Source organism: Plecotus auritus, assembly GCF_963455305.1.
Source record: "Plecotus auritus genome assembly, chromosome: 5".
In the NCBI taxonomy this organism is placed as follows: domain Eukaryota; kingdom Metazoa; phylum Chordata; class Mammalia; order Chiroptera; family Vespertilionidae; genus Plecotus; species Plecotus auritus.
The window spans coordinates 139,450,308-139,518,315 of record NC_137776.1 but is presented as its reverse complement, the minus strand read 5'-3'; the positions used below and the strand labels follow the sequence as shown (position 1 = coordinate 139,518,315).

The 68,008-nt window shown below is 37.9% G+C and overlaps 1 protein-coding gene and 1 pseudogene across 2 annotated transcripts; one reads left to right on the top strand and one right to left on the bottom strand.

The window, feature by feature from the left end:
* Window positions 1-8,471: 8,471 nt before the first annotated feature.
* LOC308249186 (zinc-regulated GTPase metalloprotein activator 1C) lies at window positions 8,472-67,221 on the bottom strand. Its single transcript, XM_080670081.1, has 15 exons — window positions 66,967-67,221; window positions 62,787-62,873; window positions 52,295-52,391; window positions 51,072-51,163; window positions 37,983-38,042; window positions 36,872-36,909; window positions 29,147-29,193; window positions 27,070-27,156; window positions 24,538-24,582; window positions 18,056-18,112; window positions 14,799-14,850; window positions 9,843-9,911; window positions 9,674-9,739; window positions 9,218-9,347; window positions 8,472-8,832 (listed from the first exon to the last, which is right to left on the bottom strand). The coding sequence occupies exons 1-15, from the start codon at window positions 67,118-67,120 to the stop codon at window positions 8,726-8,728; spliced, it is 1,188 nt and encodes a 395-aa protein (XP_080526207.1). The 5' UTR covers window positions 67,121-67,221; the 3' UTR covers window positions 8,472-8,725.
* Window positions 10,591-11,119, top strand: LOC308249187 (large ribosomal subunit protein uL24-like; annotated as a pseudogene). The gene has a single exon. The product of its transcript is annotated as a large ribosomal subunit protein uL24-like (transcript).
* Window positions 67,222-68,008: the final 787 nt, after the last annotated feature.

Sequence of the window (68,008 nt, the reverse complement as noted above, 5' to 3'; positions counted from 1 at the left end):
TTAACTCACTTAGCATCTTTGGAGGTAACAAGATTTTTAGATGGCCACATTTATATCAACTCAGAGTAAAGTAGCAGTACAGTAGGATATAACTTAGTGTGTTATATAAATAGGAATTTTATGGTATATATTCATAATTATGGTATATGTATTCATGCCACAGTGTATTTTCATAATTTAAAACTCGCCTACTTATAAACAGAATTTGGGGTGGCATCTAATTAAAATGCAGCATAAAAGAATATCGTATCAGGCAATTGATAGTCACATAGTAAATCTTCCATTAATGTTTGTAAAATAATGACTTTTCAGTCACAAGTCAGAAGCCAGCTGAAAGGTCAAAATACAATTAAAAAGTAGCTGGTGCCTTCAGGATACAATTTCAAAATCAGATTTCTTAATCCTGAGATATTTATCCTGTAAGGCTTCACAGTTATATATAGTTTGAAGTAGGACAAATAACAGGTTTTAAGCTGAATAGATTTGTGTTTGAATCCCAAATTTACCAATTACCACTTGCGTGATCTACTAAATCCAGATTAACTCTGGAGGGCAGGACAGGTGTCTTATTCAACCTTAGATTCTCAGAGGCCTCCCCCTCTACCCTCTGCAGATAAAGTTTAGTTCTGCCATCAGCATAGAAATCAGGATTACCTGAGAAAGGGAGTATTGTTAGTTTTCCTAGAGTCAACTTCTATTGGGATTAAGGTCATTTAAAAATGAAAGGAGAAAGGAGGAATACACTCAGAAAATAAACCCCACATTGATGGGGAGGGTGAAGGGTGGAGGTGGGTATGTCAAAGGGTACACAGGAGACAACTGAAAAAGCCCCCAATGGCCAAAGCTGGGACAATTTGAACAACAAAATGAAGTCGTCTTGGATTATAACCTAAAGTATAAAATAGATACCTATGTATCCATACTGATAAAGGATTGAGTTAATAAAATGGAGGGAGAGGCAGAATTCCAAATAACTTAGGTTCTCAGCCCTTGAGGATGTGTAACGCCCCACTCCACTGTACAAAGCACATAGTGACTTCCCTCCAGGACGTACAGTATGGACAGGGGTCACTTAACTGTCCAGTGCGGAAACCTCACAAACACTACTTCTGCCAGATGATCAGGTGATCAATATCAACAAAAACACACATGAATCGCGTTGATAGTATATCCCCTTGATATGTGATGAAAATGGCACTCTGTGTTCTTCCTCCCTCAGGCCCCAATCTAATCATGAGAAAAACACACAAATTCCAAAAGAGTAGCGTCCTGTGTTCGTGATCAGTATCTCTCACAACTATGGATGTCACCAAAGCAAGTAAAGTCTAAGAAACTGTCACAGCCAAGAAGAGTCTGTAAGACATGGCTACTAAATGAAACATGGAGTCCTGGATAGGATTCTGGAAAAGAAAAGGAACATTAGGTAAAATATAAGGATATCTGAAAAACAGTGGGCTTCAGTTAATAATACTGTATCAATATTGGTTCACTAATTGGTTCAATATTGATGTCACTAATGTAACAAATGTACTATACCATTATAAGATGTTTGTGTGTGTGTGTGTGTGTGTGTGTGTGTGTGTGTGTGTGTGTGTGTTAGAGGGTGATATATGGGAGCTCTCTTTTACTAGCTGCTCAATTTTTCTATAAATCTAAAACTGTTATGAAAAATATTCTATTAATTAAAAAAATTAAATATAAGGGAAAAGGACATAATTGCCGAAAAGTAAAAACTTAAATGTCCATCAACTGAGCAGATAAACAAAACGTGATATATAAATAGAATGTTATTTAGCAATTAAAAGGAAAAAATGCTGACGCAAACTACAACATGGTGAATCATGAAAACATTATAGTAAATGAAAGGAGTCCAGAAAGAACATCTATAGAGACAGAAAGTAGATTAGCACTTGCTGGTGGCTAAGAGCAGGGAAAAATGAGGAATAACTGCTAAGGGATACAGGGCTTCTTTTAGGAATGAGGTATATTAATTACAGTATATGAATTATATCTAGAGTTGTTATACAAAATATGTCAGTATAAAAACAAAGAGCTGTATCAATGAAAACTAAATTGAATGCTTTGCAAAGATTCCATTATGGCATGTCACTCTAAAAAAGTAAAAAGAAAAGAAGGCACTGTTCCTGTCCAGTCCCTTCAATTCTTCAGTATTGCCTTAAAAATCAAAAGCTTTACATTGTCACTCCTGCAACATGGCGTCTTGTGCATAATTTTTGGTGATTAATAGGTTTTTCCCCCCGAACGAGCCTATCAGACTCACATTGGTTTGAAAAACAACCCTTTCCAAACTAATTTACAGGAAGGATGATGATGTTGCCTGATTTCTCTCCATTTCACTCTGAAAATTAAAGGCAATTCGGTCATTATTTAAAAGGTAAAGTTGATTTCAATATCAAGTTAAAAGGTAAAGTTGATTCCAATATTAAGACTGTGAGAAAAAAATCTAGTGTATCTTTCTCATCAAAGTAGATCAAGTGGCTAGACAGTTAAAGGTAGAATTCATTTCTTTCAACACTACTGCTACAATGTATGGCATTTCTAGAACTATGAAAGTCATTTCAAAGCAATCCTACCTATTCTAGTAATCCAAAGGAAACATTTATTCAATTTATATAAGCAACCAAGCCCATAAATGTTTAAAAGCCTGTTAACTTTATTTTGTTGATAATTCCCTTCAAACTTTGGGATCTAGGAATTATAGACCCTTTCAATCAGCTGGTCTTCCCTCATGCCCTGTGCTGAACCTTCCTACAGCTATCTTCATCTTAGTACCAATGTTCTTGCCCCTTTCACTGAAAGCTGGGGAAAGCCTAGGAAAGAACCATTTGTTTGAAGAAAGTGCACAAAAGCTTTATTTTTTTTTTTTTTAGTCGGGTTTTGCTAAAAATGGGGAATTCACTTTTACTGAGATTTGGTATCCAGGGTGCTTTCAATTTAATCCCTGGAACAATCCAGACAGGTCTGCATCGTTATATCCATTTTATAAATAAGGAGGCAAAGGCTCAGAGAGATTTTGTCATTATCCTATAGTTTTAGATGAACTATCCCTAAACCTTAATTATCATCAATACCCTGAAAATCTCCTATAGTAAGCAGAATAATGGCCCACACTATTTACTTTAGTTAGCAATTTGTATTATAAAAATAAAATCTTCTCTGGAGGATATTCATGACAAGTTCCAAAGTCCTCTGAAGGTGCTGGTTATACTATTGCTCTGATCACTGAAAAATACTTCATTTTGGGGGAAATAAGAATGAGGAATAGGATCTTTAAAATAATATATAAACAACATAAAAATACAGAATAAAATCTAGATTAAAAGTGATATGCCATCCCATGCAGGTTGACAAATGTTAAATTGTGTTAGCTAGGTTTGGAGAAATGAGTGCTTTCCTACTACTGTAAAGAGGTCCAGCCATTAGAAGAGCAATTTATCAGTATCTATTAAAAATTTTAAGTGTGCATATCTTGGAAGCTCATGATTCCATCCTTCCATATCTATTCTAGGAAACAGTATCTCATAAGAACAAAGACGCATGCACAATGATGTTCACTGCAGCACCATTTGCAATTAAAAAAATAGAAAACAGAGAAACCAAGATGGTGGCATAGGTAATCACCTATACTTGCTGCCTCTCACAACCACATCAGAACCACAACTAAATGGCAGGACAGCTACCACCCAGAACCACGCGAAAGCTGGCTGAGAGCAAGTTCCACAACTAGAGAGATGAAGAAAGCTCATTGAGACCAGTAAGAGTTGCGGAGGCACGGAAAGGGTTGGCACCTAGATGTGCTGCTCCTTAAACCGGGAGATACAAGCTCCCGCTTGCTCTGAACTCCAGTTCTGGGCGAGACTCTGGGGGACCCAGGCACATACGGGGAGAAACTGGACTGTCTGGCATCGGGACAGGAATGCAAGGGCAGCTTACTCTTAGAGGTGCTTGCAGCGATCATTATTCCTGCACAGGGGCGCAGGACTCAGAGAACCAGGGATTCCTCCAGTTCAGGGCAGCCATTGCTGTTTGCTGGGCCCTGGTGATTCCCAGAGACCCCGCCCCACCCAATTTACAACCCACCCAAGCTGTACGCATTGGCTTTTCCATATGAATGGACTGTTCTTTCGCCTAAAACAGCCGTGGGCAAACTACGGCTGTTCGGCTGTTCTATCCGGCCCGAAAGAGTGGAGGGTTCTCTTGCTCTCCTCTCCGCTCCTTTACTTTGAATTTATATTAGTTCACACAAACACTCCATGCTTTTGTTCCGGCCCTCCAGTCCAGTTTAAGAACCCATTGTGGCCCTCGAGTCAAAAAGTTTGCCCACCCCTGGCCTAAAACAAACTGCAGCTGGGTCAGAGAGCCCCAGAGATTCCAAAAGAAGGCCCATGGCCTGGCAGCAGCAGTGGCTTGCTTCACAGCTGGGCCTCGTCTGGGCACTTCCAAACCCCATACAAAGAGGAGGAATCTGCAGATGTCTCTGTAGCTCCTGCTGGGCGGCCCAGATAGTGGCTGACCTTGCACCTCCTTGGAAATCCAAGAGCCAGTGCACCCAGTGGTCAGAGTGAGACCATACCGGATTACAAATCTTCATATCCATAAGAGACACACTCAAGGGGCAGACTCAGTGAGCACACCAAAGCCCCTCTGAAGCAAGTCCTGCCCCATAAGGGTGTCTCCTGTGCAACAGATCTTCCAGTGTAGACACAGCTGGTCATCACAGCCAATTGGCCTGGAGGTCAATTCCTCCCCCCAGTGATAACAACAGCAAACAAGGGTTAACTACAACAAGACTGTGCACACAGCCTACAAAGGGGTGCAACAAGAGCGTCCACCAGGTGACTGGGGAGACTGAGACACTGGGCCCTATAGGACACCAACCACACAAAGCCACTCTATCAACTCAAGGAGACTTAGCAGCTACCCAGAACATAGAAACAAACACAGGGAAGCAGCCAAAATGCGGAGACAAAGAAACAGATCACAAATGAAAGAAATGGATGAAAGCAAAATATTGGATATAGAGTTCAAAACCACGGTTATAAGGTTGCTCAAGAATCTTCCAGAAACCTCCAAGAAATTTAGTGAGACCCTCAAGGATATGAAAAAGGACCAATCAGAAATTAAGCATACACTGACTGAAATAAAAAATAATATACAGAGATCCAACAGCAGACTAGAGGATCGCAACAATCAAGTCAAAGATTTGAAATACAAAGAAGCAAAAAACACCCCAACTGGAAAAAAAAAAAAAAAGAAAAAAGAATCCAAAAATATGAAGATAGTGTAAGGAGCCTCTGGGACAACTTCAAGTGTACCAACATCCGAATTATGGGGGTGCCAGAAGAAGAAAGAGAGCAAGATATTGAAAACATATTTGAAGAAATAATGACAGAAAACTTCCCCTACCTGGTGAAAGAAATAGACTTACAAGTCCGGGAAGCGCAGAGACCCCAAACAAGAGGAATCTAAAGAGGACCACACCAAGACACATCATAATTAAAATGCCAAAGGCAAAAAAAAAAAAAAAAAAAAAAAAAAAAGAATCTTAAAAGCAACAAGAGAAAAAGTGAATTACCTACAAGGGAGTACCCATACAACTGTCAGCTGATTTCTCAACAGAAACTATGCAGGCCAGATGGGAGTGGCAAGAAATATACAAAGTGATGAATAGCAAGAACCTACAACCAAGATTACTCTACTCAGCAAAGCTATCATTCAGAATTAAAGGTCAGATAAAGAGCTTCACTGACAAGAAAAAACTAAAGGAGTTCACCACCAAACCAGTATTATATGAAATGCTGAAGAGTATTCTCTAAGAGGAAGAAAAAGGTAAAGATAAAAATTATGAACAACAAAGTGACAACAAATACATATCAACAAGTGAATCTAAAAATCAAGTGAATAAAAAATCTGAAGAACAGAATAAACTGGTGAATATAATAGAATCAGGGGCATAGAAAGGGAGTGGACTGACAATTCTTGGGGAGAAGGGGATGTGGGGGGTGCAGGAAGAGATTCGACAAAAATCTTATACCTATGGACTAGGATAAAGGGGGTGGTGGTAAGGGAATGGGGTGAGGTGGGAACCAGGTGGAGGGGTGCTATGGGGGGAAAAAAAACAACTGTAATAATCTGAACAATAAAAATTTATTCAAAAACAAAAAACAGAAAACTAGCTCATTCATCACAACCACATCACTGCACTTCCTAGGGCTTTCAGAATAATCCAAATGTGTCACTCAGTCCAACACCTCTGGCCCCAGCTCATGACTCCAATTCCATCTTCAAGCCTGTCTTTGTAACTTTCCACTCTTTCCTTCTTCCTGGTCTTCTAACATGTTGTGCTGGTTACCACCTCAAGGGCCTCTGCAAATTTCCTCCCTCTGTGTAGAACCTTTTCCCTCACTTTGCATGAACAACCCCTTTTACTAGTAAGACTATTCTCAATTTAAAAGCTACCTATCCTCAGAGAGCCTTTCCATGACTCAATCTGAAGTTGATCTTTTAATCAACCATCTTAAGGCTACCTCATATTTTCTTCTATGCCCCTCCACCAAAACAGAATGTAAGCAATATGAGAACTTAGCCTTTATCATGAGCAGTTTCAGCCCTAGCACTAATACCTGGGCAAACTGGAAGCTCTCAACAAACATTTTGAGAATGAATGTATTCTATGCTATACTATGCATATCTATACAACAGTTAAAGAATAAGACATTTATATACATGGTCATGGAAAGATCTAAGACTAATAGTTGAGTTTTTAAAAAAAGCAAACTGCATTATATGTTTAAAACATTCACTTTATAAAAATTAAACCTTTCCTTGAGGATATTTATGGCAAGTTTACAAGTTTCCTGGAGAAGTAGCTTAAATTAAAGCTTTAATCATACGAAAATAATTCACTTTGGGAAACTACGTAAGGGAAAAAAAATCTAAAAGAATAGACATAAAACAATAATATTACTTATTCCTGAACTTTCTTCTTCAGTTACCACAACAGGACAGTTAATTATAAACGCTTTCTGGTCTAGAAGATATTAATCCAGATGAATTATTTGTCAAAGAACATTATGAAGTATTACAATGACTACATAAATTATAAAACAAGTTTAAGCTGTTAGGAAGAAGATCCATTTACCTGGGCTCTATTGTGTGCCAGGTGCATTACAAACCTATTTAATCCTCATAACAACCTTGAATGGTTGATATTATCACTGTGCACTTTATAAATATGGAAACTAATCTCAAAGAAAATACTTTGCCCAAGATTACACAGCCAAGCAGCAGCAGAGCTGAAATTAAAGCCCAGATCTCACTCAAATATTAGCTGACTTTCTATTGGGCAACATGCTGCTACAAAATATAGGTATTTTCACAACCACCAATCAAGAGAACGAATTCAGGAGGCAAGTGGATGAATAGAGAGAAGTTATGTATAAAAAATATAGAATGCAGGGGACGGAACATATATAATCTAATCAACTGACCTGCCTCCAAACACGAATTATACACAGATGTAATTCTTTTATTTAAAATTCTAAAAATATACAAAATGCTACCTTGAAAGCCTTCTCTGATATTTAACAACTATTAGTTTGGGAAAGCGCTTCTTGAAATTCCATCTAATGCTATTCTCCTACAATTTGAATACTGTCAATGCTGACCTGGCCTTTAGTAGGAATAGGAAAAAAGTAACAATTATTGAATTAAGTTTTCTGCAGTTATATCTGAAAATTTGTACCTTGTCACTTTTTGGTGTATCCAGTTAACTGCCATGATATTTTGAATTTAATTAAAAAAGGTTTGCTGCTTGCATCTATAGATTCTTATGGAGTACAAATGTATATACTAAAAATTAAAGAAGTTAAAAAAAACACCCAAGATGAACTTAATACCAGGAGTAAAATCTACTTAAAATTAAAAACTCTACAATAAGAATATTCTAAATATATCACAAAGTGAATGGATTAAGTTTCATTACACTGATTATCAATAAGGCTTAGAACTGACTAAAAATAAGGGATGTTCCCAATTAATTTATCTTATTCAGATTTCTTCCACCTATAAGTCTCTAGCCACAATAAACCTTTTATTTCATTTAATAAAAATGGCAACATTATTTGCTTTCAAAATTTATCCTATATAAGGCTAATATGCAAATTGACCCAACGGCAGAACGACTGGTTGCTATGATGTGCACTAACCACCAGGAGGCAGACGCTCAATGCAGGAGCTGTCCCCTGGTGGTCAATGCGCTCCCACAGCCAAACTCCCACCACCGGCCAACCTCCCAGGGTCCCTTCCCCCCACCGCCGGCTGGGCCTGATCACCCCAATAGCCGGCCAGGCAGAGGGACCCCACCCATGCATGAATTTGTGCACCGGGCCTCTAGTTATAAATAACTCCCATAGATGAGCTCGGCATAAGTAAACTCTCAAGCCATTTCTGAAAGATATTTTTGTGAAACATCTGTTTATTAAGAAAACACTTCAGAGCATATTATATTTTATTGTATAAATGTCAAATGTTTTACAGTACTGCTTTACTATATCTTATGTATCCTATAAAATAAATATAATTTTAACATACATTGGAATTCATAACAGAAGTAATGCAAAGAACAGATGCTTGAAATATACCCAGTAGGAAATTTATTCCTAATATTATCATCCAATCCTTTGGCTAAGAAATACTTCCAATATTACAGAAAAACTTGATCTTCTTTAAAATATGTTGTCCACTGTTTTTCTGTTTCTGTCACAGTAGCTATAAATAGTTGTTTAAGGATATCCTTATCTAAATTTCTGCCTGCAAAGAGAACAAAATATGGTGTGATTATACTATGCTTATTGATGACACAGTTTAGCGATCAATTCCTGACCATTAAATGCTGATGATCTTCAGAAAATTAAAAACAATAGTAATTGAGTGATTCTTTCCTTAACTTTTTAGTTAAATACTTCAGTACCCAACTGATACTTGGATTAATCACTTTTCTAAAGTTCTTTGAAGAGTAAAAGGTCTAGCAAGTTCTTATGAATGTTATAACATGATTAAGACAAATATATTAACCACAAGTTTATTTAGGTTTATAAAAGGGCTTCTGATTGGTTAACACTGCTTAAGTAGCGCATTATAATCTTTTCAAATATATTTTCCACTTGCTTTAGAGATTTAACTGCTTGTAACTTACCAATAAGAACCAGTCGATTTGTTCTCTCAGTGTCATCTCTCCAGCTCACTGGAGTCTCCTCCAGATCATACAGCTCATAGACACCTTGGACAATCACTTGTTGTGGTTTGTCTTTGATCGACACCAGCCCCTGCTCAGAGGAGAATGATCAGTCAACCTCAATGTGAATTGAGCCAAATAACTGCTCAGAACTCCTGGGAGTAGGAGAGCACAGGGTAACATTTCAAAGCACACAGGTTGTTTTAGCTGCAACAGTAAATGAAGCTGTGTGAATAAATCATGCTTTATGCAGTGATTTTCAAAGCGTTTCAGCAATGGAAATAAAAAAAAAATGAAAATAGATAAAGGTTATTTGTATAAAACCAGTGCTTCCATTTAAAACCAAATATGCTTTTATGTAACAGCCAAGAAAGGGACACTGTCCAAAAGTACAAAACTGTAAACTGAATACTGCACCTTTAGTCGTATGACCTCCATGCAGTCATCATCCTTGTTCCTCACATTCTTTTCCCACAGAAGATTCTGTATCAAGTAACATATGTCAGTAAGACCAACCACTGCTAATAGCAACGACTATGTAACAATACAGTTCATAAATCATTAATCAGTTAACTATTGCATTCACCTGAATAAATTCATTTAGACTTTCTTCCTTTGCATTTCCTGGTACTTCAAATGTGACTGTAATAATACTCTGAAAATCAAGAAAGAGAATCAATAATGTTTTATAGTAAAAAGTGATTTTTAAAAAAAATCATATGTTTTAAGAATAAAAAGTAAGGAACACATTCATAGAAAGTTATGTGTAACTTTTCCACTATTATTTGATTTTTGGTATCAGCAACTCCATTTTCTAAATTCTGAATAGTTGATCAATGGTTTAGCATTTACACAGAGAAACTGCCATAAAAGGGTACTCATCATTTAATTCATCCTTTCCAGGATTCTCAGTGCTAAGAGGAAAGATATACACATATATAGTTTATCAACTATAAGTACTGAGCCAGGTATTTTTGCCTGGGTCACTTCATTTTATCTTTCATTTATGTGTGACAATAATCCTGTGGAATAAAGAGAATTATTTCCATTTTATAAGCAGGGGGAAATAAGGCTCAGAAAAAAAACAAATTACCCAGAACAATGTGCATATACTTAATGATACTGCACTATACACTTAAACATTTCTTAAGAGGGTGAATCTCATGTTATGTGTTTTTTACCACAATTAAAAAAAAAAAGTGTTTATTTTTAAATCTTAAACACTGCTTTTAAACTGTTTTTTATAAGTTATTATAATAATAGTATGTATTTAAACAAAATGACAGCCTTCTTTCCTCCTCAAAGCAATCACTAAAAATCTATATGAAAATGTATAGAAAATCTTGCTCTTCCCTCTTGCGGCCATCGTAGGAGCGCCAGCGGTCAAAATGAAGTTCAATCCCTTTGTGACTTCTGACCGGAGCAAGAACCGTAAAAGGCATTTCAATGCACCTTCCCACATTCGAAGGAAGATTATGTCATCTCCTCTTTCCAAAGAGCTGAGACAGAAGTACAATGTTCGGTCCATGCCCATCCGAAAGGATGATGAAGTTCAGGTTGTTCGAGGACATTACAAAGGGCAGCAAATTGGCAAAGTAGTCCAGGTTTATAGGAAGAAATATGTCATCTACATTGAATGAGTGCAACGGGAGAAAGCTAATGGTACAACTGTTCATGTGGGCATTCACCCCAGCAAGGTGGTTATCACTAGACTAAAGCTGGACAAAGACCGCAAAAAGATCCTTGAACGTAAAGCCAAATCTCGCCAAGTAGGAAAGGAAAAGGGAAAATACAAGGAAGAAACAATTGAGAAGATGCAGGAATAAAGTAATCTTATACACAACTTTCATTAAAAACTTAAAATGAAAAAAAAGAAAAGAAAATGTATAGAAAATCTTGTTAAAATACACAGCAAAAGGGTGCCAAGTGAAACATAATTTGTCAATTTTAAAAGACAGTAGTAATTTAATCTTCAAAAATGCTAAAAATGTATTTTATTCAAGTTAGATAACTTGGCATTTAATACTGGGAATGTCTTAATGTAGCACTCAATACTGCTCTATTCTACTGCTTTATTCTTAGCCTAAAAATTTTTATATCAGGGAATAATTTTTGCTTTTTGCAGGTTAGAGATATGACAATTGTCTAAGGAGTACAATTAACTCCAGCATGAGAGGAAAAAGGTTTTAAAAATTAAGACAATGCATCATGGGACTCAAGGAGGGAAATAAATATTTTAAAACACGATGTTTTTCTGTATCAATAAACTCTACTTACATTAGACCTTAAAGATGAAATCCATAAGTTCATAGGGCAAAAGATGAGGGTACCAATTCATAATTCATAATTGGCTCTACTGATTAAATATACATAGATTGTCCCTTGGGTTTTCTCATCTACTTTCCACCCTCCAACCCCAAGTCCTCCTTATCGGAAGTAAATGAGAAATCCATAAAATATAAAGAACTGCATTAAACATCATTCAAGGATAAGACTTTAATAACACACAATATGTCCTAGGTATTACCCATTTCAGACTTTTCCCCTAGTTTATTATTGTTTTCAATCTAAAAATAACTATTCTTTCTCAAACACAGAATCAGAAAACTGAATCAATAATTCAGAAAACTAAAGCAAAATAAGGTACTGTACTTAAAATAAAATCCAGGAATAACTTAAATTCTAGGAGTTTGTTCAGTTTTTTTCTTTAACCTACCAGGTTATTTCCCTCGGTTTTCCACTCTTTTGCAAACAATACCTAATATGCAACCACTTCTGTTTTATTCATCTAGAAAACTAAGCCCACTAACATGCTTAAATCCAAAATCGGCATCTCCACACTTCAGTCCTCTGCTCCTCTTTGCCTGTGTAATCTTTACTGTGATATGCTGCCACCAAGTAAAGAGGTGAATATTCAGTTTGCCTTCCAGAGTTTTCTATTTCTAGGTTCCTCTAGGTAATCTAGGCTTGTTTCCCATCACTTCTCTTCTTATTGCTCCATCACTAGTTAGTCAAGTTATCCAGCCAAGTCTACCTGTGAAATATTGCTCGATTTATCCCATTTCTATTCTCAATCTAAGAAGGCCCTCATCAAGGGCATGTGAACTTCTGCGGTATCTTCCTGCTTGGTCCCTGACTCCACACTCCAATCTGGCTGACCTAATACTGTCTGGCAGCACAGCATGACTGTTCTCTCTCTCTCTTTCTTTCTTTAAATATATTTCTATTGATTTCAGAGAAGAAAGGAGAGGGAGAGAGAGATAGAAACATCAATGATGAGAGAGAATCATTGATCGGCTGCCTCCTGCACACCCCCTATTGGGGATCGATCCTGCAACCTTGGCATGTGCCCTGAGTGGGAACTGAACAGTGACCTCCTGGGTTCATAGGTCAACGCTCAACCACTGAGCCATGTAGGCCAGGCCATGAGTTTTCTTTGCCTAGCAAATCAAAGCCAATACTAGGATCCCAATACCAAGCATTCATGAAGACTTCTGCACTGGAGTTCTGCTCTTGTAGAACATTCTCACTTTCCTACTTTTAAACATCTGGATTGGTCTTTCCCTTACTCTTCTGGTAAAAAATAAATCTACCATTTTGGGGTTACTTTTTGGTGTAAAGTCAGAAAAGCAGTTAGCTCTTTGGGAGGAGAGTTGCTGACTGAACATTTTCTATATCTTGATCTGAGTGGGAATTGTAGGGATATATGTTCATGTACACATATGGGCAGATATATAGGTAAATATATATGTGAAGATACTTGTATACTAAAAATTTGTATACTTTATTTACATATGAAACATAGTCTTTTATAATCTACTAAACCAAATGAGACAGTTGGAGCTCTCGATTCCATAGCCCTTTGTCTGCAATATTATATTCTGTTCTATGTTCAGACATCTAAAGCAGAAAAGTCTCCTGGAGAGCTTTACATAAAGAATAGGCACACCCTAGTTACTGATGAAATGACACAACGTCTGGGATTTGCTTTAATACACTCCAGCAATGGTGATGAATACATGTAGGTTCATTACTATACTTGTTTAGTTTTATGTATGCTTGAACTTTTCTATTTAAAGAAAAAAGTTTAAATAATACTGCAGCAAAAGAAATGCTGGGAAGATAGATGAAATAAAATCAGCAAAATGTTGATGGCCACTGCAACTGGGTAATACATATGAAGGGTTCATTTTACTATTCTTTCTACTTTCATATATCTTTGACATTTTCCAAGATAAAATGTTAAAAATATACATACACATTAATATGTACATGCTCAAGGTCCATTCCTGGAGATATGAGGGGTGGCACCAACTGAGCATCCAAGTTATTTTTAAAAGCTCTACAATTAATTCTGATGTACACCCGCATTTGAGAATCACAGCTTTGCATTCTTTTAATATTCACTAAGCACCCACCATAAATTTCTAGCAATGAGAAATTTACATTTAAGGAACTTAGAGACTACTGCAAGGGAAAAGCATTTCAACCCAAGCTACAAAGTATGAGAAATGCCATGATAAGGATATATTCAAGACACTATGGGTGCAAACGCTGGCTATTATAAAGGTTCTTAAAAGTGAATACTACATCTTTTAAACCTTATGACTCCTACTATGATGTCCTTTACCCAGAAAGTCATTAAAAATGTGATTCAAGTTCATTTTATAACTAATATCGAGATTGTAAACAGTTTTCCAAAATATTCTACCTGGCTCTTATATTTTTCCAATTCACTAATTTTAAAGATAAGATAAATATTCTATTAAGTTTCTGAGAAAAGTGTTATAAACATGGTAGTATAGCTCCCCATAAATATGAGCCAAAATGGAGACAAAAAAACAAGTGGCTGTTGTTGCCTTGGCCCTATTACAATTAGTAAGGACTCAAAAAATGAGTAAGAGCTTCAAGACAGAGGAAGGAAGACTAGGTGCAATGCTCACCCACAACCCCCCGCTTCCTTTCACTGTATTTAAATGGAACAAAGAAGCTTACCCTAAAGCTCTACTATCTACGACTTGCTTAAAAGAAAGATGAGTACAGTGAATATTTATTTTGTTTGTTCCTAGCATTTTCAATATTTACCTCAGGAATTAGAGTTTTAAAGCATGAAAAACATCTTAAGTTTAAACTTATAGTGCTCAATTGAAACTCAAAGCCAATTTTTATTTAAATAAGCCATACATGCTTATACCAAACTTCCTTTATCAGTTAAATATAGTTAAAAATAGGCTGCATATAGAACCACTATGCTGCTTTTAAGTGATTCCCTCAGAAGAACTGATAAAATATGCTTCGTGACCTATAGAATGGAGCAGTTAGAAAGCATGATTTTCTAAACATTCTAAGCAACTCCAGTTTAATGAATTCCTATTATGCTTTAAGAAGCGAGATTAGATTACCTCAAAAGCATTTACATTCTGAAAACTATCAACACAATTAAAAAATACATTTTTAGAAAGAGTTCTAATAAAATAGTCCTAAACAGAACCTATTTAGTTAAAGAGATACTGTAAAAATATTTTCAAGATTTTTTTTTTACCTGATCAAGGTGAGGTTGTATTGTTGGCAAATGTTGAAGTTTTTTCTGCAAACTAAGAATAATTGATTACAAATTCAGATATCAATATGTTTTTTATTTAACCTTGTACATTTCTTAACGATACAAAGCTACATAAGGAAGAGATATTCACAGTTTAATCTATTATATAGTTTACATGTTGCTCACATATTCTAATAGAGAAAAGCTGGCAGATTATTTTAAACCTTTTCTTAAAAATGTACAAACAGCCGAAGCCGGTTTGGCTCAGTGGATAGAGCGTCGGCCTGTGGACTGAGGGGTCCCGGGTTCGATTCCGGTCAGGGGCGTGTGCCTTGGTTGCGGGCACATCCCCAGTGGGGGGTGTGCGGGAGGCAGCTGATCGATGTTTCTCTCTCATCGGTATTTCTAACTCTCTATCCCTCTCCCTTCCTCTCTGTAAAAAATCAATAAAATATATTTTAAAAAAATGTACAAACGTTCACATACATAAACACAATATAAAGAAAAACTAATCTTTAGCAACACTATTTTGTGCAGCTAAATATGTCAGTAGATTTCTTTTTATTTCCAAAAGATCTAACTAGCCCGAAACCCAGATACAAAAATCTAAATAAGCCTAGAAAAATATAAATAAGCATTTTTACTACTGCTTAAAACTTCATCAACACTCCCCATGCTTCCTAATATGAAAATTCTGGTACCTAAAGAAAGTTAGAAGAATAAATTTTCTTTTATAAACATTTTCCTTTGAACATGACTACTTAGTAAAAAATAAACAGTATCCATAAATATAAGCCTTCTATATATTCAGTTAGTGGTAAAAACAAAAAGCCAGAATCTTAACAATGCTTTGTTCTGATATGAAAAGAGTGAAAAGAGCATAACAAATTATAACCATGACAACTGTTAGACACTGATGGGGGTAGGCTGGGAGGAGGGAAGGACTTAAAACCTTGCAGATGTTTTGCCTTGAAGAACAGTAAGGGGTAAATTAGTAATAGCGAGTTTAGGAAAGAGAAAAGGCTTGTAGGAACTGTTGGAAGGAATGAGTCTCACTGGGGGAAAGGTGGAAGTCTTAGTCGGGAAAGTGTCAAATTAAACCTTCCCAGCTGGTTGCTCAGGAATGGATTTCCCTGTTCAACAACCAAGCACAATGAGAAATATGCAAAGGCCTTACCCATAGCGGGGGCATTACATTAAACAGCTACTTTTTTAAGTGTCACTAATGCATTATAACTGTTCTTAAGTAAATCATCTGCTATTTCCCTACATTCAATATTTAATGTTTTTAGACGATGACTGCCTAAAACTTCCATAGAGAAGGAAAAGGTTTTCTTCTACCCTCTTCAGGTCCCTGGCTGGGTCTGAAAATTAAACTGATAAAGACAGAGTAGCAAGAGAAAAGCACACAATTACTTAAGTTTTGCAAGACACAGGAGCTTTCATAAGGAAATGAAGACCCAAATAAATGGTTAAGCCTGAGTGGTTTTATGTGAGGTGTGGTAAAGAGTGCAAAGTCATGGAAAGAGGACAGGACAGAGTGTCAGCCAGGTGTAGTAAGTTGGGGGAAAGTCAGTAAGGCCTGCTCCTTCATATTCCTCCGTGTGTCCATTTGTCCTCAGAGATAAGCATGCTCCATTACTCAGGTACAGGGAGGAAACCGCTCACAGAAGGGTTCATCTACTTCAGAGGAAATGGAAGAAAACATCTGCAAATCATGTCTGATAGGAGTTAACACCTAAAATATACAAAAACTCCTGCAACTCAGCCACAACAACAAAATCAAATAACCAGATTTAAAATGGGCTAAGTACTTAAATAGACATTTCTCCAAAGATGATATACAAATGGCCAACAAACATATGAAAAGGTGCTCAACATCTCTAATCATTAGATAAATGCAAATCAAAGCTACAATAAGCTATCACCTCACACCTATTAGGACAACTACTACCAAAAACAACAGGAAGTAAGTACCGACAAGATGTAGAGAAACTAAAACCCTTGTGCACTGTTAGTGGGAATGTAAAATGGTGCAGCTGCTATGGAAAACAGTGTGGTGCTTCTTCAAAAACTTAAAAATAGAAATACCATAGGATACAGCAATCTCACTTTTGGGTACATATCCAAAAGAAATGAAAGCAGTATCTTGAAGAGATGTTAGTACACCCATGTTCATAGCAACATAATAAAGGGAAATATTATTTAGCCTTTCAAAAGAAGGGAATCCTGCCCTGGCCAGTTTGCTCAGTGGTTAGTGTCAGCCCATGGGCCAAAGGATGGGGGCGTTCAATTCCTGGTCAAGTGCACGTACCTCAGTTGCAGGCTCGATCCCTAGCCGTGTGCTAAAGGCAACCAATTGATGTGTTTCTCTCACATTGATGTTTCTCTCTCTCTCTATTTCTCTCTCTCTCTGTCTCTCTCTCTCTCTTTCTCCTCCCTCACCTCCACTCTCTAAAAAAAATCAAGAGAAATATTATCCTTGAGTGGGAATTTTTTTCAAAAAGGAGGATATCCTTCTTTGTTAAATATGTATGAACCTTGAGGACTAAATGAAAAAGTGAAATAAGCCAGTCATGATAAGACAAATACTGCTTGATTCTACTTATATGAATATCAAAGTAGTCAAATTCATAGAAACAGATAATAGAATGATGGCTGCCAAGGGTAGTGGGGAGGGAAAAATGGAGAGTTGTTACCGAATAGGTATAGTTTTAGTTTTGCAAGATAAAGCATTTTTGTAGATCCAGTCCACAACAATGTGAATATACTTGATTGAACTGTACACTTAAAAATGGTTAAGATACCTTTAAAAAAAAAGATACTGATGTACAGAAAAGAAATTTACATTCCTCTCTTTCTTATAAAAAAGATTCCCTTTAGGGAAAGATGCAGGAAACTGATCCACCACTGAGGGGAAAGAAAGTATCTGTGGTAATATCCTAAGCTAAAATTTTCTATGTATTTCATGCATTTTGTCATAGAAAGTGTTATATATATTTGGTGTAAAAATAATAATTAGTCTTAAAGTTAACTACCATTTACACTATAACTTCTATAGGAAAATGTACTGTGATTTCCAAATATCTAATTAACAAAACTTTCAAGAACATAATCATTAGGAACGGTCTTTTATGTCAAAGAATGACAGGAAGCTTAAATCAAGTGTGTAACTCTGTAAATCATTCCTATAATACCTATCATTTTGGAATAACAGGTACATTACAATAAAAATTACCAAAACACAGGAAACATACCTTATTCCAGAGAGACTGTCAAAGGCATGAAGATCTAACACGTTAGAGAGATCAACTCTAAAAGAAAGAAAACCAATGTAACAGTGTAAAATTCTATAAAATATACTCAATTAATCCAGAAAAAAAAAATCTCAAAGACTGTTTTGCCAAAAATGTAGGCATAAAGGTTTATCAGTATATCATTGTATTTTGGGAAAACAAAAATGACAAGCAAGAAAGAAAAAGCTTGTAAAAATAACTTTTTTATAGATTTAATACATAAAATTTAAAAAATTGGTTGAATGGTCTAAGATCCAGGTTACTTGGTTACTGCTTCAATAAGATATAGTTTTTTTAGTTTGTTGTTTATTTATTTAATATGTTTTAGATCTTTATTGTTTAAAGTATTGCATATGTTCCCCCCCCCCCACCCTCCGCCCATTAACCCATTCTAGCCGGTCCTACCCACCAGCCCCAGGCGTTAGTTTTTTTAAATTTATTTTCAGTTACCTTTTTAATCCTAAAAATTCAATCATATATATTTCAGTTAAAGAACTGAAACTTTTCAAAGCAACAGTTTATTACTTAAAATATGAAATGAGAGTAGTGGAACAAATGGAATTTTCATATTTCTTTTATTCCACCTCCCTCCTTCCATGATATATAACAGGTAATATTGTAAGAATGTGAGGAGTCAAACAACTACTGTATTAGAAATATTCACTTTAGGACTCGTATCTATATGCAAATAATGTGGTTTGATTTCATTTCCTTCAGAATGGTGTTGCATATAAACTGAAACTTCCTAGTTAATGCTCTATCTGCATAATCATTATGTTAGAATTATTTAGTTGTAATTAAGTAAGCCTTATTATGAAAGCAAGTATTCAAATCAGAAGAGATGATCATTTCAAAATTAGCATTAGCTTTGTTTTAAACACATAAATTTATAAAGACTAGTGATTGAGTTCCAATTTTTACATGAGTCTATTAAAGTTAAAGATGGTGATTTCTCAATAATCAAAGCTACAATGTAAAGAAAATGACAACCATATAATTAAATTTCAAAATTAGATTCCAGAACTTGCCAAATATCTATTACATTTTTCACAAAGAAAACCAAACCAAGTCAAGATTTTTAAAAATGCGTAAACATGTAAACTACAGAAAACCTTCTCCTTTAACTTAGGACTGACTGACCAGCTGTGTTTGCTTTGCTCATTCTCAACAGTCTGCCATATATTCATACTTGTGCCAACAATACTCTCTGTTAGATTATGGATGCTTATCCTGGCACAATGCAGACAAATTCCCATCTTATTAAAAGAAGAATCACCAAGGTTCTCTCTTACTAGACGAACAATATTTCAAATTCTAGACATTCTAGATGAGCAGAATTAGGAAAATGATCCAGCAAAAAAGTAAATGTTCCATGAAGAAATTTTTTAAATATTGATTTTAGAGAGGAAGGGAGAGGGAGAGATAGAAACATCAATGATGACAGAGAATCATTGATCAGCAACCTTCTGCATGCCCCCCAAAGGGGATCAAGCCTGCAACCGGGGCATATGCCCTGACCAGGAATCAAACCGTGACCTCCTGGTTCATAGGTTGTCACTCAACCACTGACCCACACTGGCCGGGCAAAGAAATTTTTTAATATCAATTTACATAAGAGATCAAAGCCTCAATATTAAACATATTCCCTTTTTTGCTATCACAACTGAGCAAATATTTATACTGACAGGTGATGAAGTTTTCCCCAAGTTTATTATCTTTACCTGAGGAAATAACTTTAAAGTTTTAAAAAGTTTACACAGGTCAATTGTGTGAATATCAAAATTCAGGCCAAGTGTGTGAATACCAAAAGTCAGTTTTGTAACACAAGCTTCTAAATAAACTAGTTTCACTGGGTCCGTGTCCTTGAGAATACATGTCATAGATTTAGAGATAATTCTGCTTTGTACTCAGATTCTTTTGACATTTCTAAAACAGAAGGGATCAAAAATAGATCTGTACAGGTTAAATTCTATAGAGAATAATAAAATATCAAAGTCTCTCACTGTATTCTCACCAGATTCTCAATAGAGAGTAAAAGAGGAAAAAGTCTAAGCTTCCAGATAAAAGTTACCATAGACTTTCTTCAAATCTATTATTGCCATGAAAAATAAATGATTTCACTCACTAGAAAGCTAACTGCCATGGCATCAAATACATTTAATTTCCTCCTTTGAAGATAAAAAAATCAGACATTTTTCAAGATATTAATAATAAAAAAATAAATAAAAATAAAGACTAGTACCATCATGTAAAAACTAAATGAGAGAATAAAGCAAACACCAAGGGGGAAGTAAAGAACTTTGAAAGCTCATCTTTTCTCCTAATTTCTTGAACTATCTATGCCAGGAGTACCTAATCAATGAGGAACTTTCAATTTTCCCTATGTCTAAAGAGTACTTTAAGTAGCCTAAGACCAGGGAAAGGAGAATGACAAGGATAAGGGCTCTGGCTGTCCAAGGTGGAAAGGGAAGTTCAGGGGCTACACCAGGGATATTGCCTGTAGTCATCTTTTCAAAGTTCAGTGAGTCTCATGAACAGGGGCCACCAGCCAATTCCAGATCTCTGAATTATCAATACCATCCAATAGCTACACCCTGAACTCTAGAATTAAATGTCCAAATGCTTTCCCCAGTGGCACCTCAAATGCCTACAGAACTAAATTAATCACCTTTACTAAACCCACTGCTAACATTACCCTACCCCAAAATTGCTCCTCCCTTCCTGTATTTCCTAACTTGGAAGAACTATGCAATATTCAATCCATTCCCCAAGCGTCACACTGCTTTTACTCCTTCACTAGCTTCTTGCTGCCTACAGGAGAAAATCCAAACTATGTATCATGGCATTCAAGACCCTTTGTGGTTAAGTTCTCCATCTCTTCAGTCATATTTCTTTTTCTCTCTGCAACATAATACCATATGTTCTAGTCATTTTGAAATATTCACTGGTGTCTCAAATACAAAAGCTTCCTTAGGCCTAGAAAGCCATTGCAATCTTGTCCATCTGGAAAACTCCTATTCATTTTTCAAGACTCAGGTCAATGATCACCTTCTCAGTCAAAATTTTCTGACTCTTCATCAAGAAGAGTTGAGTAATTGTTCTTTATCTTCCTGTTCTAACAGGAACCTGTGCATCTAATATTCTTGTTACATTAATAATATGATATACTGGTTTTTGTTTGTCTGCTTTTATCTCCCTCAAATGACTAATCACCTTTAAGACCAAGTTTCTGCCTTACCCATTGCTTATTAGTAAACCCTTAACATGCCACAAAATGCCTAGCAAATAGTAGCATGCTCAATATATACTGTAGTTTGTTGAATAGATTAACTTATTATTAACAAATTGGATTTAGGTTTTCCTCTGTTCAGTCCATTTATATCTCCAAGATTTTTTAAAAAGTCCAAAAAAGATAAGAATGGCACTCCTAATCTTTCCATCCAGCTTCTAAAGTCCATGTGTGATCCATTAGAATCCCATTTGCCTCAAAATCAACTTAAGACATACCAATAAAACAATGCTACACATCATTCTCATTCTTTAACTTATACACTCTTTAGGTAAGCTTTTCTTATACATGCTTATAGCAGCTTTACTATGGTCAGTTTTACTACTGTCAGCATTTGTCTATCACAAAAGGCTTAAGGGATTAAAAAAAATACACACACAGTAACACAAAACTTCCATCAGTGTGATTTCAACTGTTTTGTTAAAAACCAAATCTCTAGTTTCTAAACTGGAAAACTCAAGTTGCTATGCCTCAAAGAATTTTGGGAAATATCCTATATAATAAAAGGCTAATATGCAAATCGACCAAACGGCTGAACGACTGGTCGCTATGATGCGCACAGACCACCAGGGGGCAGGCGCTCAAAGCAGGAGCTTCCCCCTGGTGGTCAGTGTGCTCCCACAGGGGGAGTGCTGCTCAGCCAAAAGCCGGGCTCACAGCTGGTGAGCGCAGTGGCGGAAGCCTCTCCTGCCTCTGCGGCAGTGCTAAGGATGTCTGACTGCCTGCTGGCTTAGGCCTGCCGGGAAGCGGGCCTAAGCCATCAGTTGGACATCCCCAAGGGCTCCTGGACTGCGAGAGGGCACAGGCTGGGCTGAGGGACCGCCCCCCTGCCCCCAAGTGCACAAATCTCGTGCACCGGGCCCCTAGTTTGATATAAGATTCATGACCTACTAGTAAGAATTCTTCCATGGAGTTCTGATGTTCACTGAAAAGGATCCTAACACAACATCATGCTCAAAACAAGAAGTACTACTTCAGAAGGTCCCTAGATTCTCAGATACACTGGCAAACACCTGACACTGAAGAAACAGAAAAAAAGGGAGACTTATTCCCTGTTCATTCATCTATTTGAAGTAACAAAATTTAATCACTGCATGTTTGCTGTTCTATAATATAGCAGAACAATGATAGAAAAGCCATATAAATATAAAAATCGTTATATAATAAACTATTCAAGATGAAACCTATATAAAGGAAAATAAAGGTCCTAAATAAAAACCAACATTAAAAAAATTAAGCAAGATAAATCCACAGGTCTTTAAAAAACTGATTTAAGATGTTTGTAAATATGAACCAAATAAATGCTATTACAACAGAACTACAACTATTTATATGGACATGATTTTTAAAACCTTACTTAAGCATTATATGGTTGTCTGTCATTTTATAAAGAAAGAAACATTAAGGAGGAAAGAAACAGTAAAATGCAATAGGAAGAAGACATACTGAAGAATGCCCACGGTATCAGTTAGGCTATCAGACATTTTCTACACTGGAATTTGAAATGCAGGGAGCACATGTGGTGTATGCTTGTAGAGAACTTACACTGAGGGCATTATTCTGCCACCTCTGCCAGCAGACCAGTGTCTCCTGAGAATGCATACAAAATTAATTCCCCAGCTGCTGACATGCATATAAGCAGCTGCTGCTGTTACTGCCTAACATTTATGTAGTCTGTCAGCACCTCTAATCTCTGCCCCAGCAGATAAGCTACTCAACTTAGGCGTCTGCTGCACTTTCAAGGAAAGATCTTTGAATTAAAAACTGGGTGGCACAGACTGCAAGCTGTGAGTCTCAGAGCTTTGGCTGCATGTTGCTGGGTCTATCAGCTGCTGGGCCATTCTCGCTAAAAAAATGAGCTTAACAAAATACCCCTGTAAGCATTCAATGGAAAATAGAGTTCAAGCTATAGAAATACATTTTAGGGATATTTTAAAAACACATACTTTTATAAAGTAATGCACATCTATATAAACACAATGGAAAGAGAGAAGAACCTACAGGAAATGGAAATTAAATTTTAAAAAAGGATGTATCAGGAACTTAAAGGTTCCATGTATTTTTACATGACAGATTATTTTTGCAACCATGAAACACTAGGAAGGTTTTAAAATGTTACAAAGTGCCCTGGCTGGTGTTGCTCTGTGGTTAGAGCATTGGTCTGCCCACAAAAGGGTCTTGGGTTTGATTCCCAGTCAAGGGCAGGTATGTGGGTTGCAGGTTTATTCCCCACCCCAGGTAGGGGCGCATGTGGGAGGCAACCAATCTATGTGTCTCTCTCAAATTGATATCTCCCTCTCTTCCTTTCTCTCTCTCTCTACCTCCCTTCCTTTCCATCTCTTCCACTCTCTCTAAAAATCAATGGAAAAAATATCCTCAGGTGAGGATTAACAATAAAAAAAGCTATTTAGATATCTCAAGTTAAAATAAGATTCTTAATAATATATTTTCAGATTTCTACACTAGCTACTTTTATAAATGGCTGAACATCCTACGTTTTCCTCTTCATTAGCAAAAGCACAGATGCACAGTGTTATCATGGCTCTACAGTCTTAATTACAAGAAGGAGAAGCAAGTATATTAAATAGATATGCCAGACTCTTTTTTAAAAAATATATTTTATTGATTTTTTACAGAGAGGAAGGGAGAGGGAGAGGGAGTTAGAAACATAGATCAGCTGCCTCCTCACACCCCCCACTGGGGATGTGCCCACAACCAAGGTACATGCCCTTGACTGGAATCGAACCTGGGACCCTTCAGTCCACAGGCCAATGCTCTATCCACTAAGCCAAACCGGTTAGGGCCCAAACTAACTTATAAAGAACATTCAAATCAACATTTCTGGGCCCTAGTTTTAAAAATGCACATGTGCCCTGGCCGGTGTGGCTCAGCTGGTTGCTGCCATCCCATGTACCGAAGGGTCCAGGGTTCTATTCCCAGTCAGGGCACATAACCAGATTGTGGGTTCAATCCCCAGTCAGGAGTGTACAGGAGGCAAATAATCAATGATTCTCTTTCTCTCTCCCCCTCTAAAAATCATTTTAAAAATGCTCATTTTTTTTCTTATATTAGATTCAAGTATATTTATCAATTACTTAATATTTATTATTAACTAAATTTATTGTTAATATCACTAATAGTTTTTTACAAGTACCTTGATCTTTGTGTTTCCAAAATTTTTCCCAGTCCATTTATTGATCTGAAATAAATTTAAAAATGAGGAAGAAAAGGTAAAAAAATGTTTTTTAAAAAACATACAAGGCACATTATTTCTAAAATATGAAGCATATAAAAATTTTTCTGGAACTAGAAAAAAACAAAATATAGAAAAACAAAACTTTCATATATTATAGTTTAATTATTCTTTTCCTTCTACTCATAAGTCAGGTATATTCTACTGAGCCATTAAAACATGATATGCAAAAATTTACTGCACAACTCACAGAACGAGGGCCTACTTTGCGATTTATAAAAGGTGATTCACTTTAGAAAATGTGATTCATAAATAACCAGTAATTCTAATGTTCTTAAAATAAGTAGATAAGTAAAACATTTTATTGATAACCAATATTCCCCAAGCAGTTTGTGGAAATGACTATACACATGCTAGAATTAAAGCCTAGCTCGGAGTGGCTTTGACCCCAGCCTGTCCTCAATACTCACAGCAACACTAAGTTACACATCCAGGTTCTTTTAGAGAATAACCTCTTCAATTCCCAGAGCAGAAACTCTACCCACTCTGACAGCCCTTCCCTTTCTGGTACTAAGATAATAAAATACGGCTCCCAATGCATGGCACCAAAAACACTTAAATATTTTTCAACATACTGTACACCTAACCTCGTTATCTTTATAACATCAATGCCATTGCCTTTAGTGTTACTTGCTGATGATATTTGCTATTTGTTCAAGCTTGTTCTCATGGGTAAGGCCTCCCGCATACAATGATTCTGAGGCAAGTCTCTCCACTATTTCACAAAGTTCTTAATCTTCTCTTTTGAATATACTCTGTAACACGATGGCTATTTCCTCTCAAATGTTTACCTTCCAACTCCCCAAATCTAATTCCGAGTCAGTTGCAAGTCTGATGTACCATGGAGGGTAAACAGTCAAAAGGGTCTATAACTTCTCAATGTGCTTTGTCCAAATTCTTTTCTGGTAGAGCTGTACAGTTCAGGCTGGCAACAAGCTGACTAACAGTCAGTCCTGCAGATCCAGCTTAGTCATTATAGAAATAGAAAAGCCCAGTAGTAATAATCTCAGATCCAAAACTGTTTGCTACATAGATTGTGTTCTTTATTTCTAGTAATCACAATGATGCATGGGATTTGAAAAGAGAACAAAATTTAGGAAATGAGTGTCAAAAGGGGTAAAAGAAGCAATCTTCATTTACTGGTTCATCTTTCTAGACTTCAAAATTGTCAACCATCTTTCTATTTCTTTCATTTTTTTTATTCACTCTACCTTGAAATTACTATATAAACGAAGAACAAATCTACAATTTGATAATGGTAAGAGTTAATTTAATAATTCACTATGTGCTGAGCACCATGCAAAGTTTACCAGCATTATCGCATATAACAATCAAACCACCTTATGAGGTTTGTATTACTCTTGCTTTACAGATGAGACTTAAAAATAATACAGTGAGAAACAGACCAAGGATTAAAACCCAAGATGATTACCAAGTCCATGACCTTAAATACTATGCAATATTATCTGCCCTCCACTTAAAGACATTATTACAGTTTTTCATAGTAAAGTCTGAGAGGCTATTACTATTAAAATAAGACCAAATATGGAGGAAAACATGAATTTTTTCTTCTGTAATCATTATCATTGTAGGCAATCTCCTAATGAGTCTTAGCTTCATTGATTCCATTCATAACATACACTATATGAACTGACACTGACAGATTCAAAATCTGATGTCAGCAGACTGTGTCCACTAAAGATGACTAATAATAAAAACTATTCAATGTCTCTTTATAGGCATTTATTAGTTTAGGTCTTATAAAACAATTCAAAGTCCCTAAACTCTAACCTCACTTGGAAAGTCCCAGTTACTGCTGGGTCATTTAACACATATTTGAGTATCATTCATATCATCCTATATTGATTGGTTTAGGCCATGGATACTGCAGACATTAAAACAAGCTGGAAAACAGCTATGCTCAGTTGACAGGTAAGGAAGACAAAGTCAATGAAGGTTCAGGTAAAAGTAAGACCACACAAGTCAGGGAAAACTTCACATAGGAAAGAGGGGAAAAGGTGGGGAAAAGAGGGGTTTTAGGGAATGGATAAAATTGCTGGGAAAGATGAAGAAGAAAAATAGAGAAGATAAGGAATTCAAGGACTGGCAGAGTGAAAATACAATATGACTAATAAAAGGATTTCACAAGACAAATGGGAAAATAAGTAAATAATCATCCTGGGTACAGGCAAGTTCAGGTAAGGAAGAAGTCAAAGAGAAGACAGGAAAAGCAGGATGAAGTCAGAAGACCCTGAATATCAGTCTATGAACTTTGAACGATGCTCAGTAAGCAATGGGGAATAATTTCATATATTACTACTTATATAACAGTTAGTCAATAACAATACATGTGATTCTCTAATGGTACATGGTAAAAATATTTTGTGTAGTACACTTAGAATTTGTAGGTACTTAACACTTATAATTTTGTACCTAATAGTTGTTCTTAATTTGTTTAAATCCTCTTCTGAAACCAAGTCTGTTTTATTGATGAGGATGATATCTGCCAAAGCAACTTGCCTAAATTAACAAACAAGAACAGATGTCAAAACAAAAATGTTAAGAAATTAAAAATAAATAGAAACATTTCCTTCAGATCAATTATCAGTTAAAAACTATATAGTACTCTATATAGTAATTCAATTTACTCCTAACCTACTTATTCTTCAGATAGTAGGAATACATTATATTCATCACTATATAAATTCAAATTTTACATTATTCATTAAAAATATTTACTAAGTACTTTCACTTGCTACTCTAGAATAAGCCTCAAAAGTTTATAACCAAGGATGATTTACAATTAGGATGATTTTCAACTCATGATTTTCTTTGTAAAGAAATGCATAAAATTCAGATTTCCAATATGGCAAAAATAAGGAGTTTACTTACTAAAATATTCCATGTAATAGTTAACATAATTTTCCAAGAAATACAGCGAATTAAGTTTTTTTTAACATTAAACAGTATTTTAAAAAACTACACTTCGGAAGGTTTATCAGGATCTCTAACAAATATCTATTTCATCACTATGAACATATATTTTTTTGTAAGACAGATATACATAAATTCAAGTTAAAGAATCCAGTTAACAGAAAGCTGAGTAAGAAAATAGCTTACTATAACAGAAGTTATATATTCTATTAACAGGAATAGTAAAGCTGAGGAGTCTTTAAATTTTCCTCAAATCCTCAGGAAATTTTAATCATGAGACTATCTGTTCCTATCCTAGTTTTGTGCTACCTGGAGGTATAGCTGATAAATAACACAATCACATTCTCAAAAATAAATTAATTTTAATTCATTAAAAGAGCAGGTTTCAATAGCATGCATATCACGATCCCTTTTTTTGTTTAAGTAAATTTTACATGAATGTGCACATTTGAAAATATAAGCAGCTGCAATCTTTAAATTGGAGGTCTTTTATATTTAATTTTATTTAGCTTTTATAATATTTTCCTATTTTCTAGTTGGTTTATTTACATTTTCTATAATAAACATAATTTAATAAAGGAAAAACTTACAAGAACATTTAAGTTCAGTCTAATTTGAATTATAAGTATATACCCAATGAATGCTTAGGCAGGATTACATAACAGAATACCACACTCCAAAACGATAGGAAATCAATCGCTTGCTTGCAGTCTTCATTATTTATGTCTGGATCATTCATAGCAAATCTCAAGGGAGCTCATTCTTAAACCCAGCAGCATATTTAGTGACTGTCATTTATCCAAAAACCTTTTTCCTATTAGTGAGAATATGCTTAGAGTAGGCAAAGTAATTTAAATATTTTAAGTCTAAAGACAAACCAATCAGAAGCATAAAAGTATTTAAACAAAAAATGTTCTAAATGCCAAATTAAACCATATCCATATTGGGTCCTCTGTTGTTCTGAATAACAGTGAACATTTGATTCAAATGAAATCCTGTTAAAAAAGGCAGTAAGTGAGCCAACTTTTTTATAATCATCTTCAATCCCAAAGAAATGGTATGAGAATAAGAAAATATTTTTAAAAGAAAATATTTTTTAAATGTTAACAGTTCTCAAACTCCTCATTAAGAACTCCTATGGCCGAAACTGGTTTGGCTCAGTGGATAGAGCGTCGGCCTGCGGACTGAAGGGTCCCGGGTTCGATTCCAGTCAAGGGCATGTACCTTGGTTGCGGGCACATCCCCAGTGGGAGGTGTGCAGGAGGCAGCTGATCGATGTTTCTCTCTCATCGATGTTTCTAGCTCTCTATCCCTTTCCCTTCCTCTCTGTAAAGTATCAATAAAATATATTTAAAAAAAAAAAAAGAATTCCTATGCCCAGCAATCACTTTATGCTATAATAAAAAAGTTTTAAACAGAAGTTTAGTTATCAAACTATTATAAATAGAAATAATTCAACTACAGGAAAAAAGATAAATTCCTTGACTTATGTTTTTATATTTGTTTTTGGTTTTCACATTCATAATTTTCTCTTTCCAATTAGCCAGTAATCAATATGTACTTTAAATATGAATACCTAGAAGCTTCATTGATAAGGCCATCAGGTTTTTCTTCGGTTAAATGCTAAACAAAAACAAAGTTTGAAAAAAGTTACTGTAGTGTAACAAAATCTAATGTTAACACAAAGGATTTTACTTTGGAGACTCCTTTCTCACCTCTGACAAAGACTTTAACAAGCTCTATTACTGAATATACAAATTAGTTCTTCTCCATTTGTAATTTTTTTTTTCTACTGTGAACCTGTAGGGTGTTTTTTGTTTTTTGTTGTTGTTGTTGTTTTTTTTTTTTGGGGGGGGGGAGCTTAAATCATGTCCCCTGACATTTTTTCTTAAAAGGAAAACCCTCCATATTTAAATAAAGTCATAAAAACATAGAACATTATAGTTCAGGTTTTAGGCATTTTCCTTTTTATAAAGTTGTTCTTGTTCTAAATATTCATTACTACTTATTTTAAAAGATAACCATTGAAATTGTACTTTGAACACATCTAATATACTTCCCTCCATTCCTGCCCACTCTAGAGGACATAATAATAGAATTTGTTATAGCCTAATATACTTTCCTTTAAAAACTACACTTGAGAAGATTTATCAGGATCTTTAGCAAATATCTTCATCATAATGAATATATGTGTTCTCTGTAAAACAGATATACATAAACTCAAGTTAAAGAACCCAGTTGACAGAATGCTAATAACAAAATAGCCCCACTCCCCACCCCAGAATTATATTACATTATATTAACTCAGTACTGGGCCCTTCATATACCCTAGAAACAAATGTGCTGAGAGAAGGGCCCAGCCCTAATTCTAGCATAAAAACAGTTTATCATTTAGAAACACTTGAGGGATCTGGCCTCTCCATGCAACTGTTTATTTTGCTGAGTTTTCCAGAGTCACGCTAGCTCCAAAATAATATTTTGACATTGACTTAGAGGCCCACAAGATAGTGCTCATCTCTCTGGAGGCAGTTATCATTTTTCCATAATCCTATTTATATCCCCAATATTATCAATGCATAAGGTTCCTCTAAAAAAAGGTTTCACCTTCATTATCTTAACTCTCAAAAGCTGCCTACTGAGATTAGAGGCAATTAGATTAATATTCTTCATATTTGAATCAAACGTCACAATTATTAAATCCTTTTACACATATTATCTCATTTAGTCTTCATAACAATTATGGGAAAAGGCTATTCTCATTTTAGGAAAGAAAAAACTAAATCTAATGCCATGACCATCACAGAACACATTATTATAGGTCTATTTTACTAAAATTGAAAATGAAGTAAAATTTACTAAAATTTATAATAGAAGTAAAATGAACATTATTTTTAAATCTTTGTGAAAGCTTTTTGTCTTATTAAATCAGTCTTGCATACAGTGTTACACATATGTTAATAATCACATAAGAATATGGGTAACAACTTCTGGCTTTTTCTTCTCACCGAGTATATACACTGAGTGGCCAGATTATTATGATCTCTCAACACATAATAATCTGGCCACTCAGTGTGTATATAAATATATATGTTAGAGGCCCGGTGCATGAATTCGTGCATGGGTGGGGTCTGGCCAGCCTGGCCAGGTGGAGGGGACATGGACGGTTGGCCGGCCTGCCTGCTGGTTGAACTCCTGGTCGAGGGGACAATTTGCATATTAGCTTTTTATTATATAGGATATACACTGAGTGGCCAGATTATTATGCATTCAGAGATCATAATAATCTGGCCGTTCAGTGTATATGTAAAGATGACCTAAAAATTACATTTAAAATTACTTCACCATCTTTGCTTTGGCTGCACATTTACTAAAAAAATTATTTCATCAAATCAGTTTCACAATTCATGGAGAGGCAGATCACTAAGATATTTGAATAGTTTGAAACCTAAGAGCAACCTATTAATACTTTTATTTAATAGTATTGGTTAAGTCTATAGAGAAAAGTGTTTTTCTTTTAAAAGTTTGCCAAATTCTATTTTGGAGGAAATAAGACTAAACTAAAACTACAGTAATGATGTACTGGTTTCCACTTTAGGTATAATGCTATAAATTTAACTGCAGGCCCACTCAAGTCATGGAAGTCATAGAACTTGGAGAATATTGTAGCAAAAATTGTTCCTTGACAAAAGACCAAGTTTACTATTTTTGACAATTATTCTTGCTCTGAGGCTCTAACAAATCCGATCATTGTGTCCTCTAGAGAATAAGGCTGTTAACCTCCTGGAAAGAGAACCTCACATCCAGGCTTAACAAATATCTGTTAAATGAATTCTAATTAACACCCTCTATTTGTTTATAGGTACATGAACGTTATTTGAAAAATCTACACTAATAAAAAAGAAAGATGCAAATTGACCATACCTCCGCAACGCCCACCAGCCAATCAGGAGTATGCAAACTAACCCAACAAAGATGGTGGTTTAATTTGCATACGCAGACGCCAAGCGGCCTGGGTCCTGGGGACGGGCACCTAGCCCACAGCCTCCCAGGACCATCACCATCCTGGGAGGCAAGGGTGGTGGCTCCAAGCCACGCCTGCAGGCTCCCGGGAACATCGCCGGCCCCAGGAGGCGAGGGCGGCCGCACAGCTTGACAGCAGACAGCAGGGCCTGCTTGGCCGTAGCCACAGCGAGCTGCGAGAAGGCAAGTGGCAGCACCCGCCAGGGCCTCCTTGGCTGTCGCCAGGGCAACCCGGGAGCAGGCAAGCGTGGCCTGCAGACAGCACCCAGCAGGGCCTGCTTGCCCATCGCCATGGTGTGGAGCTGGCAGGCCCCGCAGAGAACAGAGAACCATGGGGAGCGGGCCTAAGCCATCCATAGGACATTCCCTGAGGGCACCCAGATTGGAAAGGGTGCAGATTGAGCTGAGGGACTGCCCCGCCCCCCCCCACCATGCACAAATTTTGTGCACTGGGCCTCTAGTTTTATATAACATGAAGCAACAAATCCCTTTCTATTCAGTAGTAAATCTATTCAGTAAAGATGTATTTTTAGCTAGTCATCTGTTCCTGAATGATCGTGTAATACTTAAGTTCTTTTAAATTATTTTTCAAAACATCGTATTATTGACCTTTTGGAAGCTTTGTTTACATATGAATTTGGGGCTATTGGCTGTGAGCTGGTGCAGTATGAAAAAGATTTGGCAAGAAAATTAGAAACCAGGTTTGAATTTCAGACCTAAACAGAATTAACAGTAGTTTCACAAAGTAACTCTTGTTTTTAATGCATTTACTTCTCAAGAAAATTAGAAATCTTCACTTAAAGCTATATTTTACTACCTCTAGGCAGTCCAGAAGTATCACATAAAAATGCTACAACTCTCCAAAATAGCCCAGCCAGTGGGCTCGGTGTATTGTGGGTTGTCCTATGCACCAAGAGGTCATCCATTGGATTCCTGGTCAGGGCACATGCCCAGGGTTGCTTATTCCCCAGTGAGGGGGCATGCAGAAGGCAGCCAATCAATATTTCTTCCTCTCTCCCTCTCCCTTCCTCCCTTTGAAATCAATAAAAACATATTAAAACAACCACATCTCTCCAAAATAAAAATCTGCCAACACATACAACTCTATGAAGAATATGACATGTAATAATCATATTACAGCCAAAGAGATAAATGCCCTGTTCTATGCACATATGAAGGCTATACAAACATAAAGAAACTAGAGGCCCAGTGCACGAAATTTGTGTACATTAAAAGGGGATTAATTAGAGGAAATAATTTAATATTGCTATTTGCCCTTTCTCTAAAATAGAAGTGTCAGAGATGAAAGAAAATTAGTAAAATGTATATGAAAACCTTCCTCCTGTGAGAGTCTGGGGCTCACCACAGGACCCAGAGTCAAGTCCCCGCCCACACACATGCGCCTCAAAATCGCATGAGACCCAGACCCGGCCGGTCCCCCCCATTGGGCTAGATCTAGACCTGGCCAGTCCCACCCTTGTCAAGCCCCGCTGGGCAGGGGGCATAGCCTTAGGTCCTCTGGGCCGGTGCCAGGACAGGGGGACATGGCCTGAGATCCCCTATCAAGCCCTGCTGGATGGGGGGCATGGCCTGAAGTCCCCGGTCAAGCCCCACCAGGCAGAGGGGGTGCAGCCTCAGGTCCCCCGTCAAGCCCTACTGGCGGGGGGGGGGGCACAGCCTCAGGTCCCCCATCAAGCCCCACTGGGCGGGGGCACGGCCCGAGTTCCCCCGACCCAGCACTGGGGGTGTACCTTGAGGTCCCCCGTCAAGCCCTGCTGGGTGGGGGGCACAGCCTGAGGTCCCCTGTCAAGCCCCACCGGGTGGTGGGTGCAGTCTGAGGTCCCCCGACCTGGTGCCGGGATGGGGAGTGTGGCCTGAAGTCCCTTGTCAAGCCCCACCAGGTGGGGGGCGCGGCCTGAGGTCCCCCGGCCTGGCACTGGGGTGGGGGGAGCAGCCTGAGGTCCCCTAGCCCAGCACCAGGGCAGGAAGCACACCTTGAGGTCTCCTGTCAAGCCCTGCCAGGGGGGGGGACATGGCCTGAGGTCCCCTGTCAAGCCCTGCTAGGCAGTGGGGTGCAGCCTCAGGTCCCCTGGCCCAGTGCTGGGGCGGGGGGGTGCGGCCTGAGGTCCCCCGGCCTGGCACTGGGGTGGGGGGAGCAGCCTGAGGTCCCCTAGCCCAGCACCAGGGCGGGAAGCACACCTTGAGGTCTCCTGTCAAGCCCTGCCAGGGGGGGGGACATGGCCTGAGGTCCCCTGTCAAGCCCTGCTAGGCAGGGGGGTGCAGCCTCAGGTCCCCTGGCCCAGTGCTGGGGCGGGGGGGTGCGGCCTGAGGTCCCCCGGCCTGGTGCCGGGGTGGGGGGCGTGGCCTGAGGTCCCCCGGTCTGGTGGTGGGGCAGGGGCGAGGCCTGAGGTCCCTGTCAAGCCCTGCCGGGTGGAGGGCATAGCCTCAGGTCCCTGCTGATTGCTCGTTAAGGCTCCTTAAGGGAACTTGGCCTCAGCTGTGGGTGCAGCCATCTTTGTGACGAAGTGATGGTCAATTAGCATATTCCCTCTTTATTAGATAGGATAATAAATGCATACTAACATTTATTTTCTCTGGATATCAGCCTAACATTTCCCTTATGCAACCTCCCACTTCCCGAAGACAAACTCTACAAAATGACTAAAACCAATGTCTGCTGTTCAAAAGGACATTCTCTAATATCAGCTTATATACCATTAAGTCAGATGACTTCCATTTATAAGGTTTAAAAAAATGGACATTTTGACATTCTATTCTATCTGTACAGGCAAGGAAGAAAAAATTTTTGGAAAAAAAAGTATATATACAGATATACCTCCCCAAAGGAATTTTCATCTCTGCTTAAAGACTGTGGCTTTTGCTTATATTTCAAAAAAGACAAAAACTATTTTGGTTCTAATTAATCCAACATATCCAAAAGATTAAGGTTCAACCCTATAACTTAATATACCATAAGAAAGGAACCCTTTTAAATAACACCACTGTAGGCACAACTTCAATAAGGGCTATCGGTGTCCTTTTCTGCAGAAATAGAAACAAAGATGCATTTTTTTAATTAAAAAAAAAGAAAACACTGTTGTTGACCAAAGTGGAAATAAATCTAGTGTCAAAGATGCCAGATGACATTTAAAAAAAAAAAAAAAAGCAGGCATTTCTTTCCAATGGATTGGTTATAAATCTAACACTATTTTGGCTTTTAAAAAAAAATATTGCATAATGTCAGTCTACTTATTTTGCTGGTCTTTTCCAAGCCAAACTGTTTTCTAACTGAATTGTTTCAACAGCTTGTGCAATATGACAAAAGAACCAAGAAGAAACCTCTTCCTTGACCTTTTCTCTGTAACTTCATTCATTGATTTTATTGCATTAAATGCTGTCACATTTGTAGAACTGAAAAGAACAATGTCAGTAGCCTCGGTGTCAAGTCCTAAGAATAGAGAGCTGTCATTGAAGTTGTCCAATTCTTTGCCCATGATTAAAAAATGAATATTTCAGATCAATGGGTGACAATCCCATTAGGGTGATAGCCCATGATATCAATTACCACTTCAGTTTCAATTTGGCTGGCTGGCCACAGGGTACCATTTTTCAGCTTTACTTGTGATGGGCTGGCTCTGTGAAGCATGACACCCTTAAATTGCTGCCCATTATCCAAGTGTCATTACTTGTACTGCTTCAGAATTCTCTGAATCACAAGCAGCTACTGAGGTCAAGCTTTGCAACCCGAGGAATTGGACAAGTTGGCAAATTCTTTATATAAAGGAAAAGTTATTTATCTGGCATCTGACTTAGAAAATCTAAAGTTTCCATTATCCTGACAGTATGTCAGTTTTATGTAGGTATATTGATTTAATAATTTAAGAGGTTTTATCAAGGTGGCAGGGGGTTAAACGTTTACTGTGTTTGCATTATTCAGAATGCTGTTTTGATTTTCTGGCCTCTATCACACCGATAATAGATTCTACTTAACTCCTCTCCATATCTAAATATTCACATAAAATTATTCTTATAATCATAAATACATAAAAAGTTTGACTTTAGGTATGGCACTTTAAGTCTATTATATAAAACAAATAAATCTTAACTGCTATCTACCCATAAGATCCCAAATTTAGCTAAAAATTTCTATAGGAAATAAACTTAAACATGCCAGAAATCATTCAGAATGAAGAATTTGAGGGTTGTTTTTTTCTTTCTTTCTTCATCAACATTTTGCTAGAAATTATATGATTTCAGAACAGTCGAAATTTTTCTGAGTAAAATTGTAATATCTGGAATCTTACTTTGATTCTTAGGACTATTATTAATAAATTGGGACTTAAAAATCTAAAAAGGAATTATCACCCAAACTTCTCAAATTAGGGTGCTCTACCCTGAGGGAATTGAAGAGCCAGAGAAAGGGTATTGATAACCATTTGATACGACTGCCATAGATTTCTAGAGCATCATTTTAATAAAGGTTTGGAAGAAAAACAATTTTTTTCAAATTAACAAGTTTAGATATATTGTAGGGTAGAATACAAAACAGACTAAATTGTTAAACATTAAATTTAAACTTTTAAAAAATGATGATACTGAGCACTATCCATATCCCCAGATTGGAACTGTGAGATGGAGGTTAACTTTACTCTCTTCTTTCACTTGGAAGGTTGAGAAACACGATTTTACTTTATGTAACAACATACTTTTAAAAATCATGCTAAGTGCATTTTATAAATTGAAGCCCATTAAAGTGCTTCTGAGGACCTTGCTAAGTACCAAAAACATTCAGAGTAGGATGCCTTTTAATGAAGAGTTGCTCTTTACTAAATCTATGTATAAATCCTGATTTCTTAAAAATAGGGTGAAGCAGTATTGTTTTTTAAAGCTCACAGCATTGCAGTTTAACAAGAAAAATAAGGTCTCATGCTATATCAAGCTCAGTTTCCTCTATCAATCAGAAAAACTTATCAACATTGGGGTTGAACCTTACAGAGGAGTTATACACATCCAAACTTTATCCTGTAATATTCTTATTACAAAATATTATACCTCCAACTTTTATCACATCAAGCCAAAGTAACAGAAAATATTTAATTCAAGAGCACAAAATAATAATTTAAAAACACACAAATTTTATCTATTGTTCAGTATACTTTAAAAAAAAAGCTTTTGTCAAGGAAAATTTCAAACAGATACAAATGTAGAGAAAATAATATAATCAATGACCATATACTCAGCTCTTAAATAATTAGCAACTCCTAGCAACCTTTCAACTTACTTTTAATCCATATTTTGAGTCCACAACAGTTATGATACCTACAAAGAAATAAATCATTTATCACCTTTATACTTGAGAATAAAAATTAAAACTAATCTATTTCAGCATACAAATGTGACTCAATAAAGTATATTTTTCTCTTGCCAAGGCTGCAATTTAATTCAATTCCATTAATAAGCGCATGCATTTTCAAATGTGTACTGAAACTCCAGCACTATTTTAAGGTATTGGACAGAATATAAAATAAATAAAATTTTTAAATTAAATAAACAAGCTTTTTAGCTTATAATCCAAAATATTATGAGACAAATTTTAATTTCATAATATAAAGTAAAATGTGACAAATTACACAAGACAAGTTATTTCTAGATTATTTTCACATAATCAAATTTGAGAATTTTCTTAACATTTAAATTATTGTTTAATAAACCTGAGATGTCTTAGGATATCTTACCCCTATAATCTCTCACTAAATCTAACTCACACAAATGTTATACATAATATGAACCTAAATCTCCAAATGATCAATTAGTTTGACAATCTCTGATTTTTACGCTAAATAACTTTTTCAAAGGATAGCAGTAGAATGAATTTGTTGATGCCTAAATAATTCAACCAGCTGTATGCCACAAATATTAGAGCCAAATAACAGGACTCAGCTTCAATGATTCTTAAATGATTTCACTGTTTAGTCTATGAAAGGCCTGGTTTAAAAAAAGGTGAAGAACTGTGGGGAAAGGGGTAAGACACACCCGAGGAGAGGCAGACAACACATAGCAAGACATTAATCAAAAAACAGAGGATATAGGAAATCTACCTAGTATTTTGAAAGGAAACTCTTAGTCGAAGCACTAAATTGGGAGTTGAGATTAAGATCTGACATCCAAAAAAATAAAATAAAATAAAAAATAAACAAAATATTTGACGTCTAATTCTACTATTGTCTGGGGCATTAGAATTTGTATGAACAAAGACTTACTTCATCATCAAACTAAACAAGTTTAAAATGAGTAAGAATGTAAGGAATTAAAATTACAACATGAATGAACAAAAATCATCTTAACCATACAATAATATTTTACTTGAAAACAAAATTCTTCTTTAAACTTACCATCAAGATAAATATCAACCCCTAATTCATCATCAATCCAAAACATAGAAGCTACAGCACCTGAGAATATATATAAATAGTCATCAAATAAAAATATTTCTCCAAACTGAGAAACACAGTTCTATCTGTGATGTTTTAATTTGTCCCAACAGAATTAGCAGGCAAACATGTACATAAATTAAACATGGGTTTCCAATCTTCTTAGGGGAATTACAGTGATAGAATCTTTTACTATTTATATCCATTTCTTCCCCTCTCCCTTTTTCTTAAAAAACAATAGACCAACTTTTATCAAATAATAAACCCAACACCAAGCTTCTACCAATTACATAATAATTTACCAACAGATATTATCAAATAATTTGAGCAATATGGCTGTGTGCACAAAGAACGTATTTTTATTTTCTCTCTCCTGAAAATAATAATCATACAATTCAAAAATACTAAATTATATCTCTAAAGGAAAGCAAAAGAAAACACAGATAATTCCAAAATCATTTGTCAAAAAAATTTGTAAATTCTATAGAAGAAAAAGAACAAGAAATCCTTACACTATTTATTTAATACTGATATAAAATTTGGGTTTGAGGAAAAATAAAACTAAATAAGAAATTAAAACTTGTTTTTAACAGAAACTGGTTTAGTACCAATCCACACACCCTGATTAGTTTACCACAACACAAGAAAAAGAAAACTGACAGCAAAGAAAGTATTTGATCTTTCAAAGTATCACAGTCCAGTTAGTGACAGGGCTGTCTAAAAGAATGAGTACTGGGGAAAAACAAGGATAACCGAACTTGTTCCAATGTCTAAAACTGTCCACCTACCCTGATGAGATGTGATCCCCCAAGCATCACTCTGTGTCAACAATGAAATACCTGTCAGCTGTTTACAATGATTACTCATGCAAGATATAGCAAGGGCCCCAAGATCTAATGGTTTCCTGATACCTATTGATTTTTTCCCCAAAAACTTAATAGTTTTCCAATTTGACTGAAATAGGATTTACGAGTAACAGGGGCTGAATCAATGTCTGTCCCTTTCAAGGAAATTACTTTACCATGACAATTATTTAGCTTAGAACTGGAGAATGTCAGTCTCCTAAATGGGAAACAACTGAATCGCCAATACAAATTTTCTTCACTTACTTGGCTAACAACATGATTTTAATTAATGAGGGGAAAAAAAGTAAGTCTACTGTGAGTATCACTACTCCAAACAATAAATCATAAAAAAGTATTAAGTTTTTCAACTCAGTATAATTCCTAACATTATACATAAATCATCTTCATTTTTAAAAAATTCACTGATTTCTATTCAGATAGCTTATAAGTCCTCGATAGTATCTGCCTAGTGTTAAGTTGAACTACAAGAATGTATTAGAGCTTTTATCAAAATCGGATGGGTATCTGTGGTATAATACTTACCAGGCTACACAAGAACAAACTATTTCAAATTTAGATGCAGGAGTTTAGAAGGAGAAGCAGAGATGAGAGAATGAAGTTAATCAGTGGTTCTCAAACCAGGGTGATTTTTCTCCCCCAGGGAATATTTGGCAATGTCTGGAGATATTTTTAGTTGTCTTATCTAGGGTACTGCTACTGGCATGTAGTGGGTAGAAACCAGGGATGCTGTTAAACATCCTACAATACACAAGACAGCCTCCTACAACAAAGAGTTATCTAGCCCAAAATGTCATATGTGCAAAGGTTAAGAAATCCTGATTTAGATTATAGAATCTCCCTTTTCAAAACCTAATAAAATGAAAAATAAGATAAAAATTTTAAAGCTAGATTTTGGCAGCAGCAACCAAATACACAACCTCCTGCCATAAGTTTTGAAGAGTGGTGGTTAAAATAAGAAACAGAAAGTTCTATGTGACTTAAGATAGTTCTTAATTCTACTCCCATACCCAGTAAGATTATAGGGAACTAGTTTACAAAGTCGTAACACTTATCAGAAATAGCTTTCAAAATGACAAGAAAAACTGAGGGAGGAATAAGCAATATAAAAAAAATCAACAACAAAAAATTTTGAAGGTGCAAGTTTCCTGTCATCTATACATTTGTGCGGGAGGGAGTCACTTTCTAGGGCTCAGAGTAAAATGAAGTGAAAGGTCTCAAGCTCAAGGATGTCCCCACACAAGGTATGCGATATATATTCATAACTAATTAGAGCAAAACCAGGAGGGGAGTGCATGGCGATAAATGGCGATGGACGGAGACTTGGGAATACCATGTACAGATGAGGTGTTCCAGAACTGTCCATCTGAAACCTGTAAAATTTTATTAACCAGCATCACCCAAATAAATTTAATAAAAATCTAAGTGGATAAACAAATTGTGGTATATTATTCACTAATTTACTGGAATTCAGCAATGCAAGGAATAAAAAAAAAATTAAAAGCACTTGGATTTCCAGAGAGCTGAGCCTAAAAGTCACATTGTCCATCTGGCACTCTCAGTCTCCCCTTTCCCCCTACTCCGAACAATACCCAGTTTTCAAACTGGAGCTCAGGAGAAAAAAACCAAATATAAGTAAAATGAGTAGAGTATATTACTGAACTTCAAAAATTCAAGTCACTTTCAAGGAGGCAGAAAAAAAACCCCAACTTTTCTACAGCAACATTCATTGCCCCAATATAATAAAACTAGAGGCCTGGTGCACAAAAATTCATGCACTCGGGGTGGGGAGGTCCCTCAGCCCGGCCTGCACCCTCTCACAATCCAAGACCCCTCAGGTAGGGTCCCTAGGCCTGGCCTGAGATCAGGGCCTATCAGGGCTTTCCCTCCCTGGGCTGCAGGCAGCTGGCCCCATCCCTGTACTGCCACTGCTTGCCATCTGTGCAGCACTATCCCCCCTCCCCTGCCACCGGTAGCCTCCCTCTGCAGGCGACAGGCTGGGGTGCAATGGCTTGGCTGGCCTGGGCCTCCCTCTTTCTTTGCTGGGGGGGCGGGGCCAGCCCTGCAAGGGGCTGTCTGCCTAACTGATCTCCCCTAACCGCTCGTCTACCTACCTGATCACCCCTAACCACTGGTCTGCTACCTGATCACCCCTAACCCCTCTGCCTGCCTGCCTGATTGCCCCTAACTGCTTGCTTGGGGGCGGGGCCAGCCCAGCGAGGGGCTGTCTGCCTACCTGATCACCCCTAACCACTGGCCTGCCTACCTGATCACCCCTAACCACTGGTCTGCCTACCTGATCACCCCTAACCCCTCTGCCTGCCTGCCTGATTTGCCTGATTGCCCCTAACTGCTTGCTTCCGGTTGGTCAGCCTCCAGTCATTACTGGTCGTTACAATCCAGGGTTTTTATATATTAGGATAATGATCAGAAAGTTCTAATGAAAATTTTCCCTGAAAATATTGCCTTCAGCCAAGTAGTCTTTTGAGAATAAAATAGGCAGACATTCTCAAACATTAAAGGAAACAACAAGCATGGAAACTCGAAAAATAGAGCATTCAAAAATCCTTCATCATGAAATAAAAAGAAAATACTGAACAAGGAAATTCAACTAATCAAAACATACTGAGATCTTGGAACTACATTTGTTAAATTCTGAGGGAAAGAAATTGTGATCTGAAAATCTTGAAGCTAGCCAAGAAATCCCTCAAGTAGAAAAACAAAACACAAGTATTCTCAAGCAATTAAGTATGCAAAAACTCAGGGAATACAGCACCTATAGTTTGAAAAGATTACCTGACCATGAAATTCAGTCAATCAAGAGAATGATCAACAAAGGAATGAGAAGCCACAATACTGGTAATGAGGACTAAAACTGCTTAAACAGAAAACTAAACAAAGGAGGACAGAATATAAATATTAGAAATCTTGACAACATAGCACAGAATACAATAAACCCAAAACAGGAGGTGGAAAAAAAGTTAAAGGGGGTTAATTCCCTCATCTTCTATTCCAGAGAGCCAATAAGTAATGCTCTCAAAATTGAAATCTGTAGTTTAAAAAACAACTTGTCCAATTTGTTTGTGTTCTTTAAAATCTTTTTCTTGCCTAAACCGGTTTGGCTCAGTGGATAGAGCATCGGCCTGCGGACTGAAGGGTCCCGGGTTCGATTCCGGTCAAGGGCATGTACCTTGGTTGCGGGCACATCCCCAGTGGGAGGTGTGCAGGAGGCAGCTGATTGATGTTTCTCTCTCATCGATGTTTCTAACTCTCTGTCCCACTCCCTTCCTCTCTGTAAAATATCAATAAAATATATTAAAAAAATAATAATAAAAAAAAATAAAATCTTTTTCTTTTTACTTAATTCACGTCTCTTGCAATCAAGAAGCATTTACCTGATATTCAGCAATTCCTTCACTTCTTTTAAATTCAAGTAAAACTAAATAATTCTATATAATAAAAGGCTAATATGCAAATTATCCCCTTGACCAGGAGTTTGACCAGGGGGCGGGGCCAGCCCTCCAACTACCTGCAGACCCTCCCCCTGAAAGGCCCCTCCTCTAAACGGCCCCCCTCACAGCGATCGGGGGTGAGGCCGGCTGGAACCCACCCATGCACGAATTTGTGCACCGGGCCTCTAGTTATTTCAGAATAACACAAGGAATGAGATCCCATTTTATAAAATATTTCTGCATATTTATACAGTTTTTAGAAGTGCATAGAACAGGGCTTGCCAGACATATGAATTTACTAGAGGCACGGTGCACGAAATAATGCATGGGTGGGGTCCCTAGGCCTGGCTGGTGATCAGATTCCCCGCCTCCCCCCCTCCTCCTTCCCTCACCACCCATGTCTGCCGCCACCCACCCCCGGTTCCTGGCCCCAATCAGGCAATCAGGGCCTGCTGGCCGGGAAAGGGACTGGGAGGTTGGCGGGCCAGCCCCGCCCCGATCTGGGTGGGGGGGGGGGAGACAATCAGGGGTGTGGCTGGCCTGGGGGAGGGGCCACGGGAGGTTTGGGCCCTGATTGGGCCAGTTGGCCGCCGCAGTGCATTCCAGTCATTCCAGTAATTCTGGTCACTTGGTTTTTATATTTATAGATAAGAATCACCTGGAGGTTGCTAGGCCCCGCCCTTAGAGATTCTGAATCAGTAGATCTGTGATAGGGTTCAAGAATCTGCTCTTTTTGGCACTAACTGGTTTGGCTCAGTGGGTAGAGCATCGGCCTGCGGACTGAAGCGTTCCGGGTTCAATTCTAGTCCAAGACACATGCCCTGGTTGAGGGCTTGATCCCCAGTAGGGGGTGTGTAGGAGGCAGCCAACCAATGATTCTCTCTCATCATTGATATTTCTCTCTCTCCCTCTTCCTTCCTCTCTGAAATCAATAAAAATATCTATACATAGAAGACCCTAATATACAAATAGACCAAACAGCGGAACAACCAAACAACCGAACAACCAATTGCTTTGACGTACACTGACCACCAGGAGGCACATGTGGAACATGGCGGGCATCGGCAGCAGGCAGCAGAGTGCGGAACATGGTGGGCATTGGCCTCAGTAGGATAGTGGAGCAGATGAGTGGGGGCGCCAGTCCAAAATGGGGCGCCGGTCACTGTTATCAGGGCGAGCCTCTGGTGGTTACTGAAAATTCTTTGTTCCCGCACACCGCAGTCCTGCCTGGTGCTCACACCCGCTGCCAGCACCGGCCCCGCTTGCACCCGCTGCCAGCGCCGGAACCATTACTTGCACTTGTTGCCGGTGCCCAGCGCTGGCCCCGATCTCTTGGCGCTGTCAGCGGGTGGGAGCGGCGGCTGCTGGCCCTTATCGCCCCTCAGGGTTTCTCCACCTCCCCCAGCTCCTGAGGAGCAATTGGGGCCGGCAGCCACCTCTTGCACCCTCTGCCGGTGACAGCCTCGCTTGCACCCACTGCTGGTGACGGCTCCAATCACTCGGCGCCATCAGCGGGTGCAAGCAGGGCTGGTGCCATCAGCGTGTGGGAGTGGCAGCAGTGGGAGTGGAGCTTCCAGCAGATAGGAGACCGGGGGCCATGGCGGGAGGGGCCGGGCAGAGGCGCGGAGGATGGGCCGAGACTTGCCCCCATTCCCACCGCAGCCTCGCGGCCAACAGTTCAAGATGCACGAATTAGTGCACTGGGCCCCTAGTATTAAATTTAAAAAAAAGAATCTGCTCTTGTAACAAGCTCCTGAGGCCAATACTATCATTCAACCATAATGAGTAGCTTGGCACAGAGAAATCCAGGGAATGAAATTTACCTACTTGAATTTCAATGTACTGAAACATAGCATGATTTTATTTTAAACTTCATATTTTCTTAGGTATTCTTTAATTTTTAAAAATAATGTTTAATTTTTACCCAAACATTAAAAATCATTATTCTAAAAAGTTAGAACAAACATTAACCCATTAATATCTATAATTTGTACAAAAGCTTTATCTGAGATCTTTAACTTTTCTTTTTTCCTCTGAAAAGCTGAACCATGTTTTATTAAACTCACTTACTCCAAAGAAAAGTTACAAGAGGCCCTTAGCTAGTTTTGCTCAGTGGATAGAGCATCAGCAATGGACTGAAGGGTCCTGGGTTCAATTCCAGTCAAGGGAACATGCCCAGGTTGCAGGATCGATACCCAGTAGGGGGCATAGAGGAGGCAGCCAATCAATGATTCACTCTCATCACTGATGTTTCTATCTCTCACTCCCTCCCTTTTCCTCTCTGAAATCAATAAAAATAAAAGAATGTCACATAGACCTCATTTTCAAAAAAAAGTTACAAGAGTTTTTCTAGTGTTACAATGAAAGATACTGATATTTGCTATTTTAAAAAGAGGTATATATTTTCCTATCTTTCTAGATTTAGGTAAATTTAATATTTAACACTAGTGTACTAATTCAAGTTGTATCATTGGTCAAACCTATTGGAAATGTATGAAATGTATAAAAAACCTAGGCATTCCATAAGGACCAAAACAGCCCATTCAATAATAGTTTGAAAACATGAGGGCAATGTTATTATATAATACTTCTAAGTATAATACCATTTATTACATTTGGGCCTTCAGTATACTACAATATTTCTTTTAAACAATTATGACCCTTTTATTTTATTTTTTATATTTAATAAATCTTTATTGTTCAGATTATTACAATTGTTCTTCTTTTTTCCCCCCATAGCTCCCCTCCACCCGGTTCACACCCCATCCTCTGCCCTTACCCACACACCCCCACTGTCCTCATCCAAAGGTGTATGATTTTTGTCCAGTCTCTTCCCACACCCCCCACAACCCTTTCCCCAAGAATTGTCAGTCTACTCCCTTTCTATGCCCCTGATTCTATTATATTAACCAGTTTATTCTGTTCATCAGATTTTTTATTCACTTGATTTTTAGATTCACTTGTTGATAAATATGTATTTGTTGTTCATAATTTTTATCTTTACCTTTTTCTTCTTCTTCTTCTTAAAGAATACCTTTCAGCATTTCATATAATACTGGTTTGGCGGTGATGAACTCCGTTAGCTTTTTCTTATCTGTGAAGCTCTTTATCTGACCTTCAATTCTGAATGATAGCATTGCTGGGTAGAGTAATCTTGGTTGTAGGTTCTTGCTATGCATCTCTTTGAATATTTCTTGCCACTCCCGTCTGGCCTGCATAGTTTCTGTTGAGGAATCAGCTGACAATCGTATGGGTACTCCCTTGTAGGTAATTAACTGTTTTTCTCTTGCTGCTTTTAATATTCTCTCTTTGTCTTTTGCTCTTGGCATTTTAATTATGATGTGTCTTGGTGTGGTCCTCTTTGGATTCCTTTTGTTTGGGGTTCTGTGTGCTTCCTGGACTTATAAGTCTATTTCTTTCACCAGGTAGGGGAAGTTTTTGGTCATTATTTCTTCAAATAGGTTTTCAGTATCTTGCTCCCTCTCTTCTTCTGGCACCCCCATAATTCAGATGTTGGTACGCTTGAGGTTGTCCCAAAGGCTCCTTACACTATCTTCAAGTTTTTGGATTCTTTTTACTTTTTGTTTTTCCGGCTGAGTGTTTTTTGCTTCTTTGTATTTCAAATCTTTGACTTGATTCTTGAGATCCTCTAGGCTGCTGTTGAATCTTTGTATATTATTTTTTATTTCGGTCAGTGTATGCTTAATTTCTAGTTGGTCCTTTTTCATATCCTCGAGGGTCTTGTTAAATTTATCAGCCTTTTCTAGAAAATTCTTGAAAAACCTTATAACCGTGGTTTTGAACTCTATATCCAGTCGTTTCCTTTCTCCATTTCTTTCATTTGTGATCTGTTTCTTTGTCTCCACTTTTTGGCTGCTTCCCTGAGTTGATAGAGTGGCTTTGTGTGCTAGGTATCCTATAGGGCCAAGTGGCTCAGCCTCCCAAGTTACCTGAGGTGCACACTCTTGGTGCACCCCTTTGTGGGCTGTGTGCACAGTCTTGTTGTAGTTAAGCCTTGATTGTTGTTGGTATCACTGGGAGGAATTGACCTCCAGGCCAATTGGCTGTGAGGATCAGCTGTGTCTATGCTGGGAGAACTTCTGTGCTGGAGACACCCTATGAGACAAGAGTTGCTTCAGTGGGGCTTTGGTGCTCACTGAGTCTACCCCCTGAGTGTGTCCCTTATGGATCTGAAGAGTTTTAATCTTGATGGTTCCACTCTGACCCCTGGATACACTGGCTCTTGGAGGTGCTAATATAGCCTCTGCCTGAGGCCACCAAGCAGGAGCTTGGGAGAGATCTGCAGATTTCTCTTCTTTGTTTGGGTTTTGGAGGTGCCCAGATGAGGCCCAGCTGTGAAGCAATGCAATCTGCTGCAGGGCCTTGGGCCTTCTTTTGGATGTTCTGGGTTTCACTGACTCAGCTGCAGTTTGTTAGGTAAGGTTAAAATTCAAAGGACCAGGTATTTACATGCAAAAGCCTCTGCACACAGCTTGGATGGGGCAGAGTCTCAGGGCGGAGACAACAACTATAGCTTCGTGGGGCGGGATCTCAGGGCAGAGCATACAGCAATGACTTCCTGTCAGCCCTGCCCTAAGAGGCCCCTGGGTCTCAGTGTCCCTCGGTAATCGCTGCAAGCACCTCTGAGAGAAAACCGCCCTCGAGTTTCACCCGCTGCCAGACAGTCCAGTTTCTCCCGGTATGAGTCTGGGTCCCCAGAGTCTCGCCCGTAACTAGAGTTCAGAGCAGTCAGGAGCTTTCGTCTCCCACCCGATTGAGAAAGCCAAACGCGTACTCAGTTGCCAGCGCTGTCCGCGTGCGCGCGCCTGAGTACCTCTGCTTTCCGCAGCTCCTGTGAGTCTCCGTATGCTTTTCTCTTTCCTTCAAGATGTAGAATTTCCACTCAGCCAGCCTTCCTGTGGTTCTGGATGATGTCCGTTTTGTCCTTTCGTTGTAGTTTTGAAACTGTTGTGTGAGGCAGCAGTTTAGGTGTTTACCTATGCTGCCACTTGGTTTCTCTCCAATTATGACCCTTTTAATAAATTAATTTAAAACCTTACTTTAATATAGTTTTATGGTCCAATGCCACAGATCCAGAGCAAAAAGAAATAATGGGGAAACCAAGATGGTGGCATAGGTAAACACCTAAACTGCTGCCTAGCACAACAATATCAAAACTACAACTAAAAGACAAAATGGACACCATCCAGAACCACAGGAAAGCTGGGTGAGTGGAAATTCTACAACTAGAAGGAAAGAGGAAAGCACATTGAGAATCAGAGGAGCTGCAAAAGGCTGAGGTTTAGAGACGCGCGAGTGTGCGGAGAGGACGGGGGGCTGAGGGCACGGGCGGCTGAGTGCGCGGCTGGCTTTCTAAAGCGGGAGGAAGACAAAAGCTCCCAACGGCGCTGAAGTCCTGTTCCGGGTGAGTTTTTGGGAACTCAGATCATTCAGGGAGAAACTGGACTGTCAGGAAAAGAGAAAGTACACTGAGACTCAAGGGAGCTGCGGAGGCAGAGGTCCCGAGGCACACGCGTGCAGAGAGGACTGACTGCTGAGTGCATGGGCGGCTGAGTGTGCGGCTGGCTTTCTAAAGCTGGAGGGAGACAGAAGCTCCCGACTGTGCGGAACTCCAGTTCCGGGTGAGTTTCTGGGAACACAGACTCATTCGGGGAGAAACTGGACTGTCTGGCAGTGGATGAAACTCGAGGGCGGCTTTCTCTCAGAGGTGCTTACAGTGATTACCGAGGGACACTGAGACCCAGGGGCCTCAAAGGGCAGGGCTGACGGGAAGCCAAGGATGTCTGCTCCACCCTGAGACACTGCCCCATCCAAGCTGAGCACAGAGGCTTTTGCAATTTTGCAAGTCTTGTCTCATAAGGGTGTCTCCAGCTCAGAAGTTCTCCTGGCGTAGACACAACTGATCCTTCACAGCCAATTGGCCTGGAGGTCAATTCCTCCCAGTGATACCAACAACAATCAAGACTTAACTACAGCCAAAACCGGTTTTGCTCAGTGGATAGAGCGTCAGCCTGCGGACTGAAAGGTCCCAGGTTCGATTCCGGTCAAGGGCATGTAACTTGGTTGCGGGCACATCCCCAGTAGGAGGTGTGCAAGAGGCAGCTGATCGATGTTTCTCTCTCATCGATATTTCTGACTATCTATCCCTCTTCCTTCCTCTCTGTAAAAAATCAATAAAATATATTTAAAAAAAAAAAAAAAGACTTAACTACAACAAGGCTGTGCACACAGTCCACAAAGGGGTGCACCAAAAGTGTCCACCTCAGGTAACTGGGGGAGGGTGAGCCACTGGGCCCTATAGAACACCTACCACACAAAGATACTCTACCAACTCAGGGAAGCAGCGAAAATGTGGAGACAAAGAAACAGATCACATATGAAAGAAATGGAGGAAAGCAAACGACTGGATATAGAGTTCAAAACCACAGTTATAAGGTTTTTCAAGAATTTCCAAGAAAAGGCCAATAAATTTAGCGAGACCCTCAAGGATATGAAAAAGGACCAACTAGAAATTAAACATACACTGTCTGAAATAAAAAATATTATACAGAGACCTAACAGCAGACTAGAGGATTGCAAGAATCAAGTCAAAGATTTAAAATACAAAGAAGCAAAAAACACTCAACCAGAAAAGCAAAAAGAAAAAAGAATCCAAAAATTTGAAGATAGTGTAAGGAGCCTCTGGGACAACCTCAAGCGTACCAACATCAGAATTATGGGGGTGCCAGAAGAAGAGAGAGAGCAAGATACTGAAAACCTATTTGAAGAAATAATGAGAGAAAACTTCCCCCACCTGGTGAAAGAAATAGATTTACAAGTCCAGGAAGCACACAGAACCCCAAACAAAAGGAGTCCAAAGAGGACCACACCAAGACACATCATAATTAAAATGCTAAGAGCAAAAGACAAAGAGAGAATATTAAAAGCAGCAAGAGAAAAACAGTTAATTGCCTACAAGGGAGCACCCATACGAATGTCAGCTGATTTCTCAATAGAAACTATGCAGGCCAGACGGGAGTGGCAAGAAATATTCAAAGAGATGCATAGCAAGAACCTACAACCAAGATTACTCTACCCAGCAAAGCTATCATTCAGAATTGAAGGTCAGATAAAGAGCTTCACAGATAAGAAAAAGCTAACGGAGTTCATCACCGCCAAACCAGTATTATATGAAATGCTGAAAGGTATTCTTTAAGAAGAAGAAGAAGAAAAAGGTAAAGATTAAAATTATGAACAACAAATACATGTCTATCAAGTGAATCTAAAAATCAAGGGAATAAAAAATTTGATGAACAGAATAAACTGGTGAATATAATAGAATCAGGGGCATAGAAAGGGAGTGGACTAACAATTCTTGGGGAAAGGGTTGTGGGGGGTGTGGGAACAGGCTGGACAAAAATTGTACACCTATGGATGAGGATAGTGGGGGGCAAGTAATGGCAGAGGGTGGGGTGGGAACCAGGTGGAGGGGAGATATGGGGGGAAAAAAGAGGAACAATTGTAATAATCTGAATAAAGATTTATTAAATAAAAATTTTAAAAAAGAAAGAATGGTATGGACCAGACTTACAAAACAAAATGGTATGAGTTGGACTTGGAAAAGATTCTGCAAACTAGGAATAAAAATGTTACCTAAAAGTTATTTGGGAACCCTGGCCAGTGTGGCTAAGTTGGTTGGAGCATCATCTTATACCCCAAAAGATTGCTGGTTAGATTCCCGGGCAGGGCACATACCTAGGTTGCTGGTTTGATCATACGTTGGGTGCGAATGGGAGGCAACAAATCAATGTTTCTCTCTCTCTAAAAAAATAAAACATATATACTTTTAAAAAGTTATTTGGGTAAGAAGGAAACAAACTCATTGACAAAAACAGGTCGACTTTGTGTAGCTTTCACTAGATGAGTTTATATATAATTCCATTCAAAGGTAAAAATTTCATGAATAATCAGTCTACACCAGAAGAAAGGCCTGATTTAACTCTCCACCTTATAATAATACTAGAGGCCCAATGCATGAAATTCATGTAAGAGTAGGCCTTCCTTCCTCTGGTTGCCGGCACCGGCTTCCCTCTGGCATCCAGATACCCGGGCTGGCTTCCCTCCAGCGGCCTGCCGGCACCTGGGACCCGGGCTTCCCTCTGGCCCTGGCTTCGTCCGGAAGGATGTCCAGAATGACTTCCAGTCTAATTAGCATATTACCCTTTTATTATTATAGATTTACCTCCAAAATTATTTTAAGTTTAGTAGCAGAAAAACAAAATGCTAACAATAATTTACAGGAATAAGTATTGCTAGAATTAGAATCCAAAAGCTCTTGAGTAGCTATAAATGACCCTCTAAGAAAACTGGATTGGAAAATAATCAGAAATACTAGTAATATCTTGGGAGAGTATAACTAATCAAATATAAACTTAAAAGTAGAATATCCCAATTTTTCCTAAATTTCTATATTTTTAACAATTTTTGTTTCTACTAAAAAACCCTAAAACAATTAATAAAACTTCAAATTCTATTTTCAGATTAAAAGTACTAAGTACTTTCATCATGATTCATCTTCTAAAGAACATGACAACACATACTTTTCCTCTCTTAACCAAAGAAATGTTTTTAAATCTAGAATAAAGCTTTAAAACTCATTTTAGAGATTTCTCTAGTATATTTATTTAAAAATATATAAGAACTATATTATAGTTATTAATAATGTTGTTTCTTACCAGGATCTGCTAATCCTGTGGTCTCTAGCAGTATGTAATCAAATTTCCCCTTCTTCTGCATCAAATTCTCAATAGCTCTAAGGCCATTATCCCTGGAGAATACCAAAATATACTATTAGGTATTGACCTGAATATTTTAAAGCAAACATTACAAAAATTTAAAAATATATTCAGCAATCTGAGACAAAATATCTTTAGGCATGTGAAAATTTAACTCAATTCCAAACTTCTATCAAAATGCCCATCCAATATTTACCAGTGAAGGGAAAAAATAGATGCATATATACTGATAAATAAAAAAAAATCAGATACATGATAAGTTAATACTTAATTTTACTAAAATTAAAAGCAGAGGAAATGTTTACTATACCTGACTATAAAATAAGTCAGAACCTATTATTTGTATGTCTTTTGAAAAAAATCAACATTGCAAATAATAATAAAATTTATGAATTACAGTAGTTTAATATAACAGCTAAAAGGATACTACTGGTAAATACCATTTATCTCTGTTTTAAATTAGAGTACTAGGTTTTTATTTCCCTTTTTCCTTATAATATAAAAAGTACAAGAAAATAATTAACGGATGCATTTTGGTTGTTTAAGAAAACCTATTATGACTTTAGCCTTGTTAATACATTTGACTCAAAGTCCAACACCTAAGGTAGTAAATGATGTAGAGAAAATTTAATTCACTAGAATATACAAAACTCACAGTGCAGTTGTTAATTTTCCTAATTCACTCAACAAATACATGAGTGACTGCTATGTGTCAGATCCTTTTCTAAGTTCTGTGGTATATTAGTGAATAAAATAGATAGTCCTTGGAAAGAACTATAACTGGTGAAAAATAATGTGAGGATTTTCTCTTTTTTTAGTAGTCATTCATTTTTGTTTTTAGAGGATGAAGTCTTAGAACAAAGACCAATAACTTACTAAACTCAGGCCATTTTTCACAGATAAAATAAGACTTTTATGCACTACGGAGATTAAATAAACCCTGACATAAAAAAAAAAAAAACTCAATAAAAGGACCAAAGTATTAGAGCATGTAGACAAAGAAATAAGATAGCAATAAACACTTTAAGTCTATTTTCTGTTTGAAAATACAATGAAGCAGAATGTGTAAATTCAGTAAAATTACTTAAGAAAATCAAAGCTGGAAATATAAGCAGTTAACATTTACAGTAAACCAAGAAGGACAATGTAAACACATTCCTCACTTTACTGAACAGCACAGGCAACCGTTTCTAAGTTCCAGCCATTCTTCGTAGAGCTCTCCACCTTGGCTCACAGCTAAGGATTTCTCCACTGCACTTCCTGAAATAATTAACAAGAAGTACTCTTTAAATTATATTCATGAGCAAACCAAAAAAAAATATCTATATATATATAAAAGGCTAAGTGACTGACTGTCCGACCGTCCGAATGACTGGCCAGTACATATGATGCACACTGGCAGTCCTATATAATAAAAAGCTAATATGCAAATTGACTGAATGGCAGAACGACCGGTTGCTATGATGTGCACTGATCACCAGGGAGGCAGACGCTCAACACAGGAGCTGCCCCCTGGTGGTCAGTGCACTCCCACAGGGGGAGCTCCACTCAGCCAGAAGCCGGGCTCATGGCTGGCGAGCACAGAAGCGGTGGCGGGAGCCGCTCCTGCCTCCACGGCAGCACTAAGGATGTCTGCCTAAGCCATAAATCGGACATTCCCTGAGGGTTCCTGGACTGCGAGAGGGCACAGGCCAGGCTGAGGGACTCCCTGAGTGCACTCATTTTCGTGCACTGGGCCACTAGTTTAAAAATAAATGTTGACTCGCGCATGTGCAATACATATAAAGCTCTTGCTGGCACCAATCTAGACAGAGTAGGAATATTCCTACCTGAAACCATTTTGGGACATTGTCAGTTATGTTGCTTTTGCTCGAGTTCAAAGAGCATGTGACGTTACAGTTCAAGTTGTAAATACTTCATCACAAGGGAAATTAGTCAGGTACTCTGAAAGTGTTTTTACTCTTCATGTGGTATACAGGGATATATGAGAATAAGTTTAATCAATTTATGAGTCATTGTTTTTATCAATGTTTTTATATCATGTTTTTGTATCATGTGTGTTGTTTTTATATCATGTTTTTGTTGTTTATATATCATGTCTTTGTTGTTGTTATATTATGTTGTTATTTATTAATCAATTTATATATTATTTTCATATACATTTTGTTAATTTTCTTTCATCTCTGAGACTTCTATTATAGAGAAAGGGCGAATAGCGATATTAAAATATTTCTTCTAATTAATTTCCTTTAAATGTGCATGAATTCATGCACTGGGCCACTAGTGTGTGTGTATATATATATATATATATATATATATATATATATAGTTGATACTTAACAATGGAGAATTCAAAGCAAAAAATGCATTTTATAACTTTTATTCTATTCTATTCATGCAGCCTCCTTATCTTAATCTATACTAACTCCAACTTATTTTAGCTTTCATTTCTTACAAAGGATTGAAGTCCCTAAGGAGACAAGTCTAAAATTAATGAATCATACCATGGCACTCTTTCTTGTTTGTGGTCAACTTTCTAGATAGTGTGTTTTAAATATTAGTTTGCAAATGCCCTTCAATCTCTTAAGGTTCTTATATATATTTTTCTTTTCATTCTTCCTCTAAATTGTTTTTGTTTCTATTAGTCTACTCAGTATTCCCAATGTGAGTAAAAACCTTGGTTCATTTGAGGAAGTTTGCTTAGCCAGGGAATCAATGTGCTCACTTAAATATTAAATTTAGTTTCCTAGCAATGCTTACTTGAGAAAAAATATATTTGAGATTCTTATACACATAAGAATAATATAAGAATGCTTTTCAAAAGTCTTATTTTTTCCCCAATAAAGAAATATGCCATAGGAATAAATGGCAGCAGAATACACAGACATGTCCCGAGCCTTGTCCCGGATCAGAGAGAAAGAACAGCTGAGGGTCACACAGAGAGGGTTTGTAGGTGAGTTGAGGGACAGCTATACTCCAGGAGACGGTGGGGACTGCCAGATGGGGCTCCCCTGACTGGGCAGGCCACACTGCTGCTGGGTTCCCTCCCGGAGTGACCGGCTCGGACACAAAGACTGTGCCATCTTGAAGGGGAAAGTGGATGTTATCAGAAGCCTGAAAATCTACAACTGCGGCACCCATGGAACAGCTGCAAACCCCAGGGCACCGGTACCCAAGTGGCGCAAACACGCAGATTCAGAGGAGATCTACACTCCACCATGGAAAGGTCAGATTTAGCCTGGGATAAGGAGAGAGGGAACTACATAACCAGACACCCAGAGAAGAGAGACCATGGGGAGACAAAGAAACACCCGACATATGAAAGAAAAGCAAGCATTATCAGAAAAGGAAGTAAACGAAATGGAGGCAAGCAACCTGCCAAAGAAAGGATTCAGTGAAATGGTCATAAGGTGGCTAAAACAACTTCGACAATATGTGTAAGACCCAAGAGGAAATGAAGAAGAACCAAGAAGAAATGAAAAATGACATCGCTGCTGTAAAGAACTCAATAGAAAGCATCAAGAGTAGACTAGAAGAAGCAGAGGACCGCATCAGTGATCTAGAAGACAAGGTAGGAAAATATACCCAAGTACAGCAGCTTCTAGAAAAAAAATTAAAAAGCAGGAGGAGAGCCTAAGGGAACTTTGGGACAACACGAAACAAAACAACATCCGCATAATAGGGGTTCCAGAAGGAGAGGAAACTGAGCAAGGAATAGAAAACCTGTTTAAAGAAATGACAGAAAACTTCCCTAATATAGGGAAGAAAAAACCCACACAAATCCAAGAAGCTCACAGAGTCCCAAGCAAAATGAACCTCAAAAGACCAACGCCAAGGCACATTATAATTAATTGGCAAACACCAACAACAAACTAAGAATCTTAAAAGCGGCCAGAGAGAGACAGAAAGTTACCTACAAAGAAACCCCCATCAGACTAGCGACTGATTTCTCAACAGAAACTCATCAGGCCAGAAGGGAATGGAATGAAATATACAAAGTCATGCAAAGGAAGGGTCTGAGTCCAAGAATACTGAAACCAGCAAGGATATAAATCAAAATTGAAGGTGAAATTAGGAGCTTCACAGAAAAAAAAGGACTAAGGGAATTTATTACCACCAGACCAGCAATGCAAGAAATGCTAAAGGGTCTGCTGTAAAAAAAAAAAAAAAAAAAAAGGAAGTGAAGAAAGAACACAGGGGTAAAGAATAGGAATGGCAACAAAAAAGCACCTATCAATAATAACTTAAAATGTAAATGGATTAAATGCCCCAATCAAAAGACATAGGGTAACGGAATGGATACGAAAACATGACCCATATATCTGCTGTCTACAAGAAAGCCACCTCAGAAAAAAAGACGCACACAGCCTGAGGGTGAAGGGATAGAAAAAGGTTTTTCAGGCAAATGGAAATGAAAAAAAAGCTGGGGTAGCAATACTTATATCTGACAAATTAGATCTCAAAGTGAAGGACATAACAAGAGATAAGGAAGGCCATTTCATAATACTAAAGAGAGCAATCCAACAAGAAGAAATAAGTCTGGTAAACATATACACACCCAAAACAGGAGCACCCAAATGCATAAAAAAAAACTCCTGGAGGATATCAAGGGAGAGATTGACAGCAATACAATCATAGTAGGAGACTTTAATACCCCACTATCATCATTGGACAAATCCTCTAAACAAAAAAATCAGCAAAGAAACATCAATCCTATATGACTCAATAGACCAGATGGAATTAATTGACATCTTCAGAACATTTCACCCCAAAGCCACAGAATATACATTCTTCTCAAGTGCACATAGCTCATTTTCAAAGATAGACCATATGTTGGGTCATAGGCAGTCTCCTCAAATTCAAGAAGATAGAAATCATATCAAGCATCTTCTAAGACCACAGTGGCATAAAACTGGAAATCAACTACAATAAAAACAATCCAAAAAAATCGAACACATGGAGACTAAACAGCATGCTTTTAAACAATGACTGGGTTACCAGAGAGATCAAAGAAGAAATAAAAAACATCATGGCAACAAATGACAATGAAAACACAACAATCCAAAATCTATGGGACACAGCGAAAGCAGTCTTGAGAGGGAAGTTCATAGCTCTACAAGCCTACTGCAAAAAACAAGAAACAATGGTAATAAATTACCTAACCCTACAACTCAAAGAGTTAGAAAGAGAGCAACAAGAAAAGCCCAGTGTAAGCAGAAGGAAGGAGATAATAAAGATCAGAGCAGAGATAAACGACATTGAGACCAAAAAAACAATACAAAAGATCAACAAAACCAAGAGCTGGTTCTTTGAAAGGATAAACAAGATTGATGAACCTCTAGCCAGGCTCACCAAGAAGCAAAGAGAGAGAACCAAATAAACAAAATCAGAAATGAAAGAGGAGAAATAACAACAGACCCCACAGAAATACAAAGGATTGTTAAAAAATACTATGAACAACTCTATTCCAACAAACTGGACAACCTGGAGGAAATGGACATATTCCTAGAAAAGTATAACCTTCCAAAACTCAATCAGGAAGAATCTAAACAGCTCAATATGCCAGTAACAATGGAAGAAATTGAAGCAGTCATCAAAAAGCTTCCGGGAAACAAAAGCCCGGGGCCAGACGGCTTCACGGGAGAGTTTGACCAAACATTCAAGGAAGAACTAAAACCTATCCTCCTCAGACTATTCCAAAAAATTCAAGAGGAAGGAACACTTCCAAGCTCAGTCTATGAAGTCAGCATTACCCTAATACCAAAACCAAATAAAGACAACACAATGAAAGAGAATTACAGGCCAATATCCCTCATGAAAGTAGATGCCAAAATCCTCAACAAAATTCTAGAAAATCAGATCCAACAGTATATCAGAGAGATCATACACCACGACCAAGTAGGATTTATCCCAGGAATGCAAGGATGGTACAATATCCGCAAGTCAATGAACGTGACACATCACATTAACAAATTGAGAGATAAAAATCACAGTCATATCAATTGATGCAGAAAAAGCATTTGATAAAATCCAACACCCTTTCTTGATAAAAACTCTCAACAAGGTGGGAATAGAAGGATCATACCTCAATAAAATAAAAGCCATATATGATAAACCCACAGCAAACATCATACTCAATGGGCAAAAACTAAAACCATTTCCCCTAAGAACAGAAACAAGACAGGAATGCCCACTCTCACCACTCCTGTTCGACATAGTACTGGAGTATTAGCCATTGCAATTAGACAAGAAGAAGAAAAACCCGAGAGAGAAACCAAGATGGCGGCATAGGTAAACACCTTAACTGCTGCCTAGCACAACAATATCAAAACTACAACTAAAAGACAAAACAGACACCATCCAGAACCACAGGAAAGCTGGTTGAGTGGAAATTCTACAACTAGAAGGAAAGAGGAAAGCACAGTGAGACTCAGAGGAGCTGCAAAAGGCTGAGGTACAGAGATGCGCGGAGAGGACTTGCGGCTGACTGCGTGGCTGGCTTTCCCAAGCAGGAGGAAGACAAAAGCTCCCGACTGTACTGAACTCCAGTCCTGGGTGAGAGTCTGGGAATCCAGACTCATTCGGGGAGAAACGAGACTGTCAGGAAAAGAGAAAGTACACTGAGACTCAGGGGAGCTGTGGAAGGCAGAGGTCCCGAGGCACGCGCGCGCAGAGAGGACTGGCTGCTGAGTACTTGGGTGGCTGAGTGCGCGGCTGGCTTCCTAAAGCGGGAAGGAGACAGAAGCTCCCGACTGCGATGAACTCTAGTTCCAGGTGAGTTTCTGGAAACCCAGACTCATTTGGGGAGAAACTGGACTGTCTGGCAGTGGATGAAACTCGAGGGCGGCTTTCTCTCAGAGGTGTTTACAGTGATTACCGAGGGACACTGAGACCCAGGGGCCTCAAAGAGCAGGGCTGATGGGAAACCAAGGCTGTCCACTCTGCCCTGAGATGCTGCCCATCCAAGTTGAGCACAGAGACTTTTGCAATTTTGCAAGTCTTGTCTCATAAAGGTGTCTCCAGCACAAAAGTTCTCCCAGCGTAGACACAGCTGATCCTCACAGCCAATTGGCCTGGAGGTCAATTCCTCCCAGTGATACCTACAACAATCAAGACTTAACTACAACAAGGCTGTGCACACAGTCCACAAAGGGGTGCACCAAAAGTGTCCACCTCAGGTAACTGGGGAGGCTGAGCCACTGGGCCCTATAGAACACCTACCACACAAAGCTACTCTATCAACTCAAGGAAGCAACTAAAATGCGGAGCCAAAGAAACAAATAACAAAAGAAAGAAATGGAGGAAAGCAAACAACTGGATATAGAGTTCAAAACCACCGTTATAAGGTTTTTCAAGAATTTTCTAGAAAAGGCTGATAAATTTAGCGAGGCCCTTGAGGATATGAAAAAGGACCAACTAGAAATTAAGCATACACTGACTGAAATAAAAAATATTATACAGAGACCTAACAGCAGACTAGAGGACCGCAAGAAAGAAGTCAAAGATTTGAAATACAAAGAAGCAAAAAACACTCAACCAGAAAACCAAAAAGAATCCAAAAAGTTGAAGATAGTGTAAGGAGCCTCTGGGACAACCTCAAGCGTACCAACATCTGAATTATAGGGCTGCCAGAAGAAGACAGAGAGCAAGATACTGAAAACCTATTTGAAAAAATAATGACTGAAAACTTCCCCCACCTGAAGAAATAGACTTACTAGTCCAGGAAGTGCAGAGAACCCCAAACAAAAGGAATCCAAAGAGAACCACACCAAGACACATCATAATTAAAATGCCAAGGGCAAAACACAAAGAGAGAATATTAAAAGCAGCAAGAGAAAAACAGTTAATTACCTACAAAGGAGCACCCATACGATTGTCAGCTGATTTCTCAACAGAAACTATGCAGGCCAGACGGGAGTGGCAAGAAATATTCAACGTGATGCATAGCAAGAACGTACAACCAAGATTACTCTACCCAGCAAAGCTATCATTCAGAATTGAAGGTCAGATAAAGAACTTCACAGATAAGAAAAAGCTAACGGAGTTCATCACCGCCACACCAGTATTATATGAAATGCTGAAAAGTATTCTTTAAGAAGAGGAAGAAGAAGAAAAAGGTAAAGATAAAAACTATGAACAACAAATACATGTCTATCAACAAGTAAATATAAAAATCAAGTGAATAAAAAATCTGATGAACAGAATAAACCGGTGAATATAATAGAATCAGGGGCATAGAAAGGGAGTGGACTGACAATTCTCAGGGGGAAAGGGGTGTGGGGGTGCGGGAAGAGACTGGACAAAAATTGTACACCTATGGATGAGGATAGTGGGGGGCAAGTAAGGGCAGAGGGTGGGGTGGGAACCGGGTGGAGGGGAACTATGGGGGGGAAAAAGAGGAACAATTGTAATAATCTGAATAATAAAGATGTATTAAATTAAAAAATAAATAAGTAAAATAAAAGCGCTAAAAAAATAAATAAACAAACAAAAAAAACCCCCGAAAGACTCCATCAAAAAACTAATAGACTTAATAAATGAATTCGGCAATGTAGCAGGATACAAAATTAATGCCAAGAAATCTATGGCATTTCTATACAGCAATAGTAAACTTACAGAAAGAGACTAAAAAAGCAATCCCATTTACCATCGCACCAAAAAATTAAGATACTTAGGAATAAACCTAACCAAGGAGGTAAAAGACCTATACGCAGAAAACTATAGGACACTGAAAAAAGAGATAGAGGAAGATGTAAACAGATGGAAGAACATACCATGTACATGGATTGGTAGAATCAACATCATTAAAATGTCCATACTACCCAAAGCAATCTATAGATTCAATGCACTCCCCATTAAAATACCAACGGCATATTTCACAGACCTAGAAAGAACTCTCCAAAAATTCATCTGGAATAAAAAAAGACCCCGAATAGCCACAGCAATCCTGAGAAAAAAGAATAAAGTAGGAGGGATCTCAATACCAGATTTCAAGCTGTATTACAAAGCCACTGTCCTCAAAACAGCCTGGTACTGGCACAAGAACAGACATACAGATCAATGGAATAGAATAGAGAATTCAGATATCGACCCAAACCACTATGCGCAATTAATATTTGACAAAGGAGGCATGAACATACAATGGAGTCAAGACAGTCTCTTCAATAAATGGTGTTGGGAAAATTGGACAGATACATGCAAAAAAATGAAACTAGACCACCAACTTACACCATACACAAAAATAAACTCAAAATGGATACAGGACTTAAATATAAGACGGGAAACCATAAAAATACTAGAGGAATCCACAGGCAGCAAAATCTCAGACATATGCCGAAAGAACTTCTTCACTGATACTGCCCCTAGGGCAACGGAAGCCAAAGAGAAAATAAACAAATGGGACTACATCAAAATAAAAAGCTTTTTCACAGCAAAAGAAACCATCAACAAAACAACAAGAAATCCCACTGTATGGAAGAACATATTTCAAATGTTATCACTGATAAAGGTTTAATCTCCAACATCTACAGGGAACTTATACAACTTAATAAAAGGAAAATAAATGATCCAATAAAAAAAATGGGCAACAGATCTAAATAGAATCTTTTCGAAAGAAGACAGAAGGACGGCCAAGAGACACATGAAAACATGCTCAAAGTCACTAATTATCCGAGAGATGCAAATCAAAACGACAATGCGGTACCATCTCACACCTGTCAGAATGGCTATCATCAACAAATCAACAAACAACAAGTGCTGGAGAGGATGCAGAGAAAAAGGAACCCTCGTGCACTGCTGGTGGGAATACAGACTGGCGCAGCCACTGTGGAGAACAGTATGGAGTTTCCTCAAAAAACTAAAAATGGAACTCCCATTTGACCCAATGATCCCACTTCTAGGAATATATCCCAAGAAAATAGACACACGAATCAGAAAGGATATATGCACCCCTATGTTCATAGCAGCACAATTCACCATAGCTAAGATTAGGAAACAGCCTAAATGCCCATCAGCAGATGAGTGGATTAGAAAACTATGGTACATCTACACAATGGAATACAATGCTGCTATAAAAAAAGAAGGAATTCTTACCACTTGCAGCAGCATGGGTGGACCTGGAGAGCATTATGTTAAGAGAAATAAGCCAGGCAATGAAAGAAAAATACCACATGATCTCACTTATTTCCAGAAAATAAAGAACATTATAACCTGATGAATAAAAAGATAGATACAGAGGCAGTAAAGCACCAAACAGACTGTCATATTACAGCGGGAAGGTTGGGGAGTGTTGGGAAGGGAGGGAAATAGATCAACCAACGGACTTGTATGCATGCATATAAGCACACCAATGGACACAGGACACTGGGGGGGTGGGATGAGGTCATGCAACAGGGGGTAGGGGAGGCTGGGGGAAGGTCAATGGGGGAAAAAAGGAGATATATGTACTAATATATGTAATATTTTAAACAATAAAAAAATAAAAAAATAAAAATAAAAATAAAAATCTAAGAGGCAAAAAAAAAAAAAAAAGAAAAAAGAAATACACCAAAGCCAGGAAAGCGTTCTAAACGTCCAGTAACACAAACAACCAAAAAATTTTTTTTTCATTCATATATTTTTTGTTTATATTTCAGTTAGGAACTGACAAAGAACTTTGAAAGGGGTTTCCACAGAATTCAGGGTGTAGAGAACATCAATAAAATGTGAAGGAAAGTATTATGAATGCTGTAAAGGACAAATTGTGAAAATGACCCAGAAAGAATGAAAAAAACTAGTAAGAAATAATGTTATCAATATCCAAAAGATCAGTTAATTAGAAGCCAAAATATAAGACTGTGATTTAAAAATCTTGGGATTTTAATTTTGTCTAACAGGACTTTTCTCTTTAGTTTACTGGAACCAGAAACCACAATTAACCGACAGGCCTCCCATTCTGTTCATAAAAACTAGATCTTTTACTAATTTACAACCAAAAAAAAGAGTATACCTTATGAAATATCCCACAGAAGTTACATTTTTTGGCTAAAACTGAGCCTTTATTAAAATTCACACTTAAGAAGAAAAACGTATAAAAGTAATAAAGAACTGTAGTTTTATACTGCTTATAGATTTTTTTTTTAAACTACAGTTCAACATTAAAGACAAAAAATGGAATGTTTAATGCATGTATTTTCACTGCTAACTGAAGTTTTTTGAAGATAGAGACCATATATTCAATGTATTTTTTAAATCTTCAGTTTTAATTGCTTTGCAGATAAACAGTCAACTAGGAAACCTTACAATAAATGAAGCATTTTTAAATTTTTCAAAAGCCGATACTAAACAATATAATCAGTACAAAAGTTCTTTCATATCACATATCATAGATTTTTACTTTTGGAGTAATTTATTTCATGTAAAAATTTAATTTCATTGATATGAATTTGAAAGTTATATAAAATAAAAATTTATAGAAACTATTTAATTTCAGTATTCAAAATCTGTCCAAAATAAAACTTGACAGAAATTAATCTCATTCTTCCAAAACTATCCACATCAACATATTCACATTATAATGCATTGCATTTTCATTTTTAAATATGGAATATCAAGTCACAAGTGGAATGAACTATCTTATAAATTCTTGCAGCATAGCATTTGTTGAACTTGACTTACCTTCCCCAAATTCATTTAAAATAACTGCAACTCTTTTACTGTGTTGCTCTGTCAAAATATAGTTCAGAAGTGTTGTCTTCCCAGCACCTATAAAATACGTTTTATAGATCTTATAAAATAACAAAATTTCAAGATACAAAAAGATAGTCATGATGGTTTTAAAAATATTATTTAATTAAGTTTATTCCAGAGGAAGATTAAAGTACCCTTTGAAAGGTATTAAAAATGTTTTGTTGACATAACATTTTTTATAAATACTCCTATAAGTTGGATCACACAGCTTTCTTCAATCTCATTATGACAAAAATAATATGGCTTTTACATAGTTTATAATACAAGGGTTTTAAAATTTTCTATTAAATAAAAAAATATTGAAGTAATAGCTTCCAAAGAATAAAGTACTCATGTAGTTTATACAATGTTTAAATCCTTTTGCATGATGACAATGTTTCTTAGCCAAAAATATATAATTTTATTCCCTAAAACGTACATAAAGACCTTTTATTTCAACATCCATCATTAACCAGACACAAATTCAAACTGACTATATGTCTACTTTTAGTATGCTTAAAGCAACATATAAAATTGATTTTATATATATGTATCACACACACAAAATAAAGAATGGATGTAGGAAATAATGAAAGACAGAATATTCAGTCTTTAGAAAGATAAACTCATAAAGCTACACTAACTTTATCCAGTAGGTGGCATATTAAACCTAATGTGTTCAGCTGAAGTAGAAGAAAAACATGTCTTGTGAGCCATAGAGAGCAAAGTTCATAGAGAGGGGGAAAAAATCCCAACTGCACAGTACTGTATTTCAACTGTATAAATATATCATTTATTTATCTATTTTTCTGTTGGTGGACATTCGTTTGTTTTTAGTGTTTTGTTATTACAAGTACTTGTACATATCTTCTGAAATGGATTTACAAGATTTCTAGGAATTTACAGAGTATTAGGGTATTAATATCTTCAACATTTCTAGGTCATGTTCCTTTAAAAACTGAAGGATGGAAGGCTTGTGTTTAGAGTGCTCTATGTAGGAAGCTCAATGTCACTGAAGTGTGAAGTATAGAATGGAAGGGACATACCTTGAGGAGGCAGGGCCATGAAGAAATTCTTAAAGCCAGTCCAAGAGTAAGACAGAGGCCCTGGACATGAGTGCTGCACTAGGTAGTGGCAGTGAAAATGGAAAGGAAGGGGAGGTTGTAAGAGATCTTATAAAATTACTAAGGCTTAATAATTAACTATATTATGAAGCAAAAGACTTTAACATGTAGCTCATTCAAAAGCTACTATGGACCAGATTTTATGCTGGACCTTGGTGAAAAGAGCACAAAATAGAAATAAACTGTCTCTACCTTCATGCAGCTTAAAGGCATTCACTGAGATAGGAAGGGAAATTCAGATCAATAAAGAGGCAATTATGTCACAGGATGAAACATTTAACAGATGTATAAGATGTTATGGAGCACCTAAGAGGACATCTAGCCAGAAGAATAAGAGTAAGAAGAATATACAAGGGCCTGGCTGGTGTGGCTCAGTGGTTGAGCATCGACCTATGAACTTGGAGGTCACAGTTTGATTCCTGGTCAGGGCACATGCCTGGGTTGCTGGTTCAATTCCTCGTGTGGAGCATGCAGGAGGCAGCCAATCAATGATTTTCTCTCTCATTATTGCTGTTTCTATCTCTCCCTCTCCCTTTCTCTCTGAAATCAATAAAAATATATTAAAAAGAAAAAAAGAAGAATATACAAAGGCTAAAGTTCTTGGTACCGTTTAGAAGTAGGTCAATGTTGGGTCACAGTTTTGCAGGCTGGAGAGCTTGTCAAGAGCCAGACAATACAGGATCTTGTAATTCACGTTAAGGAATATGAACTTTAACCCAAATGGAAACCACGGAATAGTGTGACACAATCAGATTAACATTAATAAAGACCATTAAGGCCAAAACACACAGAATATATTAAAAGGGCATCAGGACTCAAAACTAGTTAGGAAGCTCTTAGGCGATTGGGATCACAGGAGCAGGAGGATTTCAGGTGGATGATAACATGAAGTCTTGGACATGCTGAGTTTGAAATGTCTGTGGAACATCAAAATAAAAATTATCTGGGTATGAAGTTCAAAGAATGGACAGAGGAGAGGAAATTTTTAAAGAAGAAACCAGAGAATTAGGTGGAAATATTGGAAGAAAAATGTGATAGAAGCTGCAGGAACAATGTTTCAAGAAATAGAAAATGAAGATCAAGAATAAGCAGTGAAACTATGCCCTAGATTCAACAAAAGGTTGCTGGCATGAGCCTCACTCCTAAGTTTCAGACCATTATCTCCAATGTTCTACTGACCTACCAGTATGCAAAATGAAGAAGGCCAGAGGGGCAAGTCGAACTATACTGTTTTGAACAAGGAATTTGTAGCATCTAGGAATGGTATTATTTCCCCAAATCATTTCACTTTTTTTACATTTCTTAACTCGCCCCACACTTTTAATATGGTCATGTATTTATTCTAGCCCTTATATTTAACTGTAAGGCTTACAAATAATACTTCTCAAACTTTTCCAATTAAGTACCTCTAGTGTAAGCGCATAAACTGTCCTTCAGGAAACTGTAGCATGTTTACAAACCTATGAATTCAAGTGTCCCAGTGCATTCTTGAACGACCTCAGTTTAAAGAAATACAGCTTGCTTCCGGTCAAGATAACAGTGTAGGTAAATGTGGTGCTCACATCCTCCCACAAGCACATCGAAGTTACAACTACACTACAGAACAACCATCATTCAGAACCTCCTGAAACTGAGCTGAATGGAAGTCCTAAAACTTCCCAAACCTGGTGACGGAAATAGACAAGTCCAGGAAGCGCAGAGTCCCAAACAAGATGAACTCACACCAAGACACATCACAATTAAAATGCAAAAGGTTAAAGACACAGAGCGAATCTTAAAAGCAACAAGAAACAAGCAGTTGCCTACAAAGGAGCCCCCATACGACTGCTGATTTCTCATCAGAAACTTTGCAGGCCCGAAGGGATCAACAAGAAGTATTAAAAGTGATGAAAAGCAAGAACCTCTAACAAAGATTACTCTACCGAGCAAAGCTATCGTTTAGAATCAAAGGACATACAATGAGCTTCCCAGTCAAGAAAAAGCTAAAGAAGTAGGTCACTGCCAAACCAATGTTACATGAAATGTTAAAGGGTCTTTTTTAAGAAGAAGGAAAAAACAAACAATATGAACAATAAAATGGCAATAAATAGATACCTATCAACAATTGAATCTAAAAAAACCCACAAAATTAAGGGACAAACAGAACAAAAACAGACTCATAGATACAGATGGGTGTTGGGAGGATGGGTGAAAAGGGTGGAGGGATTTAGAAGTAGAAATTGGTAGTTACAGAATAGTTATGGGGATGTAAAGTACCACATAGGGAATACAGTCAGTCATATTCTGATAACTGTGTATGGTGTCAGATGGATATAAGATTTATTTGGATGATCACTTAGTAAGTTATATAATGTCTAATCACTGGGGTGTACACCTGAAACATAATATTGTGTGTCAACTGTAATTGAAAAAAATAAACGATTAAAAAGCAAAAAAAAAAAAAAAGAAAATGTCTTGGAGGGCAGAGTTTTTATTCTTACTTTTTCTCCTACAGTGCTTTAAAAACAGATCTCAAACAAAAGAAAAAAAAAATGTTTGAGAGAGGTGGTATTTCCAGGAACGGCTGGAGGAGAACGGCTTGAGGGGAAGGGGAATTTACTGGGGCCTGCCCCTTGTGTGGAGCATTTTACTGATAGGACATTCTTTAATGGCAATAGACTTACAAGATAGGTATTTCCGGCCCCAGTTTGCAGATGAGAAACTCAGAGAGGTGACCGGTATTGTTTGCATTTTCAAATGAGGTAGATAAGCTTCAGAAAGGTAATTTGTTAAAGGTCACGGGCATAGTTTGGGGGCGGGTCCGGGCTTCAGACCGCAAAACCAGAACTAGTTTCAAAATGCGAGGTTCATTTTGAATCTCACATGATAAATGTGAATCGGGGAGCCAGTGGCCCAGCCCGTACCTCCAGAGGCATTTGCTGTGGGCCGGTGGCCAGAATGCCTAAAATCTGTGAGCCCCCCAAATCCCAGGACACAAGGGTTCTCTGACCGGGATCGTTAGTTACCTAAATACCCGGTGATAATTGTGACTGGGATCTTAGCGCCGGGGCCAGGCTTTTCCTCCTGCTCTCTTTGCTTCGCCTCAATGGGGACCAATTCAGGACAATCCTCCTCCGCCAGCTCCTCTTCCTCGTCCACAGCGCCAAAGGCCTGTGACATCTCGGCCGGCCGACAGCACGCACACCTCTCCCTCAGCTCGAGAGCTGGGACCGACCAACCCGCTGAACAGCGGCTGCTCACGCCTGGCACGCCACGCCAGGCGCGGTGTTAACGTCATCACGCCGCGACGCCAGGCTCCTCCGAGTCCCGCCCCTTTTACCTGGGCTCGGGCTGAGGACAGCGTCTTAGGCACGCCCCCAGGGCGTTCCCGGAAGCTGGGAGCGGCGGGCGGGGTTGTCTGGGTTCGTAGAGGAGCCCAGCTCTGACCCTGTCACCGGGTGCGCCGGCCGCCTGCCGCTTTAATAGCTAATGGCTGGTGAAGGGGCTGAGGCCAGGCTGGTTGGAACCTGGAGTGGGTAGCCTGACGTAAACAGCTCCCACAGGGCATAGACTTTATCAACTTGACATTAAATTATTTTTTTAGTCTAATTAAAAAAATACTTTGATTCATAAGGAAAAAAATGGAAGGTTATAGCAATACAATGTTAGTTATAATATGTATACCTGACGAAATAACCAGTGAAACCTTTTTCTTTTTTATAATTACATATATGTATATCTTTACAATGTACACACATTACTTTTATTTATTGTTCTTTGTCACTATTTGTTTGAATCTTAGGTAACCTAAGTTCATTTTCTATATTCTTTGGTTCATGACACTCTCTCATTAATCCATGGATAGCCCTCCTTTGTATTTATATATACAGTGTCCCCCAAAAATGTATACACACTTTAACAGCTGATAGCTCAATTTTGAAAATGAAATGTATTTTAATAAACACGACCTCTATGATTATTCAAAGTGTGTGTGTACATTTTTGGGGACACCCTATATTTATAATGAACTCCTTTGCCCTCACCCCTAAACCAAGAACATTACCAATA

What these genes read in the sequence shown, in the direction of transcription:
- LOC308249186 (XM_080670081.1), bottom strand. Translation starts at nt 67,120, where the DNA reads ATGTCACAGGCCTTTGGCGCTGTGGACGAGGAAGAGGAGCTGGCGGAG. An exon ending in CTTATCAATGAAGCTTCTAG is followed by an intron (nt 27,157 to 29,146) that starts GTATTCATATTT and finishes TTGTTAATTTAG; the next exon opens with GCAAGTTGCTTTGGCAGATA. An exon ending in TACAACCTCACCTTGATCAG is followed by an intron (nt 9,912 to 14,798) that starts GTAAAAAAAAAA and finishes CTTGATTTTCAG; the next exon opens with AGTATTATTACAGTCACATT.